The sequence below is a fragment of the Lygodium microphyllum genome, chromosome 7 (genome assembly GCF_053477565.2).
Source record: "Lygodium microphyllum isolate KBCC chromosome 7, Lygodium_microphyllum_v1.1.10, whole genome shotgun sequence".
NCBI classification, from domain to species: Eukaryota; Viridiplantae; Streptophyta; class Polypodiopsida; order Schizaeales; family Lygodiaceae; genus Lygodium; species Lygodium microphyllum.
This window is the reverse complement of record NC_141141.1, coordinates 90,807,115-90,879,203: the sequence shown is the minus strand read 5'-3', so window position 1 is coordinate 90,879,203 and position 72,089 is coordinate 90,807,115. Positions and strand designations below refer to the sequence as shown.

Here is a 72,089-nt window from a genome sequence, read left to right as displayed (position 1 = left end):
GCTCCTAACTAGTACCAGGATCCTTAGGAAGTCCATTCTGAGTCACGCAAGGGTTTGGACAATTCCTAGAAGTCTAAGACTTTACTATCTAAAGTTCCCTTGGCACCCTTAACTTCTCCTATCCAAGGATTCCCCTATGGAGTGACTCTCGCCACCAAGGTCGGTTCGAACTCTTCGAGGTAATAAAACCAATCTCCCTTGGTAAAGGGATCCATAGCTAGCCTTGGGAGAGGTCGAGAATGCTTTCCTTTTATCATGTTATAAATTTGGTACATTAGGATTTTGATCAATTTAGTTAAACTTCCTAAGTGTATCAAGTAAACTTGTATGCATCTTTTTGCAAGCACAAGCATTTTCTTTTCAAGCAATATTTCTACACAAAATAGGAAGGCAATCAGAGTAAGGTATTAACTTAGTGGCAATTCCTTCCAACTTGATCTTATCCTCTTCTTGGATTTCTTGTAGTTTCCCTTTGGATTTTTCTAAGTCCCCTTTTGAAATCTATATTCTAAATATTTTTCTTTCGTTGAATCGTTCCTTGGTTATTATTAATTTTTTATAACTTGTTTTGGTCTTTGCTCGCAATCTTTGTCGACATAATCCTTGTTGAAGGTTGTTTGATTGACCTTAGAGTCTTGATTATTTTATCAAAATTTTATGAATTAGGATATGGTCAAGATTTGTGTACAACATAAATGTGTTAGGTAAGTAGACAACTAAAACTATCAAATTATGAATTAGGATTTTATCAAATTATAGTCTCGATTACTTCATGAGCTAGGGTTTCGTACTTTAATTTGTTATATTGGCATAGTAATTCAATTCGAATATCCTAGGCTTATACTAGCTACGTATACAATGCAATTTAATAATTGTGACTTAATTAATAATAGTGATAATTTCTCTATGTTGGGGGTAAAGGCACATGTGCCTAGCTACTCGTGTATTAGTACACTAACAGTACCCACACTTGCACACTGTAGGCACCGGGGGCGCCTATCACTATTGCTTCATTCTTTATTCTTTCAGTGACATTTGAATAAAGGGAAGGCCTGTCACACATTCTGATTGTTGGAGTTCCCACATCTTGAGTCTCTCTCTCTTGCTCTCTTGCCCCATCCGCCATAGCTCACACCTCTCTTGCTTCTACTTGCTCGTGCTTCCACTTGGGCTTCTCCCTTCAATTGGTATCAGAGCCTTCTTCTCAGTGAGCTTGAGCTCAATTCAACATTACTTTAGCTCTCATTCGAGTTATGTACAGCAAGATTTCACCATTGGCAACCATAGCTCCATCTCTAGAGGGGTTCATATTGAGCTCTCATTGCTCTAGGACTTCTTAGGACCTATTGGGGCTATCTCAGCGCATTCTTCAGCCTACATTGAGCTTATTTCAGGAGTATTCAGCTCAGTATTCAAGGTTGGAAATACAAATTTTTTTATCAACTATTGCGATTTTAAAGCCCTTGTCCTTGCTCAACCACTCCCCCCCCCCCCCCCCCCCCCCCCCCGGCATTGGACAAAGGCTTTGACATTGTTTACCACTCCTCTCTGCATTGACCACTAACATTGAGCATTGGTTTTGAGTCATTGAGCTTCAACTATTAACTTTGCAAATAGGATAGCATGTTATCATAAAATAGTAACAACCATGTCTTCAATGTTTGGTGCTCGTATATGCTTCTTGGGATGCATGCATATCTAGGTTTTGTTGCCAGATACTTAGAGGATCATATGTCATTGGTTTGAGATGCTATTGGAGGATTGATTTGAGCACTCTTTTAACTCAATTTTCTCATAGATATTGCTTCTTGCATAAGAAGACTAAATGCTATTTGTCTAGGAAATGGCATGCTCTTGGCTTATGTGATGCTCATGGGATGCTCATTTGATGCTCGACACTTGGAGAATGTTTTGCCAATGTATTGGAATGCTTTTGGACTGATTTGAGCCCATATTTGGCTCAATTTTATTGTCACTTTTACTGTTGTAATAAGCAAGGATAAAGGCTATTTTATTAATGAAAGCATATGCCTATTACTTGATGCTTCCTGGCTACTTGGGATGATATATTGATGTGTATGGTTGATGCCACATGCTTGGCCATGCTCCATGAATGCTTTTGGGCTTAGATTTGAGCTCACTTTTGCTCAATCTTAACTACTATTTTATAATTGTACATATAGTGGATAGCAAGCTTTTAACAGGGATAATCTATGCCAAATGCTCTTTCATGCTATTCAAGCATTCTATCGGATGTATTGGTACATGGCATTGAAGCTCTATGCTTAGTTATGCTATTGAATGCATTTGAGCTTTGATTTGAGCTTAGGAAATTTGACATTTGTTGTCAATTACTTCATTGCATGAGTCAAAGGTCTATGACCTTACAGGCTTGAAGCTTTTATTGGATCTTATGATCCATGCTATGTACTTAATTCACCTTGGATGCTTGGATGCTTGGATGCCACTCACATGAGGATCTGAGCTTTGTTTGCTCGTCTAGAATCTGAATTATGTTCTAGTGGGAGCTACTTACTTGATACTTGGATGTTACATTGAGCTTTGGATTTTATTTGCAGTTGAGCTTGAGCTACTTCAACTTTTACTTGTGTGCTACATATTCTTTTGTATCAATGATTGCCCGTATTTGGCATTGATTTCTTACTTATGTACCTCATTTTCAGCATGCTGTAATTGTAGACTGTTGTACTATTTATGTGAGCCATCTTCTCCATTTAATGCTATTTTGGTCTCATAGTTTTGTGGACAACTCATTATTTAGTCTGTACCTCTTGTTTTCAACTTGTTTTGGACATGGTTTTGGGATTGTTTGCAAGTACTACAATAGCCTCTTTGGTATGTACTATGCCTCTTTTTCTTGCGGTATGGTTGGTAATTCAAATGACTGTGCCATCTTTAACATTGAAAAGCAGCAATTATGGCTATTGAAAGGCCCAAATTTGGCAGGTTTTGGTACATAAATCTTAGATTAGGCCGATCAAATGCAAGAGCATTAAGCTTGAAGGTAAAGATTAGGATGTATGGGATGACTTAGATGAGCTTTGTAGGTCCACGATTATCCTATCCCTCAACAAGTAGGTTTATTATAATGTTGTCATAGATGAGCAGTCTGCATGGGATCTTTAGGAGAAAATTTGTCATCTCTATGATAAGCAGAGCCTTGCTTCTCAGATGTATTGACTAAAGCTGATTATGGACCTTCATATGAAGGAAGATACCAGTGTTTCTTAGCATTTGAGTGGGTTTCATGCTATCATTGGCCAACTGCTATTGTCATCCCAAGGTATTGATTTTAAGGACAATCTTTCACCTTTTTTCTTGTTGGTCACACTGCCTAATTCTAGGAATACATTCCATATTGCTATGTATGCAAATATGCCCGAGAATGGGCTGAAATTGTATAATGTAGAGGGTGCACTCCTAACTGAGGGGATAAATAGAAAGAATGTGGATGCTTCTCATACTTCTTATGCTTTGACTGTTCGGGGCCACAATGATGGCAAGAGCGGAAATGAGCGCTGTGGTAGAGACTCGCAGAAGTCTCATTCTAAATTTCATCGTGGACAATCTTGCAATGAGTCCTATGGATGTAAGTCCAATTTGACATGCCATTATTGTGGGAAAGTAAGACATATCAGGCCACACTGCCATAAAATGCGTGATACTAAGCACAAGGAAAAGGGTAAAGGGAAAGCATGGGACAAGTGTGATGTCCTTGCTAAGCCCAATGTTAAGATCAAAGAGATCAATGTAGTGCAGCAACATGACTTTGATGATGATTACATACTTATAGATTCTTCTTTGGATGAGTCACAACTAACTAATGCCTCGTCTGGCTTTACTCGATATTGGTTGATGGATTCAGGGGCTTCCTTTATTGTGACCCCTTGTAGAGAGTGGTTCCACTCCTATCGCAGTATGACTGGATCTATCCATTTGGGGAATGACTTGACATTGCACATAGTCCGCAGTTTGGTTTTGCCAATATGTTTACTTTGCATAATGTTCGACATGTACCGGCTCTAATGAAGAGTTTTATCTCTATTGGCACACTAGATGATGGGGTTTACTTTGTTTCCTTTGGGGATTCATCTTGGAAGATCGCCCATGGGAACCTTGTTTTGGCATGTGGTGCCAAGTCTGGCACTTTCTATCCCTTGGTTGTATCTAGATCTATAGATCATGTTTTGTCTGTTGCCTACAGTTTCAAATGTATCTCTTTGGCATTGTTGCCTTGGACACATGTCCTTAAAGGGAACGAAAATACTCACTTGTTTGCAATATCTTCTGTCCCTTCACTATAAGTGTTTTGAGTCATGTGATCATTGTTTGTATGGCATGTAGTCATGTAGTACACATAAGAAGTCTAGCACTCTGCGCATGGGTGAGCCTTTGGCTCTTGTTTATTCTAATGTCTGTAGACCTATGTCCTATCAATTCACAAGAGGCGCAAAGTACTTTGTCACATTCATTGATGATTACTTATAAGGTCTGGGCATATTCCATAAAGCTGAAATATGACGTTTTGGCTACCTTTTAGGGTTGGCTTGCATTGGTTGAGAACCAGTTTGGGTATTGGCTAAAATGCCTACGGTCATATAATGGAGGTGAGTATGTCTCTAAAGCCTTTGAGCAATTTTGCGATGAGAGGGGTATTAAGCATTAGTTGACCACCCCGTACACTCCACCCCAAAATGATATGGTTGAGCGCATGAACAGGACAATACAAGAAAGGGCCTATAGTATGCTTAGCTAGGCAAGCTTACGACAACAGTTTTGGGCTAAGACAGTGACTACTACTTTACACTTGATTTGTAATGTCACCATTACTTAGTTTATTTTAATAAAAAATGTGCATATACATTTCAAAAATTGATTTATGTTGAAAATAAAATGGTAAAGATTGCACATTTTTAAAACTAGCTCTAACTATGAAGATAATTGATGAGATATTATATGCCACTTCATGGAAGGAAGGCTTGGGAAACCCTCCCAAGACAAGCTTATTAAAAATATGTTTGTAGTATACAACAACAAAAAGAACTAGCCTAGTGGATAGTCACTTGGCAGCAATTAAGTGCACTTGGATGACAACATTGCCGAGATGGGAGACCTCTCGGGAAGCTTTTCCTACAAGCTCGTGAGAGCTTCTTGCGCGCAACCAACGGCACCAAAGAAGCCTTCGTAGCCCATTGCCAAGTATGCCAAGGCCAAGATTCCTTAGTCGCCACCTTGGTCGATGCCTTGGAGTGACGCATGCCGACAACGCGACACGCAATGCTTGCCATATCTTTATCTCCACGCTACGTTTCAAAAACGGATCCCCTCTCTGATATCATCGATGATGTCATCAAAAACTCTAAAAGCAAGCATTCTCTTTTTTACCCCCTGATTACTATATAAACAGGAATAGAGTGTCATGTCAAAACAACAACAACCCATGCAGAAGTCTCTTTGCTATTGATGTGACGAAGCTCTGCTACAATCAGCTGAGCCTCTCTCTCTCCACACCTATGCAGAAGCGTTGTGCAAATCCATCAAGCTTCTTCCATGGCTCCCAAGAGACGTCGAGATGCTAAGGGAGGTCATGCTCAGAGAGCTCCCCAATGTGAGGAAGTAGTCGTTGGGGCTGAGGGAACTCAACACGAAGCCGAAGCGCAAGCAAAAGTTACCCTCGAATCCATTCTACCCAAAGAACCGGTTATTCCACAACAAACCAAGGTTGTGGTCATAACCCATAATCATGATGGATGGCCGAATGGAGATAATCAGGTTTAGTACATTAAAAAGGGATTACTTTTATGCTATTAACTCTATAACTTCCTAATTTTTCTATTTTATGAGGGATAAGTTAGTAATGTTAGAAAAGCCCATAGAATAAGTCTGTTACACAGATTACGATTAGTTAGAACGTACTTAACTTACAAAAACATGTTAGTATTATAAATTGCTTTTCAAAAAAGAACACGAGAATTGATTAGGGGGATAGATTCTATGCATCGCATACATTGAGAAGTGTGCTAAAAATGTTTTATAGTTATGTTTGCTTTTGGATTTGTGAATGATGAATTATGTCTCTTATGATTCCGTGCTTGTAATAGCCAGGGACAAGTTGTAGATTGTGGTGGTTCAGGACATTAGGTTTCCCAACCCAATGCTCCCTAAACACTCTACGGAGAGTGGAAAAACTCACATGCGAGTGGGGGTCATATGCTCCTGAGGGAGGTAGGTGTTTTTGGTTTTTGATCACTCGAGCACCTGAGAGGGAAAAGGGCCGAGTGATAAGTGCCCCTACTATGTAGGATAGCTCCTGGGGCTCAGGGAAGCTTAGAGGATTCTGAGCCAGTAAATTCCCTGTTGACCACGGACGAAGTGTGATCACATATGCAGCCCAATCCTATGAGATTGGAAGGTCCTATCCTAGGCTAGACGATGTCTTTTTGCGGAAAAACAATTTTGTACCACTCTATAGAGTGATGGTTCTACTTGTTATTATGAAATAAAATATTTGATTTCTGAATTATTTGTTATGTGCTAAAGATTGAGTTTAACAAATCCAATTTAACTGAGTAATAAAATGAAGCTGTTTTTTATAATGTCCAAACAGCGTGGTAGTATGCTTTGCTAATTAGAAAACTAAAGTAAGCCCAATCGAGAAAAGTGGGAGGCTTCGATCCTAACGATCGAATGCCTATGGTCAGGTGGACCCAATAAGTCGGGTAACTTTCCAATGCTAGATAGAGCTTATTAAATCGTGGCCCTCCCAATATCGGTAGGATTAGTTACCAGGTTTAACACCGTTTTAGGGGGGTCGGAGCTGAGATTTTACCTTATGGGTACAGGGATCGAGTTACACTCTCCCCCATCTCTCACTCTCTTTGAACCAAGTGCAGTGTTAACCTCACTCATACCTTTGATTGATTACAAAGTGGTCTTTCTTAGGTAGGCATTAGATTGTTGTTAGGGATGACTTGCCCATGCTTCTCTTGTGAAGTAGAACTGAGATTCCCATATTCAACTAAGCCCTAGGTTTCCATGGGGAGACTGGATGGTGATGTGCATGGATATGAATTTCAGTTGACTACTAAGAGGACTCCTCCAGGTATGTTGGAGGAGGCACCTTACACGATCAATCGATCTCCTTGTAGTAAGTACTATTAACTTTCATGTTACAAAGGAGATGTGATCTGAAAAACCTCCCTCATATGCTCATTTGTGTGTCTTTAGTTGTGAGACTTTCTGCCATGTACCCAAGGACAATTCACTTTATCTTATTCATTGATTATTTAGATCTCTAAATGTATAGGAAAGATTGCTAAGGCCTAAGGTAGTCACGAAGAAGCTTCCTCTCAAAGCCCCATATCCCATTTATAAGTTCAATGGAGCATCTACTGGCTCAAATGTAGTCCTGGGCAACAACACTTCACAACCTATACCAATGGACCACCCCCTTCTCAACCTAGCCCAGCTTCATCAAGTTGTCCTAAGAGAGGCCCTCCTCAACATTCCCACAAGAAACACAAGTGGAGGCAAGGTACATGGGCCATAAGAGAAATTAGGAAGTATTGGTGCTATTTTGATCTCATCATTCTGAAGGCTAGATTCTTGAGACTTGTTTGTGAGATTGTGCAACAAGCTGATGCATATGGACAAAATGTAAATGTATATTATGCCTATTTTCATAGATAGCAACATGCATGTAGGGATAATGAAGTATCATCTATGCAGTCCAAATATTCAACACCTTGTGATAAATTGCATGCTAGGTATGAGAAAACCAAAAAGAGATTTATTGAGGACATAATGATCCAAACACAAGCTTCATATTTGCTTGGGAAAAGGTAGTCAAATGTTGATCAACAACATTATGGGAATCTTCATCATCATATTTATAGTCATTATCATGATTCTATTGGGCACATTATGGGCCAACATTATGAATATAATCATGATCATTATTATGATGCTATGGGCCAACATTGTGGACATTATTATGACAATGCTTAAGCTGGTGAGGGGTAGCAATCTTATGCATATTCCCATACATTGCAAAGTGATTCGTGTGACTCTTATGGGTTGCCCTATGTAAGGGGGATACTCGTGCTTATCCTTTGAGATGCCGCAATCATATGGATAATGGGAAACATACTATCATTAGCTCACCTACTACAAAGGTGAATGCTTTGATAAAGTATATCTTGAGTTATGCCATTTTTCTTCTATAGCCTTGTTCTACATAGTATGCAAATTTTTCATAGTTTTGTTTCTCTAGCTTTGGGGACAAAGCTTTTGAGGAGGGGATGGTTTGTAATGTAGGAATTTGACCCATAAGTCTTTGTATTAAAGCTGGAAGAGAACCCTTAATTTGGGGACTTTAGGAGTTAGTATAAGAGGGCACAATGTTCCATTGAAATTACCTTTTGACACATTTTTCAAGAATCCAAGAAGAGAACACTTAGTTTAGCATTAGTATTAGTTGTTACATTTTTCTCTTTTTTCTTGTACTTGAAACAACCATGGATTTTGGGGTGCCAAGATTAATGGCACTTTAGGATTTTCTGTTACATTTCTTGTTCTATAAACATTAAGTATTGGTTTAATTAAACTAAAGGAGGCCTTCTTTACAAAACTAATAGTTATGGGTTTTAAGAAACAAAACAAAAAAATTTACTTAAACTAATTGAATTGAGTATACATTGCAAAAGACTATATGTATGTATGTATGTATATAATTGTTACAGAGTATACAAAAGTTTTAGCTTTCCAAGATATCATGCTATAGCACTCATAGCAAGACCTTACATCACTAGTATCATAAGCCTGTGGAGGAGTTCCCTTGCCATATCAAAGCCATATAATAAAGTTCATATCTTTGTTAGTGACTATAACAAAGTCTTGCATTATCTCCCAAACCGCCTTTTGGAAGGATGTTTTCAAAATAAGGAGCTAATAGTAGGGCTACATACATCTTATCTTTCTTATGACAATAGTGCCCAATATCCATCTCCTCTTCATTTTTGGTGGTCTTTATGCTCTAGGGGAAGCACCGATTATTGTTCTAGAGGAGGCTCCATCTTTTGCTCTATGTGGAGCTTAACATGCAATCTTTGCTAGGAAATGGCGAGTAGCTTGCATGGTGCACACCATGCAAGTTCAAGGGGGGTGGAATGGAGGAGAGACACAAGTTGGGGATGTGAGAATGGAGGAAACAATGAATTAGGAGTTAGATTTGCAATAAGAAATGGTAAGCTTTTGTATGTTTTTAATGTTAAAATAAACAATTATAGCAATAATTACAATTAAGTAAATAATAATACAAAAATTACACATTAAAGTTGAGAGTGAAGGATGAGAGCAGAAACTTAATTCATACTTTTAAACGAGTATAACAATTTTGTAGTGGGACATATTCACATGTCCAATGCACACGAAGAACACTATTCTAAAGGAGATAACATTACAAACAATAGTCATTCCATTGGAAGGAATGCATCCTTTATTGCTTGAAGATTTCTTACAAGTTGGAAGTCCTTGGGGGTTATAGTAATACACTTTGCATGCATTGCACAACTGAGCACATCAGTCTCATGAAGTCTACCAAAAAGGACTTTGTAGCACATTGTAGAGTATGAAGCCATTTTTTTGTGAAGTCATCAGGTCTATGTGCCAAAAAACCACCTCTTGCTTTTTGTTCCATAGAGGTGATGCTCTTGTCCATAGTATACCACTCTGCAACACTTGCAAGAGAGTTCCCTAGTTTAGCACTATTAATACATAGATCCAGTTGATGGGAATAACTCCCACGTTTAGTGCCAATTAATTTTGTGATCAAAAGAGGTATGTTTGAATACTTGAAGGAACAGTAATAGAAGCCCCATGACGATCTCCTCAAGTCATTCTACCCTATCTTGAATTAATTTGGGCTATTGTTTTGAATCCATCCTAATGTCATACTAAAGTAATGATGCCTCTGGCCATATTGATGTCATACCACCTTGAGTATTACATGTGTAGCTATTGCTTGAAAGTCTTTGAAGCTTATTGCCTCAAATTTGCTTTCATCTCTAAGTAGAAGCGGCACTCTAATAGGTCATAATTTCTCTATTGTCACTTATCCAAAATTGATGGTACTTGATAGTGAAAGAATCTATTGCTACTATTTATGCTTTGGCATGACAAGTGTTGGTATCGGTGATGTTGTTGTTGAGCATGATGTAAAACCTTATAGATCTGATTGAGTAACCCAGAGAGTAGATTCTTGAAAATATCTCATAGTTTGTTTATTTTGTTCAAAAGATCATAAATACAATTTTTGATTTAGCAAAGATCAAAGCATGCCATTTATATCTAGAACACAACCTCTTTTATGTTTCCTTATGATTGTTGTTGGAGTACTAGTTCTGGGTTCAAATAACAATGAGATTGTTTTAGTCTAATACTCTTGAATCCAATCCAGGTTTAATACAATCTAGAACACAACCTCTTTTATGTTTCCTTATGATTGTTGTTGGAGTACTAGTTTTGGCCTCAAATAATGATGAGATTGGTTGAGTCTAATACTCTTTTTTGGCTTAGTAGCAAGAGTCTCAATGGCTCCAAATGAGGAAAAAGGAAAAAGGTCCTAGCTTCAATAACTCAAGCATAAGCTTGTTGGGTGACCACAAAGAGATATTGAAAGTGGGGAGGGCACAACCAACTCCTCCACCTAAATAGGAAATGAGGATGCCAAAAGTCCATGAAATGTGCTAGTAGATTTGACAGATCTCCTCGAAGAGACAGAGTACCATCCAAGCATGTGTTCTTCTTGGGATCAAGGAGTTTCATCCTCTTGCTACTATTTGGACTTGTCATTGTAGAAGCTTAAATACCTCATTCATGAGAGATTGCACTTGGCCAGCCACTCTTCTTGGGATCAAGGAGGTTCATCCTCTAATTACTCTTTGGACTTCTCATTGTAGGAGCTAAAAGGCATCATTCATTATGAGAGATTGCACTTGGCAAACCCCTTTCACCACATAATTTGTTGACAACCAGTCAAGAACAAAGAAGCTAGTTTTATATGTTATCATGTAGAAGCTAATATCATTAGAATTTACAAAGCAAAAGGGTCCTTGAAATACAATCCATGAGGAGGCTATACTCATTGTTTTTGTTGCTATTTTTCCCAAGTTGTGCCAATGTGGCTCACCTCAGAAGGTTCTCCAGGCACAAATATTTCTAGAGCCTAATTTTGGTATCCTCACTACTCAACCACTTCAATTGGATTTGAATTATCTCCTAGGGAATCTAGAACCTTGAGGGGCTCTGGAGATTCATCTACTTAAGGAATTACTTACCATAGGATGATCTTCTTTGTTGGACTCTTTTCTGTACCTTAAGAGCATTTTTCTCATAGGATGATCTTCTTTGTTGGACTCTTTTCTGTACCTTAAGAGCATTTTTCTCATAGCCTTAATAGGGTTATGATACTCAAGTAAGAAACATATGAGAACCCTATACATCAAGGGGGGTTTTGACATTTTGAAAGGAAAAGCTCATTTTATTTTGTGAGATTGGTTACTACACATATTTATGGATCGTTTTCCTTATACAAGTCAATGTCTATGTCTACAAGTCTTGTACCCACTAATAGGATAGCTCATAAGAGATTGAATAAGCCTTGCCTAGAGCTGAGCTGATGACTAATACTTTCACTAGCCTTAATGATTCTTATAGACACTTTTTCTTTGGGAACTAGAGGGCTTCTAGCTCAAGACTGCAAATACTAATATTGGATATGCCATTTAAAATGGGAATTCCTTGCACCAACACTTGAAAGAGTTGGAATTTGTTGGCCATCTTAGTGGGCCTTTAGTTGATGCATCTGATCCTGCACTTAAGGCACTACCTTTGTATGAGAGGCACTTTAGATACCATCTTTAGAAAGCACATGCAAGCATCTCTCTTTATTATTAGGTCAAATGAAAGCCTACACCTTTGTTACATATGGCTGACACAATCCAGAACTATAGGTAGCAGTTAAATGCACCTTTGCTACATATGTCTGACACAAATAATTAAGGTCATTGCAGGTATGCCATGCTTTAGAACATGAAGTGATGAATGTTTCTTCCTACATTGCAAATTGCACAAATAATTAAGGTCATTGCAAGTGTGCCATGCTTTAGAACGTGAATTGATGAATGTTTATTCCTACATTGCAAATTGCACAAACTGATTTGATAGCTTTTGTCCTTTTTCTTTGTTTAAGATTATGGAATTGTAGTAAAATCACTTCAAAGAATATAAGTGCTAATCGCGCTACGTCTAGATAATGTTAGTGTAGGTCATGTAGGTGCAAATGATGCCTTGAGAAATTATAAATGGTGCTTGAAGCTTAGTTTCTACCATAGAAAGTAGATCATTGGTAAAATGAACTTTTGAGTAGTTGTCAAACCTTGCTCAAGATCTGCTACATTGCTAGGCCTTCAACAACAAGAAGTCTATATAAGTCATTATGTAGGAGAAGAGAGGAATGAGTAATAATCAACCATTGAAGAGGAATAGTCTTCAAATCTACCCAAGAAGGCATTAAAATGAGTATAAAGCTTGATGAAGCTCCAATATAGAGTGCTTGAGCTCTAATATCAATGTCTCAAATCATATCAATCATGCATATTTAGATCAAATCAAAATTCAAACACTAGTAATAGCCTATTCTTGAGCCTTTCATGGACTGTTTGCTCACTTCATAGTCAAAATGGTAATCCAAATGATCCTTAGAATGCAAGGATTGATGCTACAAAGGTCTGGAATGAAGATATTTCCATGGGAGAGAGATCCAAGGTTAAGCATCTTCTATGAGAGAAGAGAATAGACCTAGAGAAGATGCAATCCTACCAAGATAATGTGCGCCTTAAATAGTGTTGGGTGGTGATGAATATTTACCATGCAAATGGTGATATTTGCTTCCCAAACAATGGTAGAATGCAATCAAGGTGATGATCACCTTGAATGAAAATGCTATATGATTATATTGAGTATAGGGTGATGGTTGTCAACCAAGGTGAGTGGAGGTGATGGTGATCACCTTGAGTAGAGCTAGTCCATTTGAGGTGATGCAAACATAGTGGGGGCAAAGGGATGTAGTCCAAGTGATGAGTACCTTGAGTGGTGGAAATGAGTCAAGGTGATGATCACGTTGAGTGGAGTTCAAGAGACACAATGGAGGTGGTACAGTGGTAATGACAAGGATGAGTAGAGGTAGTGTAGCGGATGTGAAGTAGTGGAGGCATTCTAGTCAACATGATGGTGGGCAATCATAAAGACTATCTTTAGCAATAATTTGTCCCTCAAATCTAGTAATTGAGATGATTTAACGATACAATCAAGGTGATGATATTTAGCTTTTTTTTTTATCTCAACAATTCAAGTAGTGCTACCGATGGACATATGGTGGATAGATGTTATCTCCAAGATTCCACTTAATATCTTTGAGGTGACTTTTGGAGCCCAAAAGACTAGTAGTCAAGGTGATGAATGGTTCTAGTCAAGGTGATGATGAGAGACCTTCCAACAAGTGGACAAAAATAACTTTGAACTCTCTGCCTGTGCAAATAAAGTGAGATCTTGTCTGAGTCAAGTTATCACGCACTTTGTTTTCATCCCTAGATGTGTGTTTTTTGGCTAGTATTCATGGCTTCAATAGAAGTAATTAATGTGATATGAGCATGCAACTAGAGTGATCATGGCAAAGGTCCTAGAATGATACTTGACATGTAATGTCCTATCCACTAACACACTAAACCCAAGAAGTTGCATAGGAATGGGTACTGAGGAGGAAATGGAGTGCATATGAAAGGGGGTCTATTGTGCCAAGGTGAAAGAAGAGAAGAGACACAATTATAAAAGTAATAAAAAGAAAACTATTAAGCAATAAAAGAAATCACAACCTGTAGCAGCACGAGAGGAGATGCCACACGATAAGGCTGAGAGGAGAGGAGAGAGGTAAAGGAGTTTTATCCTCCATATGATTAAGGAGGAGAATAATAGGAAAATGGCCTTAGAAGGCTATAAAAATAGCCTTAGCCAAGCCTTATTAAGGCTAATCCCCCCTCCAAACCCCAATTTAAAATTTTTGATTATATATGTATGTGTGTTTAATATAAAAATCCCTTTGAAATGTTTTAAACCTTATGTATTTAAGAAAAAAGTATGAACAATAAATGAAGATTTGACATAAAATCATATGTCTCTTGAAAGCAAGACTGCCAATCGTTACTTCATCAAATAGATAAGAAAGATCTCTAAATTTTTTTTAAATGTCTAAGCAAGATGGTTGAAAATGATTTCTATATTTTTCAAGGAAGATGAATGTCCAAGCAAGATGAAGTGTTCTTCATTTTCTGCAAGAAGATCATGTGTGGCATTGCCACAAGTAGCAACTACTGGTATCGCAAGTTTAGAGTCTGCTTACTTGTGTCCATCCACATAAAATGTTAGGTAAGAACCTAGACTGTACATGTTGGGACTACAAGTGTCAACAACTCTAAACACTTGTTATCATTGTCCATAATAATAGTAATAACTAACTCATCGCAAACTTTACACCTCAATGTAAATTTTTAAACAAATTAAATCTAATTACATTTTTCCTTTCTAGATAGATAAGGTCTACTTCTATAATCACAATTCCTATTTTTCAACAACTTAACACAAATCTTTCATTACGCTTCTCCCAACTGTCACAATAGATATTTTGGGTTTGTTCTCTAGAACCTTACCACTAGGAGCATCCTTCTACAATCAATCCAAGAAAACAAATTATTTATACATCATAGTCAAGACTAGGAAAGTAAATTTAGGATATATATTCTAAAACTACAGTCAATTACATTAACTCGAGTTTATCTGCTTTTTGTAAATGGGAAACTAGTAAGCTTCTAAGATAGTCAAAGTTTATGGAGATGATGCTTACATTCTACGTATGATCAGTTTGGTTTGTGTGTGAATGTGCCTACTAATGATATCAAACAAATCCATTGCAAATTACATACATTAGTTCATAATTCTAATTAGGCTTCTCATGTGGTACATTTTCTTGCCACTTCACTAATTCTAGTAGCTTGTGTTTGTTATCAACAACAGATACATCCTTATATCTAATCTCCAGGCATAAACCTATAGATCAACATCATCAATAGCAAATGTATCTTAGTGGAGGAGGTTTGTTTTGCTGCATATACTAGAGATAACTAGCATGCTCATAACACCCAACCATTAGAAGAGTAGTAGAGAGAAAACATCCATCCTATTCATCCCGATATTACAACAGTGTGAATATTATCTCACCCATCAAAGATATTAGAGTAGCCAACCCAATGTATACCTACTACTAACCGTGGATTGAATTGTCACAAACAAATAGATATAGTAGTTTGTATTATAGTCGTACTACCAAACAAGCCAATTTCAATATCAACTAATCACATACTTTTGTAACTAGTAATACAACAATGAGGCTTCATCACTTTTTGTTGTGCCAAATAGCCTACTCAATCAATAGAGTAGCAGAGCAAACATAATATCTTATTGTTGCAAACTCCCAATAGAGATACTAAATTAGCCAACTAGAGGTATAAACAGTAACCATCCATGTAGATTGTGACATACACAACTAGTATAAAAGACTTCCAGCCTGCCTTTTAGCAAACTAGGTATTTTTTAATATCAATTCATGACCCATTCCTAGAAAGAGTAGCATATATTCATTAATCAGTCATACAAAGTGTTGCAAATAGATCCAATAGTTTATATTATAGCAATAAGCCTATTTCAATCATACTTTTGCAATCAACAACACAACAATGAGGCTTTATCACTTTTGATACACTACAATAACGAGCTTAATCCAAACATAAAGACACATAATCTACATCATCTTAGAATGCCATTAGCTCATAACTACTTATGTCCTACAAAATATGACATATTTCTACAACCAGATTTATAACACCATCCAAAGAGTATGTAGGGAGAATACATCATCCAAAATTACTTTCTCACTTTTCATTCTCAGCCAAGTGGCTAGCCAAGGGTAAATCCAACAACCATGGACAAATTCAGCCCTAGCAACCATGACAAATAGCCAATAGAGAAACAAAACTAGCCAACTAGTGGTATAAATAGCAACCATTAATATAGATTGTGACATATAGAGCCTATGCAAAAGAATTCTGACTTGCATTTTAGCAAACAAGGTCTTTCAGCCAAGCAATGTATGTTTCATTATTAATTTATGAGCCATTCCTACAAGTAGAGTCCTACGTTCATTGATCAGTCATATCAACTATTACAAACATATCCAATAACATGTATTACAACAATAAGCATAGTTCGGTCATATTGCTATAATCAAGAACACAACAATGAGGCTTCATTACTTCTAATATACTGCACTAACCAACTTAATTCAAATATATATATACACAATCTACATCTCAAAATGCCCTCAGCTCATAACTACTTATGTCTTGCAAAATATGACATATTTTTGTAGGCAAATTTATAACACCATCCAAAGAGTAGCCAAAATTACTTTCTCACTTTTCATTCCCAATAAGATGGCCATACAAGGGTGAATCCAGCAACCATGGACAGAGCCAATTAGAGGCCATGATAGACAATCAGCAAAGATACCAAACTAGTCAATTAGTGGTATAACTAGCAACCACTCATGCAGATTGTGACATATAGAGCAAGTAAAAAAGGCTTCCTACCTACATTTCATAAAACTAGGTCTATTTTATTATCAATTTTATGACTCATTCCTACAAATAGTAGCATACATTCCCTCAACAAATCCAACATCCCATATTATAGCAATAAGCCTATTTCAGTCATACTACTACAATCAACAACATAACTATGAGGCTTCATCAATTATAAAATACTGTAGTAACCAGCTTATTCCAAACATAAAGTCTCAATTTGCAACTCAGAATGCCATCAACTCATAAATGTTATGTCTTGCAAAATGTGACATATTTCTACATCCAAATTTATAATACCATCCAAAGAGTAGGTAGGGAGAATACTTTAGCAAAAATATTTTCTCACTTTTGATGGGGAATAAGCTCATTAGTCCACCTTTGATTTTCCCTATGGTCGTAGGAAGGATCGTGAGGCCTATGCGCACAGCAGCAGCAACAGTACAACCAAAATTCGACATAGTTCAGACAGCGATGGCAAGTTTTGACAATGCTGGGGAAAATGTTGGTGTTTGATGTGCCATAGAGAAGGTTTAGAAGTTAGAAAACACTTTCCCAACAAGAAGCATTGGAAGATATGGCCTGTAGAGAGAGATCTAGCTGCTCAAAGTAGGGTAGGTATTGTTCTGGCTATGGCAGACACAAGGTCAAGATGAAGGTGAAGTTGAAAATGAAGTCATGAGCTGGATGTGAGCTTGACAAAGATGACCATAGAGAGAGTACAGAAGTAGTGTATGGAGTTGTGCCATGCTCAGCTTAGCTCTGATACCATGTTGAAATACATGGATCTAGAGCATGGCTATGGCGAATGGAACACAAAGACAATATTCATGATAAGATAGATTAGATAGACCAACTGTTACTCAAGTGAATTAGGTTCCAAGATGGAAGCGTAGACTCATAAACATAATCTTGAGTATGACACTGACTATGACTGAAAGGACAAAGTACAGTTGTATTCCATCATTGAATGATAAAAAGGTACATCACTTTATAGTCTCATGATGGTTCCCTATTTCTCCACTATGCATATGGGATTCAAGACACCTCTTCTTGGAGCATACATCATTTGTCATTTCTCAACAATGGGGCTACTCCTTACTCTCTCAGACGACCAAAGGCTAATTGTAAATATAGTACTAAATGATGTTTCTAGTCCACTAAGGCTTTGTGATTCTTGCTTTTCTTTCTGTACATAACTATCATGACCATCATCATTTGAATCCAATGCATCACCATTAGATGCATACCAACTGCTCATCTCATCAAAAATAACATCCTTGCTCACTCTAAACTCATGTTGATAGGGTTATAAAAAGATATCCTTTTTTCTCTGAAGAGTATCCAATAAAAGTACATTTTTCAACCTTTGGATCAAGCTTCTTTTGCAACTCATCTAGCACATGAAGATATGCAATACAACCAAACACTTTCAAGTGTGACACATCGGACTTCTTACCTGTAAAGCATTCTCCAAGGGTTATCCCATGAACTGCCACTATAGGAGTTCTATTCCCTTTGCCTCTAGCATTCATGGCAACATTCAAAGTAGGATTTCCAACATCTAATGTAAACAGGTGGCCAACTCTACTTCCTTTTGCAACCAATCTACACTTGTCATTCAAGTCTTCTACAAAATAATATTTTTCATTAAATCGAACATGTAACCCTTGCTCCACCATTTGGCCAAAAGATACTAAATCCTTTGCGATTGATGGCACATGTAATACATCTAGCAAACTCTTTATTTGGCCATCATACAAGGACAAGGGAACCTTTTCAATGTGTAAATTTTGGTGGCATGAATCATCACCCCTCTGCACATAACCTGGATTTTGTAAATCTTGCATCTCTCAAAACCATTCAATATGATTGGTCATATGATTAGATATACTTGAATTGATATACCATACATCATCATGTGTCCCCTTTCTTGTAGCAACATTCATCATATGTTGCATAACTGCATAGTTTCCTTGCTACAATTTACCACTACGAATATCGTCCTTCTTAATATAACAATGGGTTGTAATATGATCTATTTTGCCACAATAATGACAAACAATATCGAAGTTGACAAAATCTCTGCTCTACCATCCACCTCTTCTTTTAGAGCTCCCCCTTCCTTTAACGTTTTCACGGCCTCTTGAAACTTGCATTTCATTGAATTGCTAATTCAACCTATTTTGCTAGTTATCACCAACACATCACATACCACAACCTCTCTAAGAGGATCTTCCATGTCTCCTTCCTAAACTTAAGGACCTATTCACCACTTCTTTCAAATGATTCATCCTATATATTGATCTCTTCAGTGATCATGAGAGAGACCAACTCATCAAAATTTGGAAATGGCTTCTATACATATATAGAAGTGACAAATGATTTCCGTCTTCTCACTATTAAAGCCACCCAAAGTAAATGAAACCAAATCATTATATCAAGCATTGCACCAATCAATACCCAAGTATCCGCAATGCTCCTCACCTTCAAAACATTCTCATTAACAAATATTTTTCCTTTGTTCAAAGTATTCAACTCTTACTTGAGTTGAATCTAGTATGCCTTTGTGCTTACTAAAAACATGTTCTCAAAAATTATCCAAGTTGCATGTATAGTTTATTTATGCATTTGTGATATGTCCTAGCATAGTATTATTAATGAGTGTAGATAGCCAATATATCACCCTTTTATCATTTGCATTTCATTATTTCCATGCCTTTAATTCATCTACAGTCATAAGATTACTCAACTCTAGTTCCTTTTCTTCTTACAAGGCCTTGTTGAGAGTGGAAAAAGATTGAATTTTTGACTGCTTTTTGTTGTTTTTGAGGTCTGAATGATTGATTTTTTATGGATTTAGAGTGATGTATGGTTGTTAATGGAAGTGTTTGAGAGTGTTTTAGATTATATTGATTATGTTTTCGAAGTTCATGATGATTCTTAGTAGAAATATGAGGCTCTATGATGTTCTGATAGGTTTTGTTGAGATTTTGATTGGTTCTGATACCTTCTGTATAGCTTCTGTTTTGTTCTGACTTTCGTCTGTATGAAGCATGGATTGATGATTGAAGCATGGATTGATTATTGAAGAAGGATGAAATCTTTTGGAAGCTTATTGAATAGTTTTTTATAGTTTGGAATGGTTTTATTATGAGTTATGAGGATCTGCCGTTCTGTAATGACCTTCTGTGACCCTCTGTAAATCTTTTGTAGAACCTGTGTCTCTGTTCTATCTCTGCTCTGTTCCTGTTCTGTTCTATTCCATAGATCTTCTATAAGTGTTATGTAGAATGTATGTGTGACTTTAGAAAAGTTTTCTAACTTTTGGAAAGGATCAATCTAAATTCAAAAGAGTTAAAACAAATGGAAGAAGCAGCTGCTGAAGACTGGAGTGACAGGGACAGAAGTGAGCTATGAAGAGACACTGTAGTGGCTCTGGTGCCTCTTCGACACAGACATACCTCTTGGGAGGTGCATCCACGACCTAAGAAGAATTATTGAGAGTAATTTTTTAGTATTGTACTGAGGAGATGATGTATTATTGAGAGTGAGAGTGAGTGAGAGAGAATCAGAGATAGCCAATTCTATGAAAACTATGTATCTTTTTATGAGAGATTGAGAGAGGAAACTATGAAGACATTGAAGATGAATACTATGTGATTGATTTCCATTCAAAAATGGTGTATTCTTTTATGTTCATTGTTCTATTGATGGATTCTATGAAGATGTTGAAGATTATAGTTGATTCTATCAAATCCATGGGAGATATCTACTATGATGCTGCATGAAGAATTGTTGTTTTCCTTGTTTTGGTCATCAAAATAATGAAATAAAAGCTTGTTGATGTTACAATATAGATTTTCTTGCAGTAGAATCCCCCTTTCCTTGGTGTTCCTCTTGGGTCTCCAGGCCTTTTCCAATAAGGAAGTTGGTTACATAGAACTTCCATGATGGGTAGTTATTCTTGTCCAGCTTCTCAATGATGGGGGTTTCCACTATTGTCTACCATTATCATAAAAATGATACAAAACAACAAGCAAGTCTTCTGCAACCTTTCACAACAAGTGCACAACAATACACTAAGCAACCTTTCACAACAAGTGCACAACAATACACCAAGCAACCTTTTTCATTAACTACTCAATAGTACATGTAATCTACAACTTGTTTACAGATAAAACTTATATTTAATTCCTAGCAAACAACTCGAAACTTATCGATTTGAAATCTATAATCTATGCACCTGCTTTCGGTCGACACAATCAAGATTGCAGTATACGCTAAAATTGTTGTGCAGAATATAAAATGCTCTGCTCATACACCAAGTCTCATAGCAATCTGAGATTTTTGCTATGCTCAAATTTCGATGCCTCCACAAGCACTATATCCAAGAGAAAGAGCGAAAGAATGAGAGAACTTCTTACCCATTGCTTTCTTGCTCGAATCTTTGCTTCTCCTCTTCACTTCAGCCTTCATGGTAGAGCAACTTGCTTGAGTTGTTCTGCCAAACACACACCATACACACAAGAGGAATCTCACTTAAGAACACAAGAAGAGAAATGGAGGCCAAAATATTTTCTTTTTTTCTTCTTCTTCTTCTTCCTCACACAATACAATGTACACAAAAAATATAGAGGATATACAACATAAAGGAAATTGGCCTACTAAGTTTAACAGTGGATAATTGACTATACTAATCAACTAGCACTATAACTATGCTAGCTCTAGGCAAGTGCAAAAAACTAAATATAATAAGTGATAAGTCAATGGCCATGTGAGGATCATAATGACCACTAACATGCTAAATGTAGACATGTGAATTCATCTAGCCAGGCAGTCCATCATCAATATCTGCACATGTTAAGCTTGCCATCTCAACAAGTAGTATAATAAACACGATCAGATATAAACAGAAGGAAAAGCGGTAGGGGAGTTGCCTGTGATTACGCTAATGTGTTTCTAAAATGGGGGGAGAGGGAGGGACTTGTGTGTGTGTGTGTGTGTGTGTGTGTGTGTGTGTGTGTGTGTGTGTGTGTGTGTGTGTGTGTGTGTGTGTGTGTGTGTGTGTGTGTGGGGAGAGAGAGAGAGAGAGAGAGAGAGAGAATTCGGGAAAGGAAAGAAGAGAGAACGAGAGAAGGGAGAAGGAGAGGGTTAGAATGGAATCAAAGGAAGACTAGAAGAATACCTTGAAGTAGCAAAGACTAACTAAATAACTATTCAAGGACCAATGAAATGATAATGCAAGGAATACTCAAGGGAGTGAAGGAGCTAGGAGTTTGAGATAACACCCAAGAGTTGTATTCCCAATTCAAAGTGCACAATTTACTTGACATCAATGACTCTGATTGCTACAAAAGTTTATCAAGTGCCTTAGAACCTTGTATCTTAAGGTATTACATGAAATTGTATGCGCGTACTAGGAGAGCATACAAATGCCTTGACATTTTGTGTTGAGAAATTGAGAAGAACATTGGATTTATGTAAATTGTGCCCTGTGAATATTAAAGTTATTATAAATTGGGTCTAAATGATTAGTTATACTTAAAGAATATGCTTTTTCAAAGGATCACGATAACGCGTTGGGTTTACTGGAACTAAGACTAGAGTGAAGTGAATAAGTCTCCTTGATCATGTCTTAAGAGACTTACAATCTTTGAGACCATGAGATGGACCAAAGTAAGATTCAAGAGTCCTTGCAAATCATAAGAAGGTCCTCAAGTTTGCTTCTTTCGGGGGACCCCTTTTGAAACTCATACCTAGGGTAGAAATGCTTTTAATTTTCCCAAAAGGCTCCATGGGGAAACCAATAATTGAGCGTGCACATTCTCAAAGATAAGCTGATGTTGTTGTTGTGACTGAAACTTAAATGCCTTCAAGTATGCTTGTTGTAAAATTGGCAAAGCTTTGATGCAACAACTAGAAAATGGGTTGATTGCCTACTAAGAACTAGTCTTGTCTTTAACTTGACTGATTGTTGTCACTTAGATAAAAGTTCAATGATAGCTCTTCTACACAAATTGTATGTGTGGAGTTTATCCTAGTTGTTGTGCCTTTAGGTATTTATGGTACATGAAGGGACTTGAAATACGTTACCTTGACTTGAAACCTAAGTATAAATGGGATTGCTATATATACCATTTTTAAAAGCAATTGCACTTTTTGGAGGATTATGTTGACCACTCTTAAGGAAGCATACGAGTCAAGGAGGCTTAGAACACCCCACACTTGGCCTATGAAGGAGATGGAAAACCTCCATGGCCAGACATTTGTGGATGTTGGAAAACCCTATTCTAGATAGGAATGCTACACCTTGGAGAAGGTGTAGATAAATACATTATTGTTACTCTCTTCTACAGATTGTTTGATATTGTCTTTTCGTTTGTGCATAAATTACATGAACAAACCTCATGCTAACTAGATTAATTAAAGAAGTTGTTTTTGTATGTTACACTAACTATGCTATGTAATTAAATAATGAAGAAACCCCTTCTTAAATGAGAATAGGATGGCAAATCCCCGATGGATTTGGTTGGGTGGTCTCATTAAACTGAGGATTTTCCTTCAAAAGTGTTAGATTCAAGAATTTTTTCGGAAAGAATTGGATGATGATTGTCTTAGAAATATTATAGATCCGAACCTTGTGTCGTTAGGGAGCTCAAGTGGGACTTTGCCTCATGGGCAAAGGGGTTGACACATTAGCTCCCCCTCATTTCTCACCCTCTTTGAACCAAGTGCAAAATGAGTTTTCTTTGATTCAAGCCAATTTTGCACAAGCAATTGCTCATCAATAATTGATGCTAAATAAACCACTAATTGGCCATAGTATTGTTTAGGGGCCTTAAATTCAAGTCTATCCTCATGGGTATGGAGTGGAGCCTCCCTATGAGGTAGACTCAAGGGAGCCTAGGCAACAATGTCCGTGATATTCTAAGGGAGTTCCAAATAGTGTTGTAGGACTATCCCTTGATGGGCTATCCAAATCATGATGTCAAGTGTTCATTTAATAGCACGTTACAAAATGACCAAAAAACCTCTTAGTTGTGTGTCCCTCATCATGAAGACACTAAACATGATGGAATTCAATCCAAGAGTAAGAAAGATATGAAGTTTTAATCATGAAAACCAACATTTGAGGTAATGTCACTTTCCAATCAAGGTGATGATTATGGCAATCAAAATGAGGACCTCAATTATGTCCTACAACCCCAATGCTTAAGCTATTGATAGTTCTTGCTCTCTAGAAGTCATGCATAGTGTTTACATTTCAAGACCATAGAATAATGAAGGTTTCAACGCAAGAACCAATATCAAGGGGATGGGATCGAAGGTGATGCAAAATACACTCCTACTTCTCATAGGAGTAATCACAATGCATCCAATATTAGCTAGATATACACACGATTTAGAACCACTTTTTCTACCTTGGTTATGCCCAAAAGTAGCATTAAGAATAGTATGGAATAATTCTCAATTTTTTATATCTACATTCATGCACTGCAAATAAAATATGACATGGTGCTCCAATCTGTATAACCAAGCAAAATATGGATGTATTCAAGGTTCTTAGCCAAACATAAGATTGGGATGAATCCTTTTATGAATTTATATGCTCTCTTTTATGAAAAAGAAAAGCAATGAGAACCTTATACTATCCTACTCTCTAGTAGCTCCATTCCAATTTTAGCACTCTTGCCCAATCCATGTGTTTCAAAGTAAAAGAGCTTCCTCTATTCAGAGAGAAAATGGCTCAATTCTTTCAATGTTCTCAACCTCATATTCCATTGTAAGGGGTTTTCCAAAACTATTTTGTATATGTTTCAACCAAGCCATCCCTTCTCTAATTAGGAAGCAAGAAAAGTCAATCTATGTTTCAGTACTCACAGCCTCCTATTCCTATATATAACATGTGATAGTATGAGGAACCAAATATTATTTTGGACTCTTATTCTTTCAAGAGTTAAACTTTTCTCAATGGTTTTAGGCTACCTTTCCACTCAATCCCCATGAATGAATGAAAGTATAAATGATTCAAAGGTTGTAGGAGACATACCAAACTCACCCTTCCCTTTTGTAGTGTAGCTGCGAAAAGGAAGCTTGATGGTCTCATGATTTAAATGTAACATCCTCGAGATCTTAAGCCATCAATCTACAAAACAATCGATTGTCTTGCCTTCAATACTACCAAGAAAGAAGAGAAGCAATAAAGAAGAAGCTTCTCCTTCCATATACCTCACTCTCTTTTTCTCAAGCAAGTAATGGAAGCTTTTCATGTCACATGGCATGCAAATAAGAAGAAAAAAGGAAGGGGGGGGGGAGGAAGACGATAAGATAAGCAGGAGAAAGATTCTCTCTCGCATTTCGAAGCAAGCAAGAAGAGGTGGAGCAAGAGCTGAAAAGTTCACACAAAAATGAGAGTTTCTATTCATTTCACACATTACATGCATAGGGTTTCCTAGGTGGGTAGCTTCCACTATTTGCCTCTTGTAAGTCTTAACACATTTCCTTTACATGCCCATAGCTTTCTAATTTTGTCATGATAGACAGATTTTTCCACAAATCTACATGCTTCGTATTTATTTAATACATATATGAATAGAAGCTTAAAATATAGAACTGTCACTCTGAGAGATATTACAATTTTCACAAGAGTGAGCCTGGCTCTCTTTCTAACAAAAATATAACATAATGCGAATTCCCGGTGCCTTAGGTGCTATAATATTTTGAAAAAAATTTCTAGCATGTCTTTTAGCACCCTTTAAGCTTCTATTGATTTCATTCTTCTCCCAAGGTCCATGAGCTAGCCTCCATCAACTCCTTTGACCATACTTTGACTACTTTGACCAACCCGTTAGCTTTGATTTTATTTTTTTTCCTTCTATAGTATGTCTTATTTAGGATTAACTAGGAGTGTACCTCTACTCTTAAAGAACCTCTACTAGGAGATATAAGAAGATGAAAATGATTTCTCCGGTAATTTAACTACTTCCTAATTAGCTCAAAGCCGTTTATATAAACTTACGTAGAGATCAATAAAATTGTGCTCCCCTATCAATAATCTAAGGGTCAAGGAGTCATGAGACAATCTCTTTATTTTGAAACGGCCCATCTTGTCTTAAGGTAGTTTACCAACACAAATGTAAGTATAGAAAATTTGGATACATCATAGTTTTAAACCTTCATCTTTCTTGGCTTTCTAGAAACACTCCAAGGCTATGAATAACACATTAAAATGCCATTTGAATTTTTTAGACAACATAAAGTGTGATGAAAATAGGAGTAAATAATCTTTTCTCCTTTTTCTAATTGAATATATGAAATGTTAGCCCACCCATCTAGAGTTACAACCTTTTGAACCTATATACATATTAAAGCAACAAAGCCACAAGGTTTTAGCTTATTGAATTTTGGTTTTCATTATGAATACTAGTAATAGATTATCCTTTCAATGGGCATTTTGCAAAATACATTTGAACCTGGGGATGCATGTCAAAAAGGCTTTCGAGATGAGATGGTTGCTTTTATTAGTTTATTGACATAACTTATCAATGCTTATTATACATACCAATCCACAAGGGGCATCTTATCTTTTCTTTCTAAAGAGTTAAAAAATTCATCTCACATTAAGGATACCCTAACTTCATCATCACATCAAACAAACCATGCTTCTAGAATGGTTATTTACTAGCTTGATGTCATCTCAACAAAGAAGATGAATAAAAACTTCAAGAATTTGACTTGGAATCCAATATAAATTGAGGGTGCCCATTAACAATCACTCACTAAACAAGAATGTGTGAAATATTACACTTTATCAAGGATCCCTTGAAAATTAGCCCATTTTGCCAACCCAACTTCTACAAATAGCATCACAAAATGTCTACTCAAGACTAAAGCACTCCAAGAAAATGAGCTATGTGATGGCCCCATCATTTTCAAAGAATAGCTTAACTTAAGCTCAAGCCAATAGTTGCAACTAAACTTTGTCAACACTTATGTTAAACACTAACTCTCTCTTTTTGTTTGTCAAGACTTCTACACATCAACTCGTGTAGACCAACCATGACCTACACGATTGTTATAAAGATAAAAGGAAATGAAGACTAACACCCCAATCAAAATTCAACAAATTTCATACATGTCTAATATAGCATGAATAGTACACTAGCCCACACATACTTTTTTTTTGCTTTTTTGAAAAGTTTGCTTTATTTCGAAACATCATGCTACATAACTAGACGACTTGAGGTCAAAAAGCCTCTTTCCATAGAGGTGATAAGAGAGCAAACAACACCATCACATATTTGACCCATATTGTGTCGTGTGTAACTATTCTTCCACCCCCAATAACAATTTACTCCAAAGAACATTGTAACAAATCAACATACAAATCCCCACTATGTGAACATGGCCAAGCATTTACTCCAAGGAACGTTGTAGCTCATCACTAATCAACATATAAATCCCTACCACGTGAAGCATTCTATGTTTGGTATCTATTAAAAGAAATCCTCTTTCAAGCAAAAGTACATTGATTGCATTCTTGCAAATACATTATGTTAGGCTCATCTTTATTCGCATAACCCCAAATCTACGTCCAATTCTTACCATTATAAAGGCCAAGGAATTACATATACATCACTTGATTTATATACAAATATCCATATCAATGACAACAAATAGTATCAAACTAACTTTTCCCTTGAAAAAATCATTATCACTACATGCATCAAGGCATCAACCGCCTACGTTTTATTCATGCAATAATTTTTGCTCAAAGTATTTCTCACCATACTATATTCACATTCAAAGAAGGTTCAAGTTATTGCTTGTCCAACTCCTTTGTATATAGTCCCACCTAATGTGAGATATACTTTTATTTTGCCAAACATTTGGTTCTTGTTTATCCTTATCCATAGCTAAATAAATACAAAGTATTTACATTGCATGTGATCAAATTTTCCACAAACTATATAACTTGTACGTGTTTGCCACTTCACATTTAAATGTGCTACTTGGACAAGCGCTCCTTGCCATGCATGGCAACATCCCATAAAGTGTGGAAACTTAAAAGATGTACCATAGCATGCAAAATGTGTGCATGTTATCCAATCCATAACAAGAGCATATCACTTTTAGCCACTTATTTCAAAAAGGGCCAAAAAAGGCAAAGCAAAACACTAACCATAGGGTACATACACATGCCAAACAAATATCATGGGTACACATGCATAGATTAATATCAAATAGACACAATGTGTCCAAGAGTATCAATTTCATATTGCACATTCATCCAAAACACTTCATCAAAACTCACTATCAATAATGTAGAAATTATAGATAATGCATCCTTTTAGCACGGCTTTTGCAACAAGATATCGCATAGGAGAGAGAGAGAGAGAGAGAGAGAGAGAGAGAGAGAGGACTACTACCTTTTTCTGCAAGCTCCACCACAAAACCACACACAAAAATGTGAGTTGAACATGGTCTCGAAAATTCTAGGGCCATTCATCCCACCACACTTAATTTCATACAATCCCTTGTGAGGTGTATTAAATACGTTACAATGTTGGATTTTGTATCTAAGCTTCTAACATAGCCGATAGTAAAGTCTTGCACTTGAATAGTTCCCCCAAAATATCCAAGAAAACTCTTTAAATGCTTATACAGTTGAACAAGAGTACTAGAATGCAGATACAAAGCCACGTATGTGCACAAAAAGCAAACCACACATGCATGTGTAAATCTGCACCTGTGCATATGCATGCATGTGCTCCCACTCACACGCGTGCACGCGCCACACACACACACACACATACAAAATGGCTACTAGAGACCAGAATAACTCAAAACCGAAAAATGTAAACGTTGGAGGGTATGACAGTTCGCATTTGTGGCCCCTTTTCTAGACTTAGTGACAAGAGCCCACGAGTCATAAGTCTAATTGGTGCCATTCAGCTTTTCAGCCTTCAATAAGCCAGGAAGAACACAAAAGTTGTCATCGAATAATGTCATTTTTTAACAAAAAAGAAATCTGTTCACAAAGGATCCCTTCACAAAGAGGCGATGGTGCAAAACATGGACCTTCCAATTTTGAAGCTTGAATAGTAGCATCCTTTGGTAAAAGAAGAAAGACATACTGATGCACTTCAATTGTACATTGAATGTGTGATAGCAAGAGCAACAAACAATTTACATTCTGGCAAAATATTAAATTGTGGATGTATGAATCTCCTAAACACAAGCTAAAAAATAAACCATCTTTCATGTGCAATTATACCATATAAGCACTATGTCAAAAAGGTATAATGTATGTCTCAAATAAAAGAAGGATGAAACTCAAGAAGTTTCAAAATGTCTACATTTCACCTGTCAGAGCAATCTAGGCATACAAATTATCAGAAATTTCTATGGCAATAGAGAGATGCAAATTAGAACTTCCTTACTTTGCAATCACATTCTGGAGAACTCGCCATGGAATGTCCAATCTTCTGCTGATTCTTGCTCAGCTTGGGCTTAGAAATGGTCCCATCTGGATGAGTCAATGTACCAGAAACGTCTCCAGTAACTGCAAAACCTGGGCTTGTGTTAGAAAATGTGAGTTCTTTCCATCACAAACATCATGTTTTGGGTAATGCTATAAGGACTCACCATATTGGGACACCTTATGGGTCACAGCTTTCAAGAACTTCAACTCGTGCAGGTAGGCAACAACAAAACTATTCTGTACCAAAACAACAGTTTCTTAGCTGCAGACCCTTGGATCAAGACATTGTGTGCCAAATAAAAACTTCCTGCCGCCCCCCCACAACCCAACTCCCCTGCCTGGCCCCCCCCTCTTTGGTCTTTGAAAGAGAAACCTACTATGTCATTGCAAGTGCTGTTCACAACTGCATCCAAAACAGATTGGTACTTCAGCAGCAAAGGGCGGATGTAACTGCGCAGAATTTGATGTGATCCCTGAAATTTTGAGGGTTATAAGTGAGACATCTGATATTGGAAAACTGCACGTACAAAAAGATGCAGAAAAAGAATTAAGTACTCAGTGAATGCTTTCCTATCTAGCATAGATGTGAGCTATTACCGAACAGTTGCATTCTTATGTTTTTCTTGAAAGAGCTTGAATTGTAATATATATAATCATGCATCTCAAAGCAAAACCAAGTATAGGAAACACTTGGATTGTGAAAAAACCACACAACTAAAAAGACTAGAACCAATGGCTCTCACAAGGGAGTGGCTGCTTAAACTTTTGAGGTAAAAGCTATTTAGAGAAATGTGCAAGAAATCTGATTCTCTATTTTCATGACTGCCAGATTAAGCTACGTACATCCATTAGCAGTCCTAATTGTAGACAACAATTGTCCAGGGTGAAGTCGTTAAAACCAGTATGCGGTACACCGTACAAACATTTTCAAACGACAAAATTTAGGAACCTATAGTCTCTGCAGGGCCCTATATCATGAGTTTCAAACAACTAGACAGACAAACTGAAATGGCAATGAGAGAGGAGTCAGAAGAGAAGTTGAAAACTGTCTCAATGCCAAACCCACCAAAGGGCCCCTGCCACCCTCTCCCCATCCCCTGCAGTACTTGCTTCTTTGTATTGTTGGAAAACTTGTTCTAGACTTGAAGCAGCTTGAAGTTAGAGACATTGGATGGGGACAGGGATGGCCAAACCCAAGGAGCAGGCACGAGAGGATGAGACAGCATTAGACTGCCATATAAGTGCTAAGGCCTACAGCCTCTAGGATATAGGACAGTAGATGCCACTAAAGCTGAAGACAGACTGAAGTACAAGCAAGTAATAAGAATCAGGGTCAAACAGCAAGCCGGGAAGGACATACATGATAGAACAAATACAAGCTGAATCATCACTCAGTCCAACCACTGTATAACTATTACTTCCCTCCTCTTGCTCCAACTCCACTTTGCAGAAGGATCAGCCTTTGAAGCCACACTCTTGCAAAGCATAGGTGAATTGGTACTAACAAAAGCAAGATCATTGGCCCTTTCCACAACAAAGCAGTTCTGCTTCTTTGCAGTAACATGAGAGCACTTGCTCCAGAATTGCTACAAACAAGAGGAGCTCATAATTTAACTAAGAATGCAAATAGCCAACTGTCACAGCTCAAGCCATCAGAAGCAAAGTCCTCTAACCACAGAGCAGCGCCAATCTTGAAACCAATTCTCATGTGCATCAAATTTCAATACAATCACATGTGCTGCGAAAGGATCTGTACGCAAGAACTTGGCTCTCTGATTTTGCACTTAGTGCGTGCCTTCATCAATCACTAGTGATCCAACTTAAGGTTTCTGAACATCACCACCTCTTTATGAAATTATGAATATCCAGACCTGTGCCCTGCTACAAACCCCTCTTTGGATTGGTCTCTTTACTAGAGGAGACATTCTTCTTCAGTGGTAACCACCGATAGAGAGAGAGAGAGAGAGAGAGAGAGAGAGAGAGAGAGAGAGACGAGAGTCTTTTATCTTGAGAGAGAGAGACCAGAGAATCTTTTATCTTTTCAATGAAGGAGAAAGCAGGCATAAACTTCAAGACAGTAGGCAGGTGTAGTTGGCAGCACTGCAGCAAAATACAGCAGTTCTGAAGTGGTAGGACTGGCAGAAACACAAGAAAAAGGCTGTACAAACTGTGGGACAGCAATGTGCAGCAATGGCATCAATAGTAACTTACAACCGAAGGTAAATAGCAGCACCATTGCTCTAATTGTAGACATTCCTATCGCAGCTGACTGCTACTCTAGAGCTTTGGCCGCTTCCAGATGATGGTGGTTTTTGCAAAGCTCCTGCAATGATATTCCTTGGTGTGCTTGCCAAAGAGGTCTGACTCGACAGGGGTTTGTCCTGCCATTCATCTTAGAGTACAATATGGCCTATCGGTCCTTTAAACAGGTTACACCCTGGTGGCTCACACCCACCTCCAGCCCAGCTATCACTACCACAGTTAGATGTCGGCACTCTTACAATACACTCATACACCACCAAGTGCCAATTAATGCAAGTGACTTATGCAGTCTATGGACACTTAATATGTAGACAGCTTTGACCTCACAGGTGTTTTGTCAGTGGATTATGTTTTTAGGATTGTTTTTACAGCCCAATTGTCAAGTTGAAAGCTTATCAGTGTTAAAAGTTGAAGCACATTCCTTAACAAGAGGTTTGACATATTTATCCCTTCAACTAGTATGTTAAGTGGTTCAACCAATTTGGCATATCTTAGTACTTTGAAATTGGTTACTTTGGCGATTTATTAAAAACCCCCCCCCCCCAAAAAAACAAAAAAAAAAGCCAGTTTTGACTTACATTTTTGCAAGGAAGTTGCAACCAAACAAGAAAAGCAAGCTTGGCATGATAATAACCTGGTAGCCTACAGAATGAAAACATAAATAAATCTTAGTTACACTTAGATTAGCAAAGTCTTGAGGTGCATGCATAGGAAAAAGTATAACACGTGGATAATATAAGGATGAGTCATTGAAATACCAAGACAGAAGCTTGTCTAGAAAAACCTCCACAGAACTGAAACAGCCGTAAACTGCCTTCAAAAGTACATAGATCAAACTCACTCCTTCCTCCCTTCAGTCCCTGCCTCTCACTGTCATATGGATCCTACTTGACAAAATTTTAGTCCCACCATAGACATAATTTACTACTCACCATGAGCCAGATTGGCAAGCCCAGTTTATTTCATACATTGGCATATCACTACCGCAGCTCACACTTACACCACAACTGTCTAGCATTTCCATAAATTGAGAAAGTGAATCTTCCTTAATACAACCCATTCTGTGTCCCAGCCCCCACAACAGGGAATTAACACCAAAAAAAATGGAAAAAAGACTAACAAATCGGGCCTTGCTCTTCAAGAACTACACATCTCATAAAAGGCAGCCTTCGGAAGCTCAATGACAACATTTCTACAGCCACATGATCAAAGTACAAGAAAACTGCACCAAATGGATGGTATATAGGAATAACAAGTTAGTGACATAGTGCTATGCCACTCATTAGCATGCCAAATGCAAATATGCAAGCTGCTACAAAAGTTTGTTTGAATCATGCCATACTTTGAAGGATGTTGTTTCATTTTTTTGTGCTCATCCATGAAGCTCATCCAAAGACAATGTAAAACAGTGAGAAGAAGGAGATGTCAAAGTAGTACTGAACAATATAAGCAATAGAACAATAACTGTCAAAAGTGAATGCAGCAATGGAAGCATGAAAGAATGCTGAAATAAACTGCTGAACACAAAACAGAAGAGAAAGGAAATAGAAAACACAAGAACACTTCAAAGGAGAACTTGAAGGTATGCTTGAGACAATTGCGTACAATAGTGAGTCACTAGCTCCGTGGACACTGGCACCAGCTCCCTCTTCACAAGGTGTGCACTGGATCTACAAGTGATTAAAGATAAGAGTGTGGAGGAGGAGCCTGAATAAATAGGCCAAAAGAATGCCATAAATGGCATCAGGTTGGCCAACATAAAATGCCAAAATAATCACACTGGTGACCACTAAAAAATATCTAATAGACTCAGCAATGCCCAACACACTCATGAACTAACTAGACTGCTAACACCCTCTCTCAGATCATGGGTGATCTGATACAATGATAAGGAGTCATAGTCCATACAACAAAGACCACCAAAATAGGACCATGGATACACATGCAATGGGTGATTAAGTCACCACCAAGGTGTCTCGAAGAGAAACTGATTATCAATGTCAATCATACCAGAACCTGAAAATAGAGAAGAATCATAACATCTCTGTGTGTCTATCATCAATGCCTCGCAGTAGCATACATGATCATCCTATCAAAAATGTCTCTAAGCATACATGAATGTAGATTCCCTGCCTTTGGCCATTGCCAAAGTGTCTCCTTGTGTGAGCTCAAATTAGGAGCCAATTCCACTCTTTGTTAAGTAACCGCCCATCATAACCTCAAAGTCAATTCCAACTCCAAGATTTCAAAACCTGCCAAACTTCAATCAATGCGTCACAGAAGCCCCTCTTGGCAACCTATGCACCTATATACCTGTATAGATGAGACTAACATGCCCCACCTTACCACCCTCACACTCCCTCTCTGGCACTAGAGAGTCATGAGGGATGATTGCATCACCCACACTAGAAAGCAGAAAAAGAAGGAGCTACAAGCCCTTCCCTTGGTCTGAAGAAGATAATCCTTTCCGTGTCTTGGCATTGGCCTTGGCCACATAATCTAAGTCGAAGTCAGAGGAGGCAAATGACTCGACAAAGGAGGCCATATTCTTTTGTTGCTGCTTCTTCTCCTGTTTCTTCCTTAAAGCTGCTAATTGTTTGCAATTCTTGCACAAATGTCTCCTTTTACTAGAGAGAGAACTAAACCTTTGACTTCTTCTTTTTATCACCCCTCTCTGAAGCTACAAAGGCCTCACTAAAGCCACCATACTAAGATGGAAGTCGTCCTTATAACCTTAAAGACCCCTCATGCTCAAGTAGCATCAAGGTCATATGGATAAAGCTCACTAGGGTCGACATCATCTAGACCCGCAAAGCATTGGCCACTCCATCAAACTCCAGAGGGAGCTTGTACAGCACAGTCCCCGCAAGATAAGCCTATAGAAGGGGGAACTGCATGTGTCAAAGCTGGACTTGTACATGTGTAACATTAAGCAAAAATGACTAAATAATATCCTTCGGCTCAAACTTCATTTGCTAGGGCTATCCACAAAGGGTGATTGTACATGTAGTCAAGGGAGCCTTGTACAACATCTGAAGCTTCGCCCATATCGTTGGAGCAATCCTACAAGAGTTGACTATCGAAAGAACTTCTTTAGAGATGCAACGAAGAAGGGTAGAATATACACGGGCATCATTGTTATCCCATGTAAGCACCACTTCTTCATAGTTGTCCTCATCGAAACCAACTAAAAGAGAAGTAGGACACTCAAAAGCTCCAAAAACAACATACCATAAGGGCTGCGTGGGTACTCGCACCGGCTCCCTCTCTACACAGGACATGCACTGGATAAGCAAGTGATGAATAATAGAGTGTGGAGAAGCAACCTAAATAAACAAGCCAAACAAAAGACATAAATGGAATTAGGTCGGCTAGCATAAAATACCCAAATAATCACACTAGTGACCACTAAAAAATACGTAATAAACTCAATAATACCCAACACAACCCAAACTCACTCATGAGTTGACTAGACTACTAACAATAACATGATAATCAAATAACATGAAGAAATACAAGCGATGGAATGAACCAAGGTAAGGAAACCACTAGCAATAATCAATGGGTAACAAAACCACTAGCAATGGGATGCAACTAGTGCACGATAAGATGCCTCGAGAAACAAGCTTGAGTCTCTCCTCTCCCCATATGTGCAAAGTAATCATACAATAGATACCTACTTCTCTTGTAAGCACAAAAGCAATGTCTACTCATGTGCTTATTGATGCAGTACCTATTGATATGCCTATTGATATGCTTGCTCGTGCAAGTGTGTCTATCAATGTGCCTACTCTTTCAAGCACAAATGCAATGCCTATTGATGTGCTTACTCATGCAGTACCTATTGATGTACCTATTGATGCAAATGTGTTTATTGATGTGTCTACTTCTCTTATACGATAGGCACAAGTGCATTGTCTGCTAATGTGTCTACTAATGCACATCTATCTGCTGATGCGTCTACTTCTCTTGCAATCACAAATGCAATGCCTCTTAATGTGTCTAATATTGGTCTCAATGCACCTTCAAATCATGGTCTTGATGTTGACCTTAATAAGCCTCTTGTTGCTAGTCTTGATGTGTCTATGAATTGTAGTCTTAGTGTTCTTTCTATGGTTTTCAATGTGATTATTATGGATGATAATAATGATGAGAAAGCATCTTACAAAGAAGCAATGACGACCCATAAGGATGTAAGGGATGTAAGAAGAATTTATTGGAGAGGATATCGAGCATCAAGAGTCTTGTGAAACTCGTGGATAAAAGAACAATGGACTTTTTTCCACGTTTCTTGTTTATCCTTCAACATGAGTTTGCCATTGATACGGCTTGCTTTTACTTATTGATTTGATACAAGCAATACACCTTTACGCATTCAAAAACATCACGTGAGATTTAAGTTTTTTTTTATGGTTATCACTATGCTTTTAAAGTAAACACGAGATTTCGCATCGATACAAGCTATTACCTCAAAAGTCATATTTAGTCAATTTGTTTTTATTGTATACTAATTCAATTAAACCATCTTTTGAGCACTATTTTTAATTTTTCTAATGTTTTTTCTACAATTTTTATTGGAGTTTGCTTCTTGTCCATGTTATTGAAGTGGAAACTATACAAATGAAAGAAAAGAATACTATAATCCACAAATGACAAATAGATGCACGCACTACATAGACTCTTGAAAGTACAAGGTTAACGAAGTTGCAAGCAGATGTACAAGGAATCTTGAGACAGATGAGAACTGTGTATGTCAAGCAAATTGAATTGAATTGATGAGGATGTGCCTTTAAAAAAAGATGGCTTCATAGATTGTAGCTAGTTCATCTCGTATTTTATCATCTAAAATAGATACGCTATGTCTACAACCTTATTGATTCTATGCTCATCTTTATCACTTGTTTTAACCTTGGTAATATTTTATTGTATACAAATACAATAATTGTTTTACTTATTTCATGGCATTAATTATTTTTATATCTAAATGCTTAAAAATTTGGCTACCACATTGATGGGTAAGTTTGACTTGTTGGAATAATATATATGTTTAATTATTTTGTACTACTCTATTGACCATTACCTATATAAGTATTATGTACTACTTAGTTGGCCATTGTCATACTGAAACTATTTAATTCATATAACTATATAATAAATCTTGCTAGTTTGGATAATATATGTGTTTGTTAGAACCATTTTGTACTACTCTACTGACAATTTGGCTCTTTACTCTTGTACTAAGTAACTATTTGTCTAAGTGTCAAACCATATATTTATGTGAGTATGTGAAAATAAAATATATATTACTCTATTGGTCTATTATATTGAAACTATTTTATTTATATAACTATATATAAAATCTTGCTATTTTGGATAATATATGTATTTGTTAGAATCATTTTGTACTACTCTACTGAAAATTTGGCTCTTACTCTTAATCATGTGCAAATGTAACTATATATTGACATCGATCTTTCTGCCAATGGAAGCTTCATGCTATCTCTAGATATTGTAGAGCTTGTGGGTTATGCAGTAACAACAAAAAGAGAGAATATGGAGGTATTTGATGATTTTGACCCGAGAGGAGGAGGATATAGGGGATGTGATGTAGATAAATGAACCCAAATTTAGGTATGTCTAACTGTTATACAAGAGTTTACAACCAAGAAAACTTATGTAAAATGAGAAAAAACAAGCTCTCTTTACAGGAGAAAGGGAAAATCTAGTACAAAAAGAAAAAGTGAAGTAGCATAAGACAAGTGTCCAACCACATGCCATGAGTTATGACAAGTGGTAAAACACTTGAAAGCTTATATGACAAGTATCCTAACACTTCTCTCTTCTCTACAGTCTGGCTTGACCTTCATATGCTTGAGTTCCAATCACAGGTGCCCAATCGGATCATATAGGTGAAAGTGTATACTATATTTTCTTTAACCCATTGCATGGGTCCACCATGGCCTATGACCACTCATCAATTGTAGCCAACTCTAATACACTTTTCTTTATATCTAGTAAGTGCAAAGGAAACAAATTTAATAAATAATTAAATATGCAAAATAATAAAAATACAATTATTTTCTTTTATGTAATGATAGTATCAACAACTACCTATCCAACTAACTTTTACTAATATCACCCACTGTTTACTTAGGCTACTTAGGCCATCACTATGACTTAACTAGCTTGCACTTCACATGTGTACTCACATGTACACAACTTAAATGCCAAAGCTTAGCATTAAAAACACACATCCTCTTGACAATACTTCTAGCCCTAGGCATGGTGATCATTGCACTAAAACTGAAGGATTTAACATTGGGCAATGCAATAGAAGGGCAAGGCAAAAGGCGTATGGTTCAATGTGAAACTTTTATTATTACATTGAAAGTCTGGACCTTAGAAGCAAGTTATGTTTAAGGTTCTCTCCAATGAGCAACTTTTAAATGCCAAGCAGTCCCCTTGTGATTAAACGGGATTTTAGAGAGAGAATTTACATTCCAAAAGACATGTATTGCCATTTGGGGCTCTCTCTCTCTCTCTCTCTCTCTCTCTCTCTCTCCCCCCTTTGGCAGCCCACACCCACTTTATTGGCATCTTTTATCAATTTATTGCTGCTTTTCTCTCTTCTATCTATGGTTAATGGAGTTCTAGAGAGGGAACAAATTCAAAAAGGCATGTATTGCCATTTGCATCTCTCTCTCTCTCACACATATGGCAGTCTGCCACAATTTCTCAGTATTTTTTATCAGTTTGCTGCTGTTTTTCTTTCTTCTACCCATGCAGAACGCAAGTAGAGCATGTGTGGAAGTGGGGACAGCAGCCACACTTCTCCTTTCAACATGGCAGGATCAATTCAGCACAAAGAAAGTGATTCTCTCACTGTTTTTCCACGGGAAATCCCTCTGTGTGGGAGAAACAGGACGAGATTGCATGGGAACTGTACAGGGCAGGTTTACATGGGAGCTTGCTCCATGAATTTGAGCTTAAAGCTGGCAATCCTTGTCAATATTGCAAAAGAGACTCCAAACTATTCCAAGGGACAATGGAGCAACGACAACAATATTGAATAAACAACCTCAAACTTTCAAATCTAAGCTGCAAAAATCCACACTGAATGTTATCTTTGCTTCAAAGGACATGAATATCTCTTCCAAAAGTTTACTGAAACTCATAGTTGATGGTAAAGCCACTCCTCACTCCATAAAGTTATTTAAAACCACCAAAGCCTCATCAAAGGATAATTGTAATGGCGAAATGACACGATAACTCTGCATCAAACTTGTTGAAGTCAAAAGTACCATGAGTCCAATAGAAAAGATTAAACTTGTTCAATTGAAAGGAAACTTTTAAACATGTCTTTTATTACTTGTGAAGTATTGGCTTTCAACCTAGGATAGTTGTGTTTGCTAAAGATGTGTGCATGATTTTACACCTGCTTTTGCCCACATGCAAGCTAGAACAATGACACATCACAACTCTTCAATAGATGAAGACTAGAGCTACCAAGCTTCCCCGTCTTCATTCTCTGGCAAAGACTTGTATCGCTTGTTTACAAGAGAAGTAGAATCAGGATTCAACATCTTTTCAGCAGGGTTTTGATTGCCATGCAAATAATCTTGGGGAGTAAATTCAAATGCTATACATGTGCCGTGCCGTGGAGGACATAACCATAGTCCTCCCCAAAACCTCTTTTATTGTTCAGGTTTATTTGTTAGCGCAAAAATAACAAGTATTGTTGCATTCCAACACATATGATCAACTTATGATACTTTTCCATACCCATACCATAAATGCATTTGAATAGTGCATTTCAGACTTGCTGAACCTGTAGCAATAGCTGTACATAATCTCAACAGATACGGTGAACAGAACTAGAATCTCTATTGCTTGTTTTGAAGTCTTGGAAGAATGGATTCTCTTTTACAAAACATTACACAACCATTGGTCAGCTTTCAGTCGCAGCATTTAAAAACAGCACATAAGAGGATCCATTTTTTTGAACATCACCTAAGTTACCAAATTCCTTCTGCAACATTCTCTATATGAGATGTCCAACTGCATAAAGCTCACAAGTGCACTTTTGTGGCTGTTTTGAGATAAATAGCCCAAAAACCTCCAAAAGTTTACCCTCAATTACAGACATTATGTACGCAACATGGAATATGTAAGATGTGCAGTTAGTTAAGCCTTACAATTGTGTTTATCTGATCCTTCCCTATAAACTTTCACAAAACCTGCTAATCAAGTCTTGCAGCTTCAAAGGGATACCCAAAACAAGCCTATTTACAATATAGTCAAGCATTTGCAAGCAAAGTTTAGTAAAACGTAAGCACAAATATGCTATAATATTAGCATCATTGAAGACAAGGGTTACACCTGTCCAGTAGAATAGCCAATGTTCTTGCTCGGGTGAGTCCTTCAGTTCAATTGCTTTGAACGAAAAATACGCAGGAAAGGCTAACCCACCCACAATGCTGTCAAAAAAGCAGTTAAAGAGCATTCACAAAACCCTCATGGTTGAAAAATGGGAGCCTTCTCTACAAAACAAACCATGACAGTCCTACAGGATGTTGAGCTAAACTGTCCAGCTGATTTCATGATTGTATTTGAACACATCTGAATCAACCAAAACGATATAATGCTGCATTTTCACATTCAGCTCACAAAAGGTGGGATCTTACCATGCTGATCGAGCAATAACCTTTGATCCTAGCGGAGAGAAAAGCAAACGGAAAGCAACCTGCATGCCATTCACATAATAAGCAAAACCCATAATACACAGTGTGCTAATCCTCAATATATAGCAATACATAAACACAGCCCTGGACATCACATCCACACACAACAACTAACTTGATCAATATTCCAAATGCTATAAGAGTGGCTCTGGCAATGAATACACCTACTGTCACTTGCCCCATTATATGGTGGGAGTTCTGTACGAAATTTGGTTTTGAAAAATCTGGGGATGAAGTGGTTTAAAGACCATCTTGTGCACATAGCTTTTGAATTCTGTGGAAGTAAGTGAAAGGATGGCCGGACACAACATTCAATCTATTTCAAACTCTCCCCTTATAAGATGTATCTTGTGAGAAATTGAAAAGAGAGGATGAAACCTGATTGTGCTTTCCATTTATGCTTATTTCTAACAGAATTTCATGTCTGCTCTCTCTTTCTCACTAACGTCAGAAAATGACCTGGACCTTGGCATGGTGAGGGGGATGTATGGATACAGTATCTTGAACTGTCACAAAGATACTGGATAACTAACAAGCAAGTGAATAAAAATTCCATCTGAAAAATAAGCCCATTTCCAAGCACTTGACAAATGGTAAGAAATACAGATATCCATTTGAATTTTGTATTCCAAGGGGACATGAAACATGCCTTCGCGTGGACTGTCAGATCTACAGTTGTAAATGGTTTTTCTTTAGAGAAAAGAAAAGTCTATTAATAACACCTCGAAGAAAATCCCACTGAGGTAAAATACAAACTACAAGGAACTCTGTACAGAATAGCTAAGTACATCACAAATACAACGGTTATGTTATTCTGTGCATGACAAATACAATGAGTGATGTTATAAAGGATTCATTGATAGACATGATTCCTGTAAGAACCTTCAGGGCTGTGTATGCATGATCGGGATGCAATAACGTCCATTGGCATGACAAATTGACGCTTGGAGGACGGTGTTTACAAGACATCGCTAACCACAGCAACGACAACTAGATTATTTTAGTTTGGTCAAGAAATTCCTTTTATGAAATTCGAGTTACCTCGCCAGCGACGCAGGAGCTGAGCAGAGCCATGAGGATAGCCGGCTTCTCTGACTGATCATCACAAGCAGCTGCTGGGAAGAGACACAGAGAGAGAATGTGCGATCTGAAATGTCTTCTTTGAGGGCTTCCGACGCAAGGCCGCGCAAAAGGGGACTGATTCTTGCGGTCGCCATCTCTTCAAGCAAAGACAGGAGCATCCCAGTACAGAAACAGATGAGACTCGACAAAGCAAAGAATATTACCACTGAATTGAAGGTACAACCGTTACATAGCCTTCTCGGCCATTATTGGCCTCCTGGAGAATCCCAATATATTGCAAGAAACGCATTTGAAAGGCAAAAGAAAAGTTTTCCCCTTCTTGGAGAGAGACAAATTTCTTCTAGCATTGCGTTCGAAGGGCACTTATTTTCCTTAAATTTTAATATATCATATTACAAATAAATTTATTAATCTAATTGCCCTGGCCTCAATACCTAGTTACTACGTTAAAACTTAGTAGTTACTAATGAGATTACTAATTTGGTACTACTATCGAGTTAGTAATAATAGACTGTAGTCTATACTACATAGTACACTCTAAAGTTCTAACTTGAAAATCAAAACCCTCCCCTCATCATCTTCTTGAAAGTGACAGCACTTGTCTTTGTTGTGAGTCATGACCTGCGGTTGCAGCCTCACTGCTCCTGTGACCTGTCACCATTGCCTATGAGCGTCAAGCAGGAGCCCTCAAAAACCGAACTTCCAAGGTGGAGCTGACCAACGAATTGCCATCCTAGCCTCTAGGACTGGTGACTTGTGAGTTGTTGTGGCCCGTTGGTGACTCCACAGGTCTGTCACCAATGGAATCACGAGTCGCGACTCACCGCCACGCCCACAAGACTGCTCAACTCCAACTGCCACCCTAACACCCATTGCCCTGGAGACTAGCCCCTTAGCTGCCGCCCACACACCATGACAGCAGCCACCCACCGCCCTGGCCCCTCATGAGTCACGCACTTGGAGATTGGAGTCCTGACTTTGAGTCCTCATGACTCACCTCAAGGCTCCCTAGCTCAGATCGTAGACCTGCAAGGCTATGCAATGCATACAGGTTAGCCTCAATTAGGAGTTCTTACAAAGTTACAAGTTACTGGTTAACTACTATTCATGTTATAAGTTATAACTTATGTCATTTGTCCGATTCTTTTTTGAAGCTAAGAGACTAGCCTTTAGAGTAGTTCTTGTAGAACTTTAGAAGCTTGTTACTAGTTAGCTTTTCTATAGCTCAAGAGGCTAGCTTTAAAGCTAGCAAAAGCTATCCATTCTAAGCCCTAGCTTGAAACCCATGACGTGCTCAAGTGCACTATTCTACCATATCCATCATCCATGTGATTGTTATTATCCGACATTTCCATGATGTTCGACCAAGTCTCCTACAAAGTAGCTGATAGGGATGAGCTATAATACGAATCCTCATTAAGCCTTAGCTCTATTTAACAATATACTATGTCGAGTCTAGACTTCAAGTTCAAAGTTTCACTATATAACTCAAAAAGTTGTCATATTATCAATTTATTAAAGAGCTCACATGAGCTTAGAGACTTTCAAAATCTAAGACTATTGATCTTAGATAGATAAGTAATCCTTTGACATCCTACTCCTTCCAAATGTATGATGTCAATGACCCATAGATTGTTTTCGCAATCATTCACATAAAGATGTATGATCTTACATGGGCCAACTACTTGTACTTATATAACAGTGTTCAACTAGGGTGCCCAAGTGGAGTCTCTCTTTGGAAAGAGAGTATTGATGCTTAAAGTGCCATACTACCATGGATATTTCTCTTTTTTTCTCTTAGGAGTCAGAACTAATCAAAAGTAATGTAATTATTATATTGGAAGAGGTGTTGTGCCATGTGGTCTTCAAGCATAAATGGAGATTCACTTTTTTATATATCTTTGCCTTGTAGGGTAGATTGATATTAGAGTATACAATCTAACTTTAAATCAAGTCCTATTCATCGAAACTTAGAGCAGGTATGAGTTCAACATTCTACCATTTTAAAGGCTCAAGTTTTAAAGATTGCTAGTATTTACCACTACCATTTGGAGTGTCGTCCTCAGAGGGATTTGAATCAATTGACTCTATCTCTAGCACTTGCTTAAAAGAAATGGGTTGCTAAAGGAGATTCCATGCTTGTAAATGCCTCATTGATTGCACCTTCGTCCACATCTAGCATACGTATTGCATCTACTCACATAAATGTGAGTTTGGATCTTAACATGCCTATAGGGGATGCAAGTCAAAGTGTGGATTCTTTTGATGATGCTATGAGAAGTATTGATGGGGTAAGAGAGCAATATGTTGCTCATGTAGATGCTACCCTAGATTATGAGGGTAGTGAAAGGTCAACACTCTTACAAAGAGCATTGGAAAACATATAATCCATGGAGTTATTCATTGCACAATGCTTATGGTAAAGAAAGGATTTTTTGTAGCTATTGCATACAATTTCGAATGAGTAATACTTTTGCTACTGTTGGGAGTACAATACTTCAAAGGCCATCATTACAAACTCATGAAAAATCGAAGGAGCATGAGAAGGCTGCATTTCTATGGGCTGAAAAATAAAGGAAATTTATGGTACCTATGAGCTTGGATCTTGAAAAGATGGACTCTAATGCAGTAGATAAAAAGGTATCTCGTGTAAAAGTGCTTTTGAAAGTTTTGTATTTCATTTCCATTAGGGATAAGCCTTTGTGTGATTTTCAAAATAATGTCAAGGAATTGGCATTCCTTGAAACGCCAAATGTTCCTATTGAGAATTGTTATGCATCCTACCTTTCATACACATCTTCTTTGCTTTTCTTGGAGGCATGTTATACACACTTTTATGAGATGGTTAAAAGTGAAATTATTGAGTCCTTTCTTCACCTTGATGGTAGATGAAAGTACAGATGTCTTTAATGACCATCATATCATTGTGTGTATAACATATTTGACAAAAGCTGGTCATGTATGCAATCATTTCATTAGGTTGCTTCATACAAGTAATGGAACTACATTTGCTTTATATGATGCACTTTCAGAATTCTTATGCACATATGGTTATCAAAATCAAAATTAGTGGGGTTTGCCACTAACGAATGCAGTGTTATGATGAGCATGGAGAATGGATTGGTTGCACGTTTTGCTAGAGATGTACCTCATTTGGTTGGAATTCATTGCATTGCACACAAAGATGCTTTGGCAGTAAAAGATGCATCGGGTGAATTTCCTATTTTTGATGTTGTGGAAAAGGCAGTAAAGACGTGTTGGGAGTAAAGGCGCCTCCGCCTAGCCGCTCGTGTAACAGTACCCACCACTGCACACTACAGGTGGCGGGCGCTGGTCACAGTCACTTATTCTTTAATCTTTTAGTGACAGTTTGAATAAAGGAAGACACGGCCACACATTGTGGTTGTTGGAGTTCCCACTTTTGAGTCTCTCACTCTCTTGGCTCTTGCTCTCCATTCGCCATTATGAAATAGCAGGAGAAACAATGATGCTTCCCGCTCTTAACATGCATTGACCGTTAGAGGTGGTAGACATGGCAGGAATGATAAGGATCATAAGGGCAGGGACTCTCAGAAATCCAGGTCCAAGTCACGTGGTCCTGTGGACGGAAATTTGATCTTACCTGTCATTATTGTGGGAAAGCAAGACATATTAGGCCGTAGTATTGTACCTGCAAAGTCCATGTGAAGATAGAAGAGGTTAATGTCATGTAGGCCACTGATTCTGGTGATGATTACATACTTGCAGCTTCTTCATGTGATGCCTTACAGACTTTTGAGATACATTTTATGTATGTGCAGTGCTGGCTCTTGGATTCGGGTGCGTCATTTCATGTGACACCCTGTATAGATTGGTTTCATACCTATCGTACTATGTCTGGTTCTGTGCGTCTTGGTGATGACCGGTCTCTTGACATTGTGGGCATTGGAGATGTTAGGCTGCAGTTTCCTTCTGGCAGTTCTTTTGTTTTGCATGATGTACACCACGTACCTGCGTTGACTCATAGCCTTATGTCAACTGGACAGCTTGATGATGCAGGGTATTTTGTGTCTTTTGGAGACTCTGCATGGAAGATTACTCGTGATAGGCTTGTACTTCCAAGAGGTGCTAAGTCTGGCAGCCTCTATCCCTTACTTGTATCTGGAGCTACATTGGATCATGTTTTGTCTGTGGGTTCTATTCCCCATATATCCCTTTGGCATGCTCATTTGGGGCATATGTCTCTTAAAGGAATGCAAATGCTCCATGATTTGTAGTATCTTTTGCCTTTCGACTCTTTGCATTTTGATTCTTGTGATCATTGTTTGTATGGCAAGCAGACTAGAAATATGCATAAAAAGTCCGGTAGGAAATGCATGGTTAGGCCCTTAGCTCTTGTGCACTCATATGTATGTGGGCCCATGCCCTGTCAGTCACTTGGTGGGGCAAAGTACTTTGTTACTTTCATCGATGATTACTCACGTAAGGTTTGGGCTTATCCCATAAAGAGAAAATCCGATGTCTTAGATACATTTCAGTGTTGGCTTGCATTGGCAGAGAACCAGTCTGGGAAAATGTTAAAATGCCTCAAGTCAGATAATGGGGGTGAGTATGTATCACGTGCTTTTGGGCAGTTTTGTGATGAGCGAGGTATTAAGCGTCAGTTGACCGCCCCTTACACCCTTCCCCAAAATGGTATGGCTGAACGCATGAATAGGACCATTCAGGAAAGGGTCTGTAGCATGCTTAGCCAGGCTGGCTTACTACAACACTTGTGGGCTGAGGTAGTTACTACTGCAGTGCATCTCATTAACAAGTTGGCTAGTAGTGGCATTGACTTTCAGGTTGCAGAGGAGGTATGGGCAGCCAAGTCCCCCCTCTTATGATCATTTGCGTGTCTTTAGATGTGAGGCATTCTGCCATGTGCCCAAGAACAAACGCAATAAGTTGGATCCTAAAAGTGTCAAATGCATTTTCATTGGCTATGGAGATGCAAGAGAGATGGGTTACCATCTATGGGATCTACAGGCGCGAAAAGTGATCCACAGCCATGATGTCATCTTTCATGAGGACAAAATGCATATGCAGCCTGAGAAAATGGTTGAGGTACGCAGAGTTGTCTTTCAGGAGGAGCCACTTGCTCCCGTTCAACCCACTCCACGACCAGCTAAACAATGTGCGGAATCACCTGATGCTCATGGCCCAGATGCTAGACATGCTGATGTTAGATAGGATGTCGGTCAGGCAACAAAGCCTGGGTTGAGGCGTTCTACTAGAGATAGACGATCTCCTGACCATTTTGCGTCCTCTATGGATTATATACTGGTTACATATGTAGGAGAGCCTCTCACTTATGATGAGGCTATGCACAGGGGTGATTGTTACTCTTGGGAGAGGGCTATGCAGTCTGAACTTGACTCATTGCATAAGAATTGGACTTTGGATTTGGTTTCCTTGCCTCAGGGTAAGAAGGCTTTGCCATGCAAGTGGGTATACAAGCTGAAAAGTACCCTTGGACACCCCAAGCCGGCATACAAGGCTCGATTGGTTGCTAAGGATTTTAAGCAAGAGCATGGTGTTGACTTTGATGAAGTCTTTTCTCCTATGGTCAAGATGACCATCCCACGCTTAGTCTTGGCCTTGGTTGCACAGCTTGATCTAGACTTATACCAGATGGATGTCAAGACGACTTTTCTACATGGGGACTTGCATGATGAGATTTACATGGAGCAACCTAAGGGCTTTGCAGACCCTGGCAGGGAACACCTAGTGTGCAAGCTAAAGAAGAGTCTATATGGCTTGAAGCAGGCACCTAGGAAATGGTACCATAAGTTTAATGCATTCATGCAGTCACACAGGGCTATAGTTGCAATGCCATGGATCCGTGCTTGTACAGGAAGAAAGCCCGTGACGGTTCTTTACTGATTTTGGTACTCTATGTGGATGACATGCTTTTAGCAAGGACAACTCATGAGGAGCTAGATGCTCTTAAGGCTCAGCTCAAGAAGAGCTTTGAGATGAAAGATTTGGGACATGCCTCTCATATACTTGGTATGCTCATTACGCGCGATAGATCTCAAGAACTACTCTATCTATCATAGAGGGAGTACATTCATAAAGTCCTTGAATGCTTGCGCATGCAGTATGTTAAGCCTATTGGCTGTCCATTACCTTCTCATGTGAAGGTTTCACAGGCCAATTGTCTGCAGACAGATGAGCAAGGGGCCGAGATGGCCAAGATTCCCTATGCATTAGTTGTGGGCAATCTTATGTATGCCGTGATAGCCACCCGTCCAGATATAGCTTTTGCAGTTGGGGTTGTGGCACGTTATATGGCTACACCTGGCAAGAAACATTAGGATGCCGTGAAGGGTATCATGAGGTACCTGAAGGGCACAATAGATATGTGTCTTTGTTATGGCAGCCAGGATATAGGAGTCATGGGGTACATTGACTCTGATTATGTAGGACATGCAGATAGTAGGAAGTCCACTTCTGGCTATGTGTTCACTTATGCTAGAGGGGCTATCTCTTGGATGTCCAGGGTGCAAAAGTCTACGGCCCTTTCTACTATAGAGGCCGAGTATATTGCAGCCACAAAGGCTTGCAAGAAGGCTATCTGGTTAGGTTGTTTGATTGCAGACCTTGATATGACCAATGATATGCCTACACTACATTCGGATTCTATGAGTACCATTTAGTTGGTCAAGAATCTGGTCTTCCATGTGAAGACGAAACATATTGAGGTGAGGTATCACTTCATTCGCGAGGTCGTTGAGGACATGTCTATTGACCTTGTCAAGATTCCGACTAAGCAGAATCCTGTAGACTTGCTCATGAAAAGCCTCACTACCGAGCGCTTTGCCTTCCTCAGGAGATTGATGGGCATTAGATAAGATGACATCTTTTTCCTCACCCTGTTGTACATGTGTACATGTTGTACTATCTTTTCTATTTTCTCTCTCACTAGGGCAGATTCACCTTTAAGTGGGAGGTTGTTGGGGGTAAAGGCGCCTCCACCTAGCTGCTCGTGTATTACTACCTGACAGTACCTGCCACTGCACACTGCAGGTGGCAGGTGCCCGTCATAGTCACTTATTCTTTATTCTTTTAGTGACAATTTGAATAAAGGAGGCCCGGCCACACATTGTAGTTGTTGGAGTTCCCACTTTTAAGTCTCTCACTCTCTTGGCTCTTGCTCTCCATTCGCCATAGCTCTCACCACCAAGCTTCTTCCTCTTGGGTTCCACTTCCCTTTCAAGAAGGCTTACAAATGGGTGAATAGCTCTTATAAGAGACATGAAGAGGTAAAGGACCTTGCTTCATCAGAGTTTCATCTTTTAGCCCATGAGATTTCGAGAATGCATGACATTTGTTGGTTATCACGTGGGCAGGTAATAACGATGACGGTAACTTTGATGCCAGTGCTCTTGCGAATTTGGAAGCGAGAGAAATGTGATTTGTATATCTCATTTACCTCTTTTAAAGTTAAATTTTTTCTTCATTTATTGACAGATGTACTTTATCATTTGAATGTTTTGAACAAAAAGTTTCAAGTTGATCATTTGGATATTACCACAATTGGCACGGAGCTTGTGACTATAATGGATATTCTTCAAGCTCGTTTTCTTGTAGGTGAGTTTGGTAGAGGTGTTAAGCATATTACTCAGTTTTTAGGGCAAGTGAAAGATGGTTACATGGTGTTTCAAAATGGTGCACAACTGATAAATAAGCATGCATTGCATATCAATGTCTTGGGAAATAAAGATACAACCAAGGATCTTATCACATGGGATGCTTGTATTGATGTTGGAAGACAGTTTCTTCGTAGTGTCATAACTTGCTCGATTTCGTGACTTGGAGCTTTTTGAGGCTACCAAAATCTTTAGCCCTAGAGACTATCCCAAGAATGTATGTGGTATTTTCAACATGGATGCTATATGGATTAGGCCATTGTTGGAAAAGTTTGGAGATATAGTGAACGTGAACATGTGTAAATTGCAATATGAAGAGTTCATGGAAAAATTGAAGAGAGCATGTCCTATAAAGAGTATGCATATGGCATGGCAGTTTTGTGCACATGATATTGAATGGGATCAGTCTTTTGGTGAAATGAAGAAGCTTTGGCATGCTTGCTTGGTCATTGTTGCAAGCACAATCAATTGTGAAAGGGGATTCTCTAAGATGAACCATGTCAAGTCAAATGACCGCAATCGATTGAGCTTGGAGAATGTTAACAAGCTTTTGTTTGTTTCTCACAATGGCACACAAGATCCAAGAGAGGTAGATTGGGATGCGATCTACTCTACTTGGGATAGCTTGAAAGCTCATCGAGATGTTGATATCCATACCACAAGTTAGATAGTTGTGCTCTCACCATGCTATCACTTGTATGGACTATTCTAATTTCTTTTCTTTATTGACTTGAGATTGAAAGTTGTTATTTTGTATATAATTCAAATAAAAAGATATTAGCATTGTTGTTAAAGCTTGTAAGAATACAAAGATTTATGTCTCATATATTACTTTGAAGTTTCTTGCCAAAGATACTTGAAAATAGGTTTGATTATATAGTTCATCGAGGCTAGATAGTAAAGGCTATATCAATAATTCATAATAGAGTTGATTAAATCGAATATGTATCGTATAAATTGAATGGACAAATTGTCTTACACATGAATTAGAATTTTATCGTTGTTAAGTGATTTTGATTAAAAAGCTTCCTTGCACAAAGTTTAGATCTTGAAACGTAATATTTATTGCACACATCATTCGAAGGCCATATTTTGAAAGGTGACCTTTAAGTCGAAGGGCAAGATCCTAGAGAGACCTTCAAGAGAAAATATGGACTAGCCCTTCAAAAATGAACACTGACCGGGGGTTTAAAGTTTCAATGTTTTTGAATTCCAAAAACATGCAAATTTAACTCAAATAAATTGCAAGAAATCTAGGTTTTTCTTTTTTTCACATTTCAATTTTAACAATATTTTTTCGTCATGAAAATCTAAAACAAATGTGCTTGCTTCCACTCAAAATTAGTGTTCACACCCACAGGGTTGTAGCTCTTGTGGCTTGAGTGTGTGGGTGTGTAGATGGGTGCACAAGTTCAAACCTTGGGTACACCTTTGAGGTATCTTTCAAATGCCAACTGGGTTGTAGCTCATGAGTGTGAGAGTGTATACATGGATGCATGAGCTCAAACCTTGGGTACACCTTTGAGCCATCTTTCAAATTTCAAGCCTTTCTCCAACAAAAAAAAAAAAAGTGTTCATGAAAACTTTTTTGGTAGCACATACAAAAACATCTAACTCAAAACTTTAGAGGGATTTTTGAATCAAATTACACCTGTTTGCCATTTTTCTAACTAAAATTTTTCAATGATTCAAGGTTTTAAACCTTCTTCTTTAAATTTTGAATTTTTTGCAATTCACTACATGTTAAACCTTGGTTTTTCGTGAACGTTGCTCAAAATTCATTCAAGATTCGAAAATCAAATTCTTTACCTAAAATTCTTTTCATGAACATTGGGTTTTACATAAAGTAAACTATCAAATTGGCCCCACAAAAAAAAGCTTCAAAAGCTTACAAAATGATAATACATTTTCAAAATATCGGATGGGCAATGACAAGTTGATGTAATTGTTACAATCTTCCCTTTCCAAATGTGAAACTTGAAATTTGAAGGCCCATAAGGTGACACTTAGGCAGTAATAGGCTAATGTTAGCTCAGACATATTGCTAAGCATTGACCTTGATGCATTATATTGCAAGATATTATTTTTTTAAAACATTACTTAACAAGTTAGTGTGGTACTTGTCACCTTATAAAAATAATGGCATTAATGTTACATAAGTATATTGGGAACTATGTTAGGCTCATTTATTGCAATGTTTGAAACTACTTGTAAATCAAGCCTCTATGCTAACTTGATGATTTCTTAGGGAGTTCAAAATTGGTCGAACCACTATGCTACTAGGAACAAACCCTAAATACTAGAGTTAGAAATGTTGTACATGCACATTGTGCAAGATTATATAATATCTTATATTATAGATTGCATGTTTTCATGTTTGAGGCAACTATGGGATGTGCATGTTTCATATGGGGGGGGGGGGTGCAGAAGGAGGGGATAAGGGTGTGGGCTTTGTAGCTATACCATGGCATTGGAGTCAGAAACACATATATGGGGAGTAGTAGTCACTCAAGCTCTACTTGGAATGTGCTTCTATATGTGATCCCCTATACTCAATGGTGAACCCTCACATGTGAGGTGTCATGAGGGTGTAGTCTTGAGATGTACTTCAATGTTGTATCTTTTATATCATGAATATAAAGGTTTCCTTATTGATATATATTGTGTGTCTTTCCGCTGTGCCATTTCTCTGCCTCATGATAGGTTATGACTTGAAGTCTCGTGAAGGTCTATAACACTTGGTATCGAAGCAACTCCAGTGTGAAGCATACTAGCTTGAGAGGGGAGCAGGCTCACAGATGCATAAGATATTCTGCTATAACACGCCGAGCAATGCCATGCGATAACCCTGACATGATACAACATGATACAACATGACATGGTGCGATGCCCCACATCGCAACCCTCCCCCCGATGTGTTACTTGCTAAAAATTGGAAGAGAACTTGCTGTGCCAACAAATTTGAGAGGGAGTCATGGTGTTACCGTGTTTCCGCAACACAGAGGAGCGAAAAATGGAAAAAATGGAAATTGCAAAAAAGGCGCGGGATAAAAGCAGAAAAAGGTGCCTTGACTGGGAGCCAGTCCATGAAAAATTCAAATGTTCAGGCATGACCCTCAAGAAACTTCGGTGTCGGCCCGAGGCAACAAAAGAATTAAAATGCGGAAGCGCCCCCTGAATCTTTGTAAAAGAGTGCCAAGCTCGCTCTTGTGCAAAGTGTATGCATTAGTTGGGAATAGGATAAATTAGAATGGTGGGAAATGGGAAAAGGGCCTAGCTACGGCCGGCCATGTAAAAGAGCGAAAAGGGGATGACCGCCCAAAAAGGATTTAGGGCTTTGTATATAAAGTTGAAAAGTGAATGAGAAGCTCATTCTTTGGTGTGTGGCAAAAAGACTCTTCTTCTTCCTCTCTTCTTCTCCCCTTCTTGCTTGTGTGTGCTCTTGAGAGAGGGAGTGTGAGAGTGTGAGGGAGTGAGTGTGTGTGAGAGTGAGGGATCAAGAGGGTGAAGCTCTTCACCATCTCCTCTCCTCTTCTTCTCTTCTCTTATCTTTTCTTCTCTTGCACGCGTGGCTATGGAGGATGGAGCTTGGAGATGGAGGAGGCTTGAGGATGCTTGAGCTAGCATCAAGAATCGTGGAGCTACCGGAGTGTAAGAGAGAGGAGGGTACTCGATCGGGCATCAAGGTAAGCTCACTACACTTGTAGGATCGACGGCGCATCGGCTAGGTGAGAGATAGCCATTAGAGCTCGATTGGAACGCTTGAAACAATAAGCGATCCGTGGGTCTTGGCGGTTGAGCGAGAGCTCCCACATTTTGGTTCCGTTGCCGGGACCAACGGATTCAAGCTTGAGCACTTGCGTGCCTCACATCGAGCATCGAAGTAGGGTACTCATCCTCGAAACGGAGCTTGAGATAGGTAGGAAGTTGGGTGTTTTTAATCTTCAAAACAAGTAAGTATTTTGGGATATTTTGGTTGGTCAATGATTGGAAAGCATGGAGGATCTATTTCAGTTTTTTGCCTTCGATTTTCCTTGCATTTAGCGTAGGTTAGAGTTAGGAAATCGAACCAGAAAAGGGTAGGGTTTACTGTTTCAAAACAATGCAAAATAGGGGAAAAATCGTGTAAAATGCGCAAAATGCTTGCTAATGAGGTCTAAGATCGACAAGAGAGTGATTGGGGGCGTCAACACCACATTTGGGAAGGCATATAAGAGCCAGGAGGCCAAAAGAGAGCTCATTTGTGCCATTTCAGTGTGAGAGAGAGCTAAAGAGCCCCAGCCCGTGTGATTCGATTGCATCACCGACGCACTTGCCAACCCGTTCAAGTACATGAATCCCTTCCTCTATCCCCCTAGATAGGATCTGGAGGGTTGTGCTTGGTATGATTGTGTAAATCCCAAGAATCGAGCGAGATCGACATTGCGCTGTTTCCGTCGTGCCGCATTCGGCCCGTCCAAGCGGTCGCTTCTGGGCCGAGTCTTAGAATCGGCCCTCGGCCCCTTACCGTTCGGCCACTCGGCCCGAAACCCTAGTCGGCCCTCGGACCACCGTCCGAGGCAACTATCCAAGTCAACCCACTCGGCCGTCTGAGTCAAAGCTCTTTACCACGTGGCACATCCGCCATTCGGCCTGTCTGAGCGACCCGTCCGAGTCCCAAATTCGGAGATTCGGCCACACCCGGATTCGGCCCTTGGCCAAGCACCGTTCGGCCCGTCCGAATAAAACCCGTCCGAGTCAAATCCGGAGATTCGGCCCTTGACCCCGCGCCTCGGCCTGTCTGACTGACCCACTCGGACCCTGCAATTCGAACCAGTTGGTCCGAGTGCAACCTTTTGTCAGATTTGTCAAAAATTTGACCCGACCCGGCAATTACGCATTAGCGCAACTTGTCGAAACCCTTCGAGCGCTCAAAACTTTATTCTGGCACACATGATAAGAAATATTGTAGTACACAACCGCTTAGTGGGTAGCAGTAGACAATTGAGGGACCCAAGGACTCGGATGCGAGCCGCTGAACCGTAAAACCTGATCGACTGAAAGCGAACGAGGCAACGTACAAGGAAACCCTAGACCCTGACTAAACGGCCAGAAAAGGGACCTACAAGCCTATCAGGCCCAAAATGAGCGAGAGTGAGTAAGGCGCTAGGGAATTACTTGCGGCACTCACATTGAATTTCCGCACTTGAAGTACACTTAAGAAAGCTGAAAGCCTGATTGGGCACAAGTGCACGAGAAACAACACACTCACCGAGTGACCATAAATTGAGGCTTGTATTCAATAATCAAAGGAACTCACTCAGATAGATCGCTTAAGGAACCCACTAGTAGGAGAAGACCCCAAGACTTAGACAGGTGCCTGAGTGCCCTACTAGTAGGACCTGGAGAAGACATGAAGACATGGAAAGCAACAAGATAGAGGATTGGACGCTGCCGGAGCTGCTTGGATTTATTGACAACCTCATGGAGCTGGAAGCAAAAACAATGTCGGAATCAAGAGGCGAACGAGGAGAAGACCAAATATACTTAGGAGAATTTCCAACCTCAGTCCAGGAACTGGTCCACAACTACGATCTACTCACTAGGACCGTGATCCAGGGCATACCTGTAGAGGAAGTGGTAGCTAACCTGGAAGAAGAGAGAAGAGCTATCAAGAGACCGTTGGAAGGCATAATTGCCTACAACCATGAGCAAAGGGCTAGAAGGCTGCAGTAAGACGTAGATATGTACGAGGCTAGACGAGTGCTAGACCTAGCTGGAGCGGCCAAATCTGGACCGAACGTAGAGAGGGAATGGGCAGCAGAGGCTGACATGACATTGAGCGAACTGGTAGCAAAGCGACTCTAGGACAACACGTCCGTTGAACAAAGCGCTACTGCCCTAGCCACCGCGCTACTATCGGGATTGGGAGTCACGCAAGGGGCTAAGGGGCAGGCTAGAATCCCCATAGTAGCAAAACAACTAGCTAGATACAAACCTAGCAGTGACCCGTATAGCTTCATGGAGCAGTTCGAGCAAGTATGTGAGGCAAATGGTCTTACTGACCCTGCACAACGAGCTCAAGCTTTTGGCCTGTGCTTAGGCGATAAGGGGAGGACCTGGTATTCTAGTCTGGATGGCGCAGAATGTGCGGACTTTGCTCACCTTAAGGGCCTATTCATCAAGAGGTTTTTAGAGGCTAGGTATTCGGATAACCTCATCGTTAGGTTGATGAATATTAGTCAAAGGGAGAAGGAGGACGTTAGGGATTATGTCACTCAGGTGCGTAGCCTCTACAAGAGAATCCCTGCCAATGAGCGACGTACCGAGAGGGCAGTGTCTACAATGTTCATGAACGGGATTCGGAGCGAGGAGCTCTACAAGGCTTTGGCTAGTAACTCCACCTTGCAATGAGACGTGCTAGCTAGAGTTTTCGAGGAGGCAATACACGTAGATGATCAACTTAGGGAACGCAGCATGAGGACTACCAACCAAGAAAGTGCAACCCAGAGGGACCTTGAGAGATCAACCACTTTGGGGGAAAAAGCAACTGCTAGTGTGCAGGATAAGGGAAAGAGTGTAGACCACGACCAAGGGATGGCGGAGATGAGAATGGAGATTGCACGGTTGCAAGAGCTCGTGAGGAAGCCTGTGCGATCGCATGTACAATGTATCTATTGTGGCGGCAATCACCTCCCAGTCAAGTGCCAAGATCCTAGATCTCGGCCGTGCTCAAATTGCGGTAGATTTGGGCATGATGTAGTGCATTGCAGAATGCCGAGGAGATTCCCATATGCATAGCAGTACAACCCTCCATACTTAGGTAATAGGCCACCCAATTTCTTTGGGAGGGGAGCCCAGTTAACTCTTCAAGCACCATCTGACTCAAGACCTACCGTGCCTAGGCTGGAGATGAACCCAACTGGTATACCCAGGCCACCAGGGCCCTTTGTAACCCACCCATCTAGCGATGCTCCTGTTCACTTTGTGGAGGAGCCTAATGAGGAAGAAACATATGTCAACCCATACATATCCTATGACGAGGAGGGCAACCCAGTCTTGATGGACTATCGGCCAGTGCCAATGATGGCTTTAGGAAGAGGAAGAGGTAGAGGTAGAGGCTTTGGAGGGCCCAGCTAGGATCCAGTCACATGTTGGACTTGCGGCCACCCAAGCCACATTTCATCACGCTGCCCAGAACAAGAACAAGCTAACAAAGACAAAGCGGATCTCTGATGCACAGAGTGTGGAATCACATATCTGTTTCCTGACTGTCCTAGGTGGAAGCCATCAACCAGCTCTACCAACATGCCATCGGTGCCTTTGGGGCTCTTTGGAGTGGAAACCTTTGATAGTGAGGATACGCCCATCCCACTACATGCTATGACGCGAGCTCAAACAAAGCAGGCAGGCATCTCCTTGCCAAGGCCAAGTAACCTTGACGCAACCTCAATAGGAAAGAAAAGCCAAAGGAGACAAAAAAAGAGAACTGAGGCAAAGATAACTCTTAAAATCGAGGAAGCGACTACATTAGTAACGGGAAAGAAGGTCACAGACGCAGAGGCAGAGACCTCAGCTCCTAAGACAGCCGAGCTAGGGAGTGCCAAGGTAGGGGAATATCCCCACCCCAAATGGCAGCTCGAGGCTATAGCTAAGGTCAAGGAGTGGGTCAAGGACGCTCAAAAGCACCTCAAGGATGCTGAACCCATATTAGAAGATCCTATTGACAATTTCTCTAGCTTGAGCACACCAGTCTCACCTTCAAAACCACAAGCTGCGAGCATACCTGCACCACTGGGAGCAACTCAGCAGCAAGGCCAGGGGGAAACTTGCCAGGGCAAACAGAACGCTTGGCCTAGAAATGCTAGCCTCAGGGGAAGATGAGAGCCCAGTAGCCTCCTCACAACCTTGTTGTCTACTCCAGTAACTCTAAGCTTGGAAGATCTGCTTAGGCAAAATCATTCCTTGTGGCAGGAGTTAAAAGACTTGATGGAGGGACACACAAGACTTGCGGGTGACAAATCCTAGCTAGAACGCATAGGAGCCGTGGATTACGAGCAAGCCGGAGTAGCACAACCATGGGTAATCCCAGTGCTCAAGACGGATGCACCTACTAAACTACGACCCCTTGGGGAAACACCTTCCTCAAGTGAGGGATGTGAGTTTAACTCAGAGTTGGAAGTTAGCACTGAGAGTGATCCCGAGATACCGCAACCTTCTAAGGTCAAACACACCAAGGGAGACGTGCCAATCCACCTGAGGCGCAGGAGGCTAAAAGAGAAGGCCAGGAAGCAATCAAGGGACTCAGAAGCAGAAAGGCAAAAGAAACCGCAGGATCTACCCAAACGGTTTACAAAATTTAAAAAGGGTGACAGAGTGGTGATTCTGCTAGGTGCGAAAAGACAAGGCTAAACTAGTGAACCAATCAAGGGACCCACCAAGGTCAAGGAAGTTAACTTGGCTGGGGAAGGTGAAGATCCAAGACTGGTGTTCATTGCAGATGACTTGACGGAGGATGAGGAGACCAAACTCGTTGCGCCCTTGAAAGAGTACATTGACGTATTTGCCTGGACATTGGACGAAACTTAAGGGAGTTGACCCTAGGGTTGTGACTCATAATATCCCAATGGTCCCTAATGCAGTGCCAAGGAAACAACGACCTTACCCCATGAATCCCAAACACGCCCATGCAGTAAAAGAGGAGATTGATAAACTCATGAGGGCAGGATTCATATATGAGATCGAGCACACGGACTGGGTATCACCTATCGTGATTCTCATGAAGAAAAATGGAAAAATCCGAGTGTGCGTGAACTACAAGAAAGTGAATGCCACTACGAAGAGGGATAACTATCCTTTACCTTACACTGAGCACATGCTTGAGAGGGTAGCAGGTAAAGAAGCCTATAGTTTTCTGGATGGTTTCACGGGCTATAATCAAGTGCAAGTGCACCCCGACGACAGGCACAAGACTGCCTTTGCCACGGAATGGGGTGTATTTAACTACATTGTCATGCCTTTTGGGCTAATGAATGCACCTGCAACTTTTCAACACCTAATGTGCACTATTTTAAGGACATGCTTAGGCGTGAACTGGAAGTGTTTGTAGATGACTTATGCTTGCACTCTAGTTGGGCCGAACACTTAGAGAAATTGAGAGTTGTCTTTGAAAGGTGTAGGTTGTACCACCTCTCATTGAACCCCTTAAAGTGCCAGTTTTGGGTGAAACACGGATGCATCTTAGGGCACGTAGTGTCAAGGAACGGCATTGCCACTGACTTTTCCAAAGTCAGAGTCATTGTTGACTTACCGCCACCCGATAACTACAAGGGAGCTCAGTGCTTCTTAGGACACACTGGATATTATTGACGCTTTGTACTAAATTACGCACTAATTGCTAGACCATTGTACAAGCTATTGATAGTGTTCGAGTGGACGGAGGAATGCCAGCGCGCATATGAGGCATTGAAAAAGGCTCTTATGACTGCACCAATCTTACGAGCCCCAGACTGGAACATAACATTTCATGTACACATAGACGCCTCTAAGTTCGCTATTGGAGCCGTGCTATGCCAGCCTTGTGAACATAACTTAGATTACCCGGTGAGTTTTGCCAGCAGGCAGCTCACAAAGACCGAGATGAACTATTCCACGACAGAAAGGGAGGGGTTGGCCATGGTATTTGCGGTGAAGAAATTTAGGCATTACCTATTGGCCACTCCCTTTGTCTTCTTTGTTGACCATCAAGCCTTGCTATATCTTGTGAACAAGCCTTGCACTATGGGACGCATAGCTAGATGGCCACTCCTTCTACTAGAGTTTGACTTCTCTATGGTTGTACGCAAAGGAAAGTAGCATTAGCAGCAGGAGAAACTCAAGCGCCTGATAGATCAGCTGACCTCTGAAAGAGGAGAACAAGAGAGGCTAGTCAGGGAACTAGAGGATTATGAGCAGAAAATCATGATGCTGACCTTAAGACAGGGAGAGGGCTTGGAAGCAATGAACAAAAGGGCAGAGGAGTGGGCTGCGCACAATGAAAAGAGGGTGAAGACATTGGCGTGGCGCCTTGCTTTGACAGAAAAGGAGAAAATCATCGCGGAGAGCAAGGCGGAGGCAGCCCAAGTGGCCTTTAGCACTCAACAGAAGGCCTTCCTCGACACTATCCTGGATGCCATGCACGCAGTGCAAGGAGAGCCACTAGAGACAATGCAAAGAAAGCTCGGCATGGCAAGAAGAGCCCTACATGCTGGACTACAGATGCCACCATTACCTGCAGAGGTTAGGCTGAGTTTGGATGAACAGCGAAAATACCTAATGCTGGCCGTCCTAACCCCCTAGGAGATAGACGCTCTCGGATTCGAGGAAGAAGCAGCACACGCATAATGGCAGGGGGAAGAAGCAGAGTTGGAAATCGATGTGAATCGATTCAGGGAAGACGTAGTCCCACAACCCCCCTCGCCGCAGGCCCAAGACCCACCACAAGAAGACCCAGCTTGCAGAAAGAAAAGCCATCTCTAAAGAAAGATGCAAAAAGCTGGTGGAGGAGGCCAGACAGAAACTGAGAGCCAAGCCAGCCGTGCTACCGTCCACACCTCTCCCTCCATGCCCAGATGATCTTCTCGCAGGATTCCACACAGAACTGGTGGTGTGGGAGGTGCAGGAACTAGGAAATGATCCATTCCCCTTCAGTTTCCTCCTACCCAACAGTCTGGGGAGGGTCCTGCCTCTCAAAGTGATGGACGAGGTAATCGTGATCGGTGGCCGGTTGGGGAAAAAATGGCTGGAAGAGTGGGAAAAGACCCCAACCTCTTGGGGCACAAAAGCGGCCGACTACTGGCAAGATAAGGTTTTTGAAATCCCCCTCACTGTACAAAACTAAAGAGCCAACCCCTATGGAGGAGGCGAGTATGCGACATAAGCATGCTCGCCTGGAAAAGACCCCAACCTCTTGGGGCATAGAAGCGGCCGACTACTAGCAAGATGAAATCCCCCACACTGTACAAAACTACAAGAGCCAACCCCTGTGGAGGAGGCGAGTACTTGGGGCACAGAAGCGGCCGACTATTGGCAAGATGAAATCCCCCACACTGTACAAAACTACAAGAGCCAACCCCTCTGGAGGAGGCGAGTATGTGACATAAGCATGCTCGCCTGGATGGCGTTTTGTAATACCCTGCCATTCGAGCGGAATGACCCTACCTACATGGCGTACCCTCGCAGGGTAGGGGTAGATTTTGATGCCACCCTCCACAGGCGGTATGACTTTTCCATTGTTTATAACTCCATCGTAGTATCCTTTGAGCACGCCCTCCTTTTTACCGTAGAAAGCCTAGACGAGTCTATGATGCGTTTTCTGGCAGACTTCTCCTCATATCCTGACCCCGCTTTTATAACCACTTGTAATTATCTTAGGTTACTTAGGCTACTTCTTAAGCAGGACCCGACTCCACAAGAGCACGGCCTGCCTCCCCTATTCTTTGACCCTAACGCTATAGATAACTGTGCCATGGCTCGTCTCATGATGAGGGCTAGTCTCCTTCCCTCTTTTTGCCTAGCCCTCCTAGAAGACATGAACGACAGCCAATTTACTAGATGCAACCACCCCTTTCTCTCCACCACCTCCCTTCATGTACGCATGAATTTGAAAGATTACATGCAGAGTCGCCAATTTTTGAGCAAGTCTATTCGACCCCTTCTCCTCCTCATTCTGACCAAGACAATTAGGCCTATGTATCATTTCAAAAAGAAGAAGAAGAAGAAGAAGAAGAAGAAGAAGAAGAAGCACCACAATCACTGCACCTAGGGTTCTCCCTAGCCCCCTCCCCCACTTCACGCTTAGGGCACATCAAGGGCAGGACTTTCAGACCTGTCACCCTAAGACTCGCACCGCACCTCCACCGAAGCACGAACTGGGTCCTCAAGTGTGGGACGTTACCAAGGGCTTACCCAAGGTTAGATCCATCTCCCAGTTCCACTGCCACGAGCACCACACACTACACGGCGAGCAGACACACCCCTTAGGGAGTGCACAACTTTTCTTGCAGGTTATGTTTGACTCTCAAGAAATGGCTACCCGCAGAAGAAGATCACCCACGGCACCCTTTAATGACCCAAACTTCTTTTCATGCGCCGGCCTCTAACCATCTGCCTGCTAATGGCCACCATGATCGAACCAAGTCAAGGTAGAACTGCCATTGGCATAGATCTTGGAACCTCATCGTCCAAAGATCCATGCCCAATGCCTCAAGATCCACGGATCGCTTATTGATTCCACAAGCCTGAAGACCTTCAACTCAAAACTGAAGACTTTCAACTCAAAGATAAGGATCTTCAATCAAAGCCACGGGTTTTCAAGACAAACAATGTTTGGGGGGTCTCTCTAGAATAAATCCCTCCAATACCACCCTCTTAAGGGATTGCTTATTGCTTCAAGCATTTCTGATACTCAAAAGACGACCGGTTACATAAGGGGCGCCACAACAGTGTGAAAGATACCAAGTCTCTTCATGGAGCCTAAAGCACGCCGGAATCTTTCTTGGTTGTCGTCCCCCAACCACCCACCTACCTGTTCCGCCCAGCAGCCGACCTAACTAGCCAGTCCGTCCCACCGCAGTGCCATGGGACTGGCACTTGGCTAGGAGGGGGGTAATGTTACCATGTTTCCGCAGCACAGAGAAGCTATTTCTGCAGCACACAGAGGAGCAGAAAATGGAAAAAATGGAAATAGCAAAAAAGGCGCGGGATAAAAGCAGAAAAAGGCCCCTTGACCGGGAGCCAGTCCCTGAAAAATTCAAATGTTCAGGCACGGCCCTCAGGAAGCTTCGATGTCGGCCCGAGGCAACAAAAGAATTAAAATGCGGAAGCGCCCCTTGAATCTTTGTAAAAGAGTGCCACGCTCGCTCCTGTGCAAAGTGTACGCATTAGTTGGGAATAGGATAAATTAGAATGGTGGGAAATGGGAAAAGGGCCTAGGCTACGGCCGGCCATGTAAAAGAGGGAAAAGGGGATGACCGCCCAAAAAGGATTTAAGGCTTTGTATATAAAGTTGAAAAGTGAATGAGAAGCTCATTCTTTGGTGTGTGGCAAAAAGAGTCTTCTTCTTCCTCTCTTCTTCTCCCCTTCTTGCTTGTGTGTGCTCTTGAGAGAGGGAGTGTGAGAGTGTGAGGGAGTGAGTGTGTGTGAGAGTGAGGGATCAAGAGGGTGAAGCTCTTCACCATCTCCTCTCCTCTTCTTCTCTTCTCATCTCTTTTCTTCTCTTGCGCACGCGGCTATGGAGGATGGAGCTTGGAGATGGAGGAGGCTTGAGGATGCTTGAGCTAGCATCAAGAATCATGGAGCTACCGGAGTGCAAGAGAGAGGAGGGTACTCGATCGGGCATCAAGGTAAGCTCACTACACTCATAGGATCGATGGCGCATCGGCTAGGTGAGAGATAGCCATTAGAGCTCACTTGGAACACTTGAAACAATAAGCGGTCCGTGGGTCTTGGCGGTTGAGTGAGAGCTCCCACACATGGCATGATAGGGAAGCATGGCATACCATTCAAAAATGTCTTAGAGAGAGCTGAGACTATGGAAGGACACTCTCTTTGAAGAGGATTACAATATATGTCACTAGCTCAAAATCACATACAATAGGAAAGAGTTGTGGTTCAAACTAATTGAGTAGATAAGGAAGACCATCAAAGCACTGGAGAAGACCCACAAAGGAACAAATGTGTTGCACAATCTCGAAGAAGGGAAGGCTAAAGAGCTAGATGAATACCTAAAGGAGGTTGACTACCAATTGATCGTGGTGCGAGAAAGAGCCAAGTTGTGGTAAGGGAAGATAACTCGTGACCTCACCCTCGAGCTACAAGGAGAAATCATGCTAAGGTGGAACTAGAAGATTGCCTCTAGATCTGAAGAAGCCAGAGAAGAGTGAGAGCCGAACCATACTTAAAGCTAATGAGAGCTGAAAGAGTTCAAGAGCTGAAGAATGGAGTGAAGCCAACCAAAGAAGAACCAAGGAGCCAAGAAAAGAAGAATTGTGCAAAAGAAGAAGAAGAATTTTGGTCAAATGAAGAGGAAGAAAAAGAAAAGGGAGAGAATGAGCTTAGCCTAGATCTTGGAATACCTCGTCCCCAAACAAGAAGGAGCAGACTACTACCCCAACTACTATCTTGATGATTACTACCAAGAAGGCTACTTGGAAGACCAATACCTCTATAATGAATATCCTCCCAAAGAAGATAGATACTACTACCCCAAAGATTTTCCCATCGACTACCACTCGAAAGGAGAATACCTCTACATCGACTATCCCTACCTCAAAGGATGCCAACCTGAAGGAGTTCAAGAAGATGATGGAGTATTATGTGAAGGGAGAAGGATGGACAATGGATATGTGAGGTAGAAAATATTATGATGGAGTTAGGATACAATAAAAAAGATGAAGATAGGTGGACATGTCAAAAGGACAAACCCTTGCACTCACAAGTTGCAACCCAATTGAAAGAAGAACCAACGTTAAAAGAAATGGAGTTTGAGAAGGGGAAGAATGAGCTTAATCCTGATCTTGAAACACCTCCACCCATTGTTGAGATTGAGAGTGAGGCCAGGTTAGCACTCTCTTGTGAGGCACGTGATGCCTTTGATGAAGAGGATGATGAAGAAGTAGATGAGGAGATAGAAGATGAGAATGAAAGGGGAGTGCATGCAAGAAGCGAGCTTTTTGAGTGGGCATTTGAGCGAGCTTTTCTGGGCAACCTCCATTTCTTGTTTTGCATAGTCCACTTATTCCTCCTCTTCTCCTAGGCATATATCAAGCACTACTACTATCCCCCCACTCCCAACACCATCTCCATCTACCATGGAGTGTGTTGTGGCAAGGAAAAGTAACATCCCTATGTCCTTGAGAACACGATCGACTAGATGCATGGCATCAACTAACTCTGCCTTTGTATGGGAGTTCCATGACAGAATTCTATCCCCCAATCCATGCACGACACTATATTCAGGGAGACAAACCACCATGATATTGCATGCTGTGTTTTTGGTTTCTTCATCAACCTCGACCAACTTGTATTGGTTGACCTCCTCCAATGCCTCTACCAATCAGGAGAATGCCTCACTTCACTGATCATTTCATAATGCGTTTCCTGTCTCAAATGGATTGCACAGAGTAGTACGCTACTCCACCTTCACCATCGTAGTGGCATGGGAGATAGCAACTTGCAAGGGGTCTTCCATGCGGCTTTCAGTGTGGCCCTTTGCACATCGACTCCTCGATTAGTAACATATTCATTTTACTGAATGTTAATATAGATAATATTCTTAATACACGTTTGTTTACCTATGTGTGTGGTTGGGACATCTTGCACCATTGTAGCTTCGTGGGAGACAATGTCTTGCAAGGGGACTTCTAGGTGACTTTCAATAAGGCCCTTTATATAATAAATTCATAATTAGTAACATATTCTTGCTTCAAAATTTTATTGTCGATAGTATTCTTAAGGCACATTAGTTCACTAGTGTTTGTGGTTGGCACATCCTCCACCATTATAGGTTCATAATCAAAAATTATATCTACCTCTGCAAAAAGATAGACCATTCTAATTGACATTGTATTGTGGAAAAAAAAAAACCACGAGTCATGCTTGTTTACTGGTAGTTGCCACATCTGTTGGCATAGCTAGTCCGTGTTCTTGCATTATTTCCTTCCCTACATAGGGACACACATTACTATTAACATTGTATAATGATAGAATGTTTTAAAGCTCAGACGTCATCCAATCACGGTTGTGTGAAATTCACGAGCATTGTTTCTTTACCTCGCTGTGCACGAGCCACGTTTGTTGTCACCTCAAATCCAAGACCTTTAGTTCTTCTGCCCTCTACACAATAAAAAGTATTCTTATTGTTACTTTAGTGATGAATAAAATTTATGTGCCTTCACATCACGAGTTTTGTGCATAAGCAAGCTTACCATCTCGGTGCTTTGTAATATGTGTATCAATTCGATGTGATGCCATATTCTTGGTTATTGCATCACTGCTTCTCGTCGTTATCATGCATCTCTCTATAGTGGTGTGTAAGGTAAGACTCTCCACCACATGATATCTGGAAGAACTTACTCTATCCTTCTATCCATGCCAATGGCATGGACTTCCTTGGTGGTGCCTTCTACTACAAATCAAGTCCATTGGAAATATGTCAAGGGATGGAACAATACATATCCTCTAGAACAATATGGATAAACATGTTATAAATGGCAAACTTGCAACTTTTAATTGTCTTACATCTACTGCTTGAGTGCATTATTCGTTGCATCGTTGAGATTGCGATTTGCTCTTTAATGGTATCAATCAAGGGGCCTACATGGTTTGGTGGTTACGGTTCATATTCAGTGAAGTATTTTCACTACAAGGACACAAGAGATGTCTTGGCTATAGTACTTCAAAACATCAAACCTTTTGGGTATGGAGAAAAACCAAATTAATTGGTGATGAGGGCTGATCTTTGCTTGGCCTTTCTTCAACAATATTAGATGTGTGCTTCCTCTTTTGTTTTCTTTTTTCAACAATTATACTACTAGTATGAGTTTCCTAGTCTTTTTATTATTAAGAGACAACAAAGTGCAATATACTCCTAAGAATGCAATTCACATTACTTACCATGCCTCTAGAACTTTTTGTCTCTTGTGTTTGTTTTTTTCTTGAGTATTTTTAGTACAAACCTTTCTCATTGAAGGAGTATTCGCCTTCTGGATAGTCAAGGAAAATAGAGCATCTTCAATATACCTCCTCATCCCACTCTTGCTCTATTTGGTAATCCTCATACATGCACTAATCATCCTGTAGGTGTGCCCAATCCTTGCATTCTCTTGGTAGAGTTTGTATAGCCCCCCTCTCCATCTGTCGTACATGAACCCGACTTGCAAAGTCACCATTACATTTCTAGAATGGTTTGGCAAGATAGCACCACAAACATACTATAAAAGAAGGATATTGTGAACTACTTGTACAGAAGCCTCCATGCTACCAACTGCCAACTTCTTTGACTTTTGTGACTCTATGTCTTCATTTGGCTGCCAACTTCGTTGACTTTTGTGACTCTATATCTTCATTTGGCTTGAAATCATGGAAGACGGTGTGAAACATTTACTCTTTATGTTTTCTCTTTATCCACTGTTGCATGTATTGGAAGAACAAATTGTGTTCCATGCAAATGTTATAATAGTCATCCCCACTGAAGAGAACTCTCCCTGCGCCATCTTGCAACATGGCCCAGAAGGTCTCTTGTCTTATCCAACTCGAAATAGTGCATTTCAATCTCCTCAAATCAAAGTTATGTCATTTAATGCCAATTTGTTAGACTTGTGATGCACATAATATAGACGAACAAGAATAACCTATGTTCAGGCATGCCTATCAACGTTCAAATTTTCCTATTAAAACTCTCCATGGCCTTCAATATCCTTATGTGATCTGCCTTGTTTAGCTTTGAGGTTGCCAATATGTATACTCTCTCCTCGTTCAACACACACCATGTCTTAGAGCCCCACTCCAAGGATGAGACAATTCTACATTGACAAAAACATTGTTACTTTGGACCAATGTAATGGCAAGTACAAAGAGGTAGCAACTTACTAATACCATTTCTTTTCGAGGGGCTAGAGTCTACAACTCTTAGTAGATGTCGAGTTTTTTTTATGAGTTTTTCATTAATACTATAGTATGCCTCATCCCACTTGGTTCTAAACTTAGAGTCAGAAAGCTGTATCCATTTCTATTCTATTGGCCACACTACCATATCATACTCCTCCTACACATGGTAATTAAGGACATTGTTATTGCATTGGGAAAAAATGCATAAGAATAAACATTGTTAAGTTAGCTTGATGAACTATCTACCATCCACATGATGTGGGCAAGTGCATCAATGGTGCCTTATACAATACAAGAATGGGAACATGCTTTCTATGCACTTGCACCCATGCCTTTGCCTCATTAGTTAACTTGTCAAAAATAGTTGTGTGGTTAGCTTGCCCTAGCATCCTTACTTCTCAAACAAGGTTTGGATATGAGGTATAGACAACCCCCTTTTGTGCTAGCGTGTATACATTCTATATTAGGGTCTCATGCATATTTCATCATCCATGTGACCTTTAGCATATAAAGACAATCCAAGCATATGAGGAAATTGTCAACTACATACCTATTTGTATGAGATATATCTTAAAAATCTCCCCCTCTGCGACACTTGTCACTTTCACAAGGCAACAATCAATGCACACATATTGCCTCATGTTATCTAGAAAGATTGTTGCAAACAATCAATTATGTTAACGATTATGTAAGCAACAAACACATTGCAAAATGTTAAGGTCCTACGGTTTAGGGCCACTCACATGTGTGTATCTCATTCATCCATACTATGAGCCGATGGTTGCCATCCCAAACATAAAACATGCAAACCATTGGCTAAAGGTCTCTAAGAGTTGCTTGTACCTTGAAATGACTTGTCTTATTGTAGGCATGGAAACCAAATGACATAATGGGATGGGTGGCAAATGGGTGGATGTCTGCATTTGTATGAAACAATGAAGTAATATCCACATCAATGTAAACAAATAAAAACCATAATCAAAATCATGTCACCATCTCTTACAAACACTCACTGTCAAAGTTTCCAACTGGTCTTTGATGCATGCTTGCATAATACGTTTATCGCAAGTGATTGTGAAAGTAGTCTCGCCAGTCTTATCCCTAGCCTTTGTCATGCACTCCTTTTCAATTCTTTGTGTTCACTTCTTCTTGCTTTGCATACGCCATGCCCATGTTGTGCACTAAAGGACTTGATGCTTTGATGGTCATTGCTTTCCTCGTGAGTATCACTCTCCAATATTATGAGCTTTCTCTTGTCCTTCCTCAACAACGTCATTCAAGTTGTGTCCACCTTCTCCCGATGTCACTTCTTCCCCACATGCAAGTGCAATGGCTACATGTAGCTCGACGGAAGTCAATGATCGTGTTTATATTGCTCTCCCCCTCACTCTTGGAGGGTGACTCCCCCTTGTAATTGCATGCCATTGGTGACAACAACTTGTCTTGCTCTAGGTCATGGAGGCAAGTTAGAGTTCTTAGGAGACTCATCCAATCGTTGCTCTCTTTTCTACAAATAATGATCCAAAATAGGGTAAGAGGGGGACATAAATTGGCCATAATAAAAATCAAGAGAGGGGCTACATACCATTTGTTCCATAGGGCATTGCACAATTGTGTTTTCCTCAATGTCAATCTTAGTATTGCCTTTGCCCCATGGGCCTTCACACCTCTTCGATGCACGACGGTGACAAGAACTTCCACTCGTCCAAGGAACAAGCTCAGCAAGGAGAATTTTTGTCGAATTAAACCTTTTGCTATGCTTTCATCACCCTAAAAAATGGTGGCATGATCTTGTCTTTTGAAATCTAATCTAGCCATGATGGAGAGATTTAGGGTTACTTCTTGTAGATATATTGCTTTCTTGATTTCCTGCCATCAAATACCAATTTTGATATACGTAAACACAGCAGCCACGTGGGAACAAATTCAAGTATAGACTCTCCTACAAAGACAGCACAAAGAGAGAGAGAGAGAGAGAGAGAGAGAGAGAGAGAGAGAGAGAGAGAGAGAGAGAGAGAGAGAGAGAGAGAGAGAGAGAGAGAGAGAGAGAGAGAGAGAGAGAGAGAGAGAGAGAGAGAGAGAGAGAGAGAGAGAGAGAGAGAGAGAGAGAGAGAGAGGGGGGGGGAGAAAGCCTTTGATAGAAAGGTGATAGTGTGTGACAAAGAGAGAGAGAGAGAGAGAGGTGTGGAGAGAGAGAGAGAGGAAGAGAGAGAGTGGGAAGAGAGAGAACTATGCCGAGGGTAGGGGACAAAAAACACGAACTTGAATTGCAAGAAGAGGGGGGTCCTTTTATAGACAAAGGAGAGAGAAAAGGGGAGAGAGTAAGGGAGGGAAGGATAGAAAGAGAGAGAGAGTCATATACTGAGAGTCATGAGAACAATTCGCAATGTGAAAGGGGTGCAAGATGGGTTCTTTTATAAGTAAAAGAGAGAGAAAATGGGGGGAGAGAGAAATTTAAATAACTAATTAGTAATTATTTATTAAAGATTATTATCTAATTAACTAAGAATTTTTATTAACTAATTTCACTAGTTAGTGTAGCTAATTTAACTAATTAAAATAATTAAATTCAAGTAAATTTAACCAATTAATTAACTAGTTTGGGGGATCAAATTTTTTTCTCGTCCTAAGGGATTGCCAACGCCCCCTTAGGGGGGAAATAAACTCTCTCTCTCTCTCTCTCTCTCTAGTCGTTGCGATGTCTCCCACTCACTTGCTTGCCATTGCCGATGTCTCGTCGGCCATTGCCCACCTGCCATCGCTCACGTGGCCTCTCTTGCTCTCTCTTGCATATATATATATATATATATATATATATATATATATAAATTAATTAATTAATTACAACTTAATAAAAATAACTAATCAACTAATAAATACCTAATTACTTATTAATAATTAAGTACTTAATATTAAAAGTACAAATTAATTTATAACTAATTAATTTAATATAAGTATTAATAATAAATAATTTTAATTTAAGTAGTAACTAATAATTAGAAATTAATATTTAAATTAATTAGTTATTAATAACTCATTCATAATTAAGAAATAAGTAATTAATTAATTACTAGTTAATAACTAATTAGTTTAGGATTTATTAGTAATATATAAAATCAAATAATTAGCTATATTAAATAGTAATTAGTTAATTATATATATTAATAATTAATTAATAAATAGTTAGTAATGTTGATTAGTTAATCAATCAATTAGCAATACATAAAATAAAATACTAATTAATATTGAATTTAGTTAATATTAAATAAATATATCAAATAGTAATGTGATTATCTAATTGGTTAATTAATTATTATTTAATTACTTAATTGATTAAGATTAACTTACTAATTAAATTATTAATTAACTCTTTTATTAATATTAAATTTAATTAACACATGTATAAATCAATTAATATTTAGTTAGATAGTATTACTACAAGATATAGGCCTTATACCGACGTTAAGAGCGACAAAAATATAAATAAAGATTTTTTCCCTCGTCGTCGCAAAAAGCGTCATTATTGGCAACGCCATAGAACAATCAGTATTAGTGTCGTTATCATCGTCGCTATTTGCGTCACGACGCTAATACCGACGCAAATAACAATGCTGATAACGAGGCTAATAACGATGCCAATAACGACATGTGTAGTAAATTTGCGATGCTAATAGCGACAGTAACAGGGAAACCAAATTTTTGTGGCAGTGCCACATATAGCACTATGTGCTTTATTTGGGCCATACAAAATAGTTTTTGCACTGTGTACAATGCTCGTGTAAATAAAGACAAAGTGTACTTAAATCATAACACGGATACATGAAATAAATACATGATCGCATAATGAAAGCGACTGGTACAATCATGGCAAGATATCACTACTACATAGAAAATGTCTACACAGATCACGTGACCAAAAAAGAAGGGTGTGTGAGCTCTAGGGATCCAAGGGCGAGCTATAGATCATCGCCATCCGAAAGCTCATCCCGCCGCAAAGGAGCATCGAACGGACTCTACAAAAAAAGAAACAACTACACATCAGTCCACCATACAATAATGCATTCTAATTAAACATAGTAACTACAGATAAGAAAGATGAGTGACTTACAGGGCCGCCGCGTCCATACAATTGGTCGATCAATGCAATGAGACCGTGCCTCTCTGCATATCGAGTCTCAAGGCCAGTCAGATCGTGATTTGTAATGGAGTGCTGCAAAGGAAACAAAATACTAACTATTAGAAACACAATTGTAAGTACAAAGGATATTGCAAAAAAATAAGTGAGCAAAACAAAAGAAAAACTTACAAAGTCCTCTCCAGATGTCATGTGGCCGCCACTCCCAAGATGATGGACCACTCCAGTCTCTAGTCGTGCCCTCACCGCCTCGCGCTGCTGTCTCCAACGTCCTGGAGAATCTATAGCCTTCTCCCTTAGTTGGCGCCAATCGTCCGTGTCTAGCCACTCGAGCTTTGCAGCCCCACTCTTGAGTGCCTTGCGTGCGTCTGATCGTTTGTGTGACATATATGCACACATGCACTCCATCATCCAGCCCATAGAAAACCTATTTGCTGCGGTTGGTACTGGAAACTCATCATGTAAGGATGCTACTATGTACTCCTTGCTCCCCTCCGGTATGTTTTTCCAATGATCCAAGACGTTGTGCCAAAAAACTTATTGGCACAACTCTCTCATGTGAGCCATCACCCTCCTCCCCTCATCATTCATGATGATGGCTCATGACCTATCATCTACAAGGTAGGCATACCCCTCTGGGGTATGCCTAAGATGGGTCCTCTCCCACCTGCGACCACGCTCCTGGGCATATTAAGGAGACCCCTGTATATCTAGTGTACCGACCGGGGTAGTATCTATTGGAGTAGCACCCATAGGGATGCCACCTGCGAACGGCTGAGCAAAAGCCGAAGTGATTGGAGTAGATGTCTCCACAGGTGTGACAAATCCCGGAGGTGACGCAACTCCAGCAGAACAAAGAGGCGGAGACACCGCGTCCGTGCCTCCACAGCAACCATTTGAGCCACACTCTCTGAAACTGCCACAAGAGCAAGGAGTAGCACCTGCATCCTGAGCCGATCGCGGACTCACTGCATTCGGATCTCTGCAGCATCCCCCTGACCCTGAAGCACTCCCTCTGTCTGGCCCAAGTCGCCCAAGTCTGGAGCGTCGACCTCGTCTGCTCGAGACTGAAGCCTCTGATTACACCAAAGTAGATCTAATAGAGCGGCATGTTCGAGATAGCTCCTGGTCCGCCATGTCTCTGAATCTCGCCATCTGATCTGGAGACATACGTGTGAAGATATCCTGTAACTCCTCATCGCTCATCCCTTGACTCATCCTGATGATCTAAGTATCCACAAAGGTCACTTGCACAAACAAAAAATGATGTTAGCATAATCAATTTAAATCATACAAAGCACGGTAATATAAATC

General features: G+C 39.9%; 1 protein-coding gene across 6 annotated transcripts; it reads right to left on the bottom strand.

The window, feature by feature from the left end:
• Positions 1–20,976: 20,976 nt before the first annotated feature.
• Positions 20,977–41,592, bottom strand: LOC148033685 (HVA22-like protein k). Of its 6 annotated transcripts, none has more exons than XM_087681639.1 (10): positions 41,301–41,591; positions 40,203–40,261; positions 39,898–39,995; positions 34,750–34,844; positions 32,277–32,332; positions 32,097–32,160; positions 29,634–29,729; positions 29,421–29,493; positions 29,216–29,346; positions 20,977–21,273 (listed from the first exon to the last, which is right to left on the bottom strand). In XM_087681639.1, exons 1-10 carry the CDS (start codon positions 41,331–41,333, stop codon positions 21,238–21,240), a joined length of 741 nt encoding a protein of 246 aa, XP_087537765.1. In that variant the 5' UTR covers positions 41,334–41,591; the 3' UTR covers positions 20,977–21,237. The 6 variants fall into 6 exon arrangements, with proteins under 6 accessions (XP_087537765.1, XP_087537767.1, XP_087537771.1 ...); XM_087681641.1 differs by having other exon boundaries at positions 21,000–21,273; positions 29,216–29,337; positions 41,301–41,585; XM_087681640.1 differs by lacking the exon at positions 20,977–21,273 and adding an exon at positions 24,823–24,918 and having other exon boundaries at positions 41,301–41,592.
• Positions 41,593–72,089: the final 30,497 nt, after the last annotated feature.

Coding starts and splice junctions, on each gene's coding strand:
- LOC148033685 (XM_087681640.1), bottom strand. CDS start 41,333: ATGGCTCTGCTCAGCTCCTGCGTCGCTGGCGAG. Junction 32,161..32,276: donor CTAGACAAGCTTCTGTCTTG/GTATTTCAATGA, acceptor TTCATTCTGTAG/GCTACCAGGTTATTATCATG. Junction 29,347..29,420: donor CCATAAGGTGTCCCAATATG/GTGAGTCCTTAT, acceptor ACACAAGCCCAG/GTTTTGCAGTTACTGGAGAC.